At 35.3% G+C, this 72089-nt stretch overlaps 1 protein-coding gene across 1 annotated transcript; it reads left to right on the top strand.

Annotated features, from left to right (window-relative positions):
- The first annotated feature begins 38114 nt into the window (after positions 1-38114).
- On the top strand, positions 38115-71114 carry LOC149560985 (keratinocyte-associated-like protein). Its single transcript, XM_089824920.1, has 5 exons — positions 38115-38237; positions 63967-64130; positions 70110-70161; positions 70247-70313; positions 70548-71114. The coding sequence occupies exons 1-5, from the start codon at positions 38231-38233 to the stop codon at positions 70639-70641; spliced, it is 384 nt and encodes a 127-aa protein (XP_089681046.1). The 5' UTR covers positions 38115-38230; the 3' UTR covers positions 70642-71114.
- Positions 71115-72089: the final 975 nt, after the last annotated feature.

Raw genomic sequence — 72089 nt, 5'->3', positions numbered from 1 at the left:
TCAGCATGATCAATGTTATCAAATGCTTGAAAGGAATTAGTCAAAGAAGAACTAAAAGTTTTAGCTTGAGGTTTCATATTAGACATATTAGGTTTTGGTATACCAAATTATGTAAGAATAGTAGATGTACTTACTTGGTTATTTGATCCATCTTTAGGAAGAGTGGACAAAGATGTTCCTCTTTTAGTAAGGGTAATGGGTTCTTGCACATCCATTTATTCTTTTGCAACATCCTCTTGTTGTCTAGCTAGTTGTGTTTGAGAATGTGTTATAACCGCATACACTTAACCAAAACTATCTTTGAGATCCTGGTCTTTGAGTAGAAATACCCAATATTAGAGTTACTAGCTACATCATCATCCTCATATGGGACAACAATATCTGCCTCCTAATAATCATTTGGTAAAGATCTATATTGCTCATTCTCAAAGTATCTCGTAGCTTGATTTCTTAGTGGAGCTTTGAGTGAAAGCCTCTCCGGAGGAGGGGAGAAAACTTTGCTTGATTCTTAGCTATGTTGTTATGTTTAGCATTAGAAAATGGCCTTTGTGAAATATCCTTGTATGTAGTTTAAAATGAATTCTGAGATATTTTACTTTTCAAAGCAAGCACATCATTCACCAATTTTTGCATCATAGAATCCGTACTTCCAAAGGTGGAAACACCATTAGAATTTTCTTTAGAGTGATCCCTATGCATCTTACAAGCCATGATAAGATCATCTTCAATCTTCATTGCCAAATTTTGAGCAGTAGCTAAATCTCAAGGAGTAGCTCTTCTCAACAAGAATTTAACTTTTGAAAGTTGAGTGTTGACGAATAAACATGTTAACTTTTTAGCAATAGGTTGTGAGGAATAAGGGATCCCAATTTGTAGAATCTAGCAATGAATTTCCACGTGTCTTCTTGTGCTTCCTTCTTCATTTGGGAAAGTTGTGTGAGAAAAGCATGCTCATCCTCAATAGTCTTGAAACGTTCCTTGAACTTAATCTTTAGAGAATCCCAATTAGTGATTGCACCCATAGCTAAGTTGTAGACCAAATCCCTTGAAATTCCTCGTAAAGTCTTAGTAAAGAGCTTTGATATACTCATATGGGGTTTCTTACCATCTCTATAGAACTTGGGAGAGTTCTTACATGAACCTTGTGCTAAGGTATGAAGAGGTGGTGCAAAATTTACCATGATATTAGGAATATAAGTCTGGGTACTATGGGTAATGGGAATTAGGGTTTTAAGGAAAAACTAGGAATCTTCACTAGGTATAGTAGTTCTCTTCTTGGAAGGTGGATAGGTGGTAGTTTGAGAAAGAGAAGGGATTCTGGTGAGTAAATCAAAATGAGCTTATTGGGCTCAAAATGATTTAATAGTAGTTGATGAACCTTCTACCTTCTTTCTCCTCAAATATACATGCTCAAAACTTTCTAGTGTGATAACCTGTAATTTCCAAAAATTCCAAAACAAGGGCATAAAACTTCAAATTAAAGCAAGAGGATTTTGAATGTATTTGCTCCCCAACAGAGTCATCTAATGTTGTTGGCTAACCACAACTTATAAAATGAAAGCTTTAGGCAATGGCGTATTGAGACAAATCTCTCCCCTCGGCAATAGGGGAGGCTGCCTTCTTACCATAGGTGGCTATAACAAAGACCTAACTAGAATTAACAAATGGGTAGTTTACAAGATCAATTCCTCTTTTTTCATGATTTATCTCATACTAACAACAACTATTTGCAATTTAACAAAAGGAATCTATGGCTATGGGTTTACTAGTGGCTTAAGGGTTGAAGGGGTTTACTAGTGGCTTAAAGGTTGATGTAATAACAACCTTAAGACAGTAGTTATAACTTAACTTGTGTGATTGACAACAAGAACCCAAAGTCTCCTACATGCAATCATTTTGAAACAAAGGATGAACAACCAAAAAAGCTCTAAGTATTTTCTTAACTATTTAGATATGAAATAAGATATGAAGAACTATTTAGATATGAAATAATATACGAAGAAGTAAAGCTCAAAGTATATAAATCCTAGTACTTGCAGCCACTGTCAAACTATATCAATCTTGTTTATGAAAGCTCAAAGTCTTTCATGAACAACATTAAATACTCAAATGATTCACAAAGAAAGAAGTAACGAAGATGAATCCATTAATGCAACTTAAGAGACAAAGATTAATTTCAAGTATCACAACACAAATTTTGGGAAAAACTTGCTTGTTTATTTACTTCAAAGATTTGCAACAAGAAATACAAAGCCTTCTAGTCACAAGCCCAACCTTCTCCTATAAAGAAAAAGATGATTATTTACAATGAGCTCTCTCCTTTATATATGAAAAATAAAGAGATAAAGGTGGAGGAAAAGGTAGAACAAGCTCAACCACCTTGACTTATCTCTAACTAACTACTTTGACTTTATTCAAAGTTCCATGCCTAATGCGATTGCAACCACTATATGAGTTCATTATATAGGTACATGTTATCCTATACTTGTAACATAGATTCTCTTTACATGTAGCTTTCCTACTACTTTTCTACTCAAAGTATGTAAAAAATTGAAATGTTCAAAGCGTTTTAAAAAACTTTGCAAGTTTTTGTAGTGAGTTCCACACAACTTTGACATTGAGCTCGCTGGTGTACTCAGTAACCATTATGATCCTTCAATATGTGTTGGTTGCCTCTGAATCTTCCTTAACAAGAGTTTTCTTTTTCTTTTTAGCTCATCTATTGAACACTTCCACTTGCAAATGAATTCATTGTACTGGTATTGAAATTATCTACTTCAAGTTGTAACTGAATTGCTTCAGTGAACCCTATGAGAATATCCTCTTCTTTCTTGAGTTCTCCATCCTTAGTGATAACTCCACATGACAACTTCTTGTAGCATTTGTTGATCATGTATTCCTACTCACCAATCTTCACTACTGCTACCTCTATAACCTTCATGAGTTGTTGTAGGATTTGTTCCTTGCTAATCATTAGATTCTTGTAATTATGATACATCTCAATAGATGAGATGACTTCATAATGACATAAACCATCCAAATCAAGCTTCATTTAAGTGATCCTTTAATATCACCTAATTAAGCAACAACTTCCTTTCCTTTTCTCAACACCCTATAAATACCATGAATGAGTTGATAACCTTCTAATTCAATGTTGGTCACCCATTCATCTACAACTTGTGCCTTTCTTTTGATATTCTCAATATAAGTATTTGGAATAAATTCAGTACCCAAAAAAGACTTCTTTAGTTCTTCAATGACCCTTAGAAGACATACATTCTCCTCTTTGAATTTTCTCTTCTTATCCCATAGTTCATCATTCTTTTGAGCTAAGAAGTTGATGGCCTCATGCACATCCTTTTGATATCTTAGCCTAGTTTGTTTACCCAATTCAACTCTTTTAATTCTATAATCAACTAGTTAAATGTCTTTAGTAGATTTCTCCACACATGGTTCAATTACTTCAGCATACTTAATGTGATTTTCATCAACAATGACTCAAGAAAAGATCTTGGCTTTCTTGTTCTTTGATACCCTTGGTTTGATCACTTGCCTATCAGACTCCTCAAGTAGGATTTCCTCTTTCTTTTTCTTTTGTGTGATATTAGTCAACCATGGAGGAAGGTTGGAAGAAGATGCATTGGATAAAGCGATAGTCACCATAGTTAACTCTAGATTTCTCTGCATGACAGTTTTGACTATAACAAGAACCTTAGTTTGATTGGTCACATGAGTAGGACTACTATGTGTAACTTTAGTCATGAATTGATCAAGCTAAGATTAAGTCACATAAAGTAATGTCATAGAATGAACAATGGTTTAAGGAATTGACAGGGAGTATATATCAAAAAAAATCTCATAATCATAATGATCTCCTTCTATTTCTAATGCAGGTGCAGGTGAGGACACATGCAATATTGGAGTAATGGTCACAAGATCCTCAAGAGATGGATGCTCTATAGAAAATGAACCCATAGCTATGTCCAAGGGTGAGTCATGAGATTCATATGATATTGGTGCATAATCAACTAGGTATAGTACATGCTTTGATATCTGTAAAATTCTTCATAGTCATTTGAGTATATAGTACATGCACTGTATATCTACCTCAATTCATATTTCAATCCAGAGATCTTCTAGATGATGTATGTGTGGGAAAAATCTTCCTCGTCTTATCATGTAGCCCTCTCTAGTCAAAACAACTCCTGGCTGCAAATCTTTTCAGTGTGATCCTTTGGAGTTCAAATTCAATGATCTTCACTTTAGGCACAATATCTAATGAATACCCACCAATATTCAATGGGTTTCATGATGAGATTCTCACTCCTAGCTCATGTAAACTAGATTGATAAGCTTATACCTTCATAAGTTGTCTTGCTAATTCGATGAGTATAATTTTATTAGTAGGGCACCTTGGCAACATGTATGGCTCTCACCTTGGTAACATGTATGGCTCTCCCTTGAAGTATCCAATTCACAAGTATGTGGAGTTAGGAAACTGTAAGAACTTACAACCATGCTCGTTTACCTTGCTCCATGCTTCATTAGAGACTCGCTTGTTTAGGAGTTCTTTGTCAAATATGCACATGAAATGTCCAAAGAAGGCATCCTGAACCCTTTGGAAATGTATCCAACCTTGTTTCAAATGCAAAAACTCATAGTACTCCCACTCATGAGCTATAGACCTATCATTTTTTGTTGATAAACTAAAAAAATTGCCTAGCACAACAACAATATATACCTTGTAGCAGTTCATATTGAACATGTCGGTAGACAATACACTCATCAATTGCTCATAGATTGAATCACTCACTAATTAAGCCCAAAATACTATTTTTTTTAACCTTATTATGAGTGAGATGAACTTAGTATCCAGAGCTTGAAGGTATTTGAATCCTTGAGCCCTGTTAGGTGACTAAGAAATGTAATGAGGTCATTGATTTCTTCCTTGAAATCACATTGACGAATGCTCTTTATTTGCCATCTAACTAGATTTGGCCTCTTAGTGACCAACTAGTTATCATTGATAAACTTGGTACAATATGAAGTATCCTTGTTCCACTACTCCATAGCCTTTTGTCTTATAATGTTTGTAACAATTGGAGTATGAGGAACATGAAAAATATGATCAATTGTTTCAAGATCGAGGCTATTGATAGTATTGCCATCCTGATCTCTGATGGTTCAAGAAGATGCATAAAAGTTTTCAGCACATGCAAGAATGAATTCTAATTCATGTGTTGCCAATGAGAAAGTAAACAATAAATGAATATGATTCTGCATTATCCATGTCATATTCCTAGTAGCTTTATCATTTATCCTTGCTAGGAAATCTTCAATGTTCATGTGAGATATATCATTATCCTATACTTCATCATAATAGGAAGTTATTGTGACAGTGGAATGGAATTATGATACTAATCATATTGATACTTCATCTTCTTTTCATCTTTTCTCTTTACTGGAGTAGGTTCTCTTGACATTGCAAAATGGTATGCCTACACAACTATCACATGAAAATCCCATAATGCGAGAACATCTTTATGTGAGGGATCCATGATATAAAAAAAAAATTGATGAGTTTCAGATAGGATATGAATAGGGAAATGAATGGAATGACTAGGATACAAAATGAACAAATGGGTCAAGCTCAGAATGGCTAAAATATAAGTAAAATAACCACAAATGGGTTGTTTGAAGATGACTTGCATACACAAACAACAAGCTTGGAATTGAGTCTACAAGGGGAAAAATGAGTGACACATTGAATATCACATGCTTTAACAAGTGCAAAATGTGAAACTCTATCCAGTAGGAATGTGGGAAAAAATGTTAACATAAGCTAGCCATATGGAGGTACATGGAATGCAAAATGGTGGGGTTTTATCTTGCATTTGCATGTGAGGGAAAAAAAAAAAACTTACCTTTCTTTTAATAGTGGGATTTTACACCTGATTGCATATGCAATTAAGATGAGACATATGCAACTTGGAGAAGAAGATGAAAGATAGACGGTACAACTTTATGCACATAAAAAGAGATACAAACATGAAAATAGAAATGACAAGGATTTGCAAGAACAATCAACACAAACATATACAAATTCCTTAAGGAAAATAACCAAGGAAAATTACCTCAATTCCACCAAGAATGAGAGAGCAAATCTTTATCCAAAACTTGAAAAAATCTAAAATAAATCCAAGAGATTTAGGATTTTATATTTTTCCAAAGCCAAAGAGTTAAATAGATTTCAAAATCGAAACAACATGGTTCAAATTTGGACATGTGGAGATAGTTAGAGAAATGCAATGCCCAAAATGTGGAACAAACTTTGACCTAGCAACTCCATATGCAAAGACATGTAAAAACCGCGTCTAGGGCAAGAGATTAATTTGCTAAAATAATGAAAAATAAGTTTGGAAATGAAACACTTCCCCTAGAATGCTTCTTGAAGGTATTCAATCCAAAAAATGCCTTTCAATGCAATGTTTTTTGGTGAAGATCATGTCCAAAATAGGTTGTTATTCGCAAAACACATATGCACAAAGCATATGTAAAACCTTCAAAATTGCCACTTAGATGTAAGTGAAAAATTGCTGCCTTCAAACTCCTTTTAGGGAGGAAAAAACATATCACAAAATGGATGCATTATTAGCAAAAATTTATGCTTAGAATGAATAGGGCATTTGCTAATGTAAAACACATCTTTGGAAGGTTATTACATTATTAAAAACTTATGCATTCTTGCCAGAAATCACCACCAACTTTAGATACGAAAAAAATGCATTTCGAGAAGGCAAAATCATGTGCTAAAAAATGTGTATATCCACCAAAAATTGCCACCTACGAAGACCATTTCAAATGATGCTTTCAAAAATGCTTTATTGAGCAAATGCATACACCAAAATGCATGCAATAACAAGGAAATAGACCACCTATGCCCTTTTAGAAGAAAACTCATTATTTGGAGAAAAACACCTGTGTTTAAAAACATGTAATGCTATAAAAAATCACCATTTCTTACTATGATGTATTTTTTTACGAGGTTTTTGCATTTTTTGATATATGCAATCTCTTGAAAAAATGTCGCTATAAGGAATAAATGAGCCACTTAGTGAAAAATACATTTTAAGTCATCATTAACATATATTTCTAATATATGCTTTTGGCCTTAAATTTGCCACCTATGCCTTAAGTTACAAGGGACAATGTATTTTTAATCAAAACCATATATATTTGGGTCCAAAACCACCACTTTGGTTTAATGTGGGTGTAGAACTTATTAATTTCACATTTACATGTAAATACATATCAAAAGCCCACTTAAATGATGATTTAAAAATACATATGCATTTAATTATTAAAAATGAACTTTAAATACAATAACGCATGTAATCATATTTTAAAAGCACACTTTTAATGATGTTGGGACTTAAAATTTATTAGGAGTGGATTTTCATTAAGTATTTTACATGTGGATATATGCAATATATCAGACTTTATACACTTAAGTTGTCTCATGTGATTATATTTAATATTTAACTATAGTTTTTAATAAAGTAGCATAAAAAATAGTTTCAAAATACGCTATTTTCATAAAACATAAAAAGCTATGATCAAATCAACTCAGGATGAGTTGAGATTTTAAAATGGACCACCAAATCCACTTTAAATATTAAATATAACTTTTTATCGTGCAGTTGCCAATAAAAAGCCCACTTTTATGAGGTTTTTAATAAAAATATGTAGTTGACCTGAAAAACCCCACTGTTTTCCCTATAACTTGAGCTAGACAACTTTGATTTGGACCTAGTTAGCTCGAATCGAGTGGAATTCCAAGGGCTATTCACCTAAGGCAAAAAAAGACCAAAACAATTTACAACATAAAGAAAAACAAAGGACGCAAAAATTCACCAAAAATTGAGTGTTTGCAATACGAGAAGGAAAATTCTTACCAATAAACGATTAGGGATAATCTCGATGAACAACCTTTAGAAGAACACATATAAGACTACACGAAGAACAATTTGGGGATAATGAATTATTTTCATGACACCTTATTGATGTGTTCAAACAAAGAGCATCTGCCTACGAATCCATGAGAATATTTTGTAAGGTTGCCTCAATTTTGTGATGTCAAAATTGAGGACATCAAGTCTAAATGAATTTAATTCCAACTAAAAGAGACTAGTCAAACAAACATCATGTTACCTATAATAATTACCAATCAAGAGTGCATATCAAGTTTGATCTATTTGACAATAATTTGGAATCCAAAAGGACAATATAACATGCAAGTATTGAAAAACAATTATCCAAGTTGAGACAAAAAAAATATTTTTTATTGATTCAAAACAGAAGTACAATTGAGCCGTGTTCAGTTGTATATACACCTATTAAGAACTAAAAAATCATTTCTTCTAATGTTCAATGATATTCCATATTTACTTTTTCGCTATATCCTAAGTATGTCCTTTGAACCCCTTCTTATAGGAAGTGAAGGGGTGCAGCATAGCTCAAAACCCATTTAGATTTATAATCATTCTAGAAACTAATGCAATTGACCACAAAGTTATTTACAATTAAGACTAATTACAGCACACTAAAATATTTGAAAAGATCATTAAGTATCGTCCAACCTAATTTACATCTTCTTGTCCATTATTTCCTGCCTCTTTTGGTGTCGCTCTAGAAATGTTCATGTAGCTTTCCTTCCATTACATGATTTGTGCTTGATTCAATTGTAAACCAAAATCTGTATTTTGTAATAAATATTCACCTTTTCTCTATTTTACATGCCTTTCCAACCATGGATTTCAAAAATGTGATCAATGTCTTTTCCTTTCAAAGATTTTCATTAATTCAATGCTCACTCTAACCATTGCTTGCAATTCTACAAGATTTTGCCACTTTGCAAGTATCCCCAATCATACCTTGCAAAGTCACGACTTCACAATCTTCCTTTATAAGCTCCCATAAAATCACAAAAAAATGATATTTCATAGCCATGTATATTGGCCTCTCCCAAATGGTGAGAAGTATCTATTTTGTAGCACTCCTTATTCATTCTTTGCAAAATAGAAGAAATTTTATTGTTTCACAACTAGTGGATTTATTATTTGCATTGTTGCGAGGTTTTCATCATTTCACAACCTTCTATCTTAGTGCCTTGAGAAATAGAAAAGCTAGCCCACAATAACATGTTATGAATGTTGGCTTGATCTAATCTCTTCGATGTGTCATTTATTTGGACCAGGAACACAATTAGACCACTTTGAAGCTCTGAAATAGACAATTAGAGGAAAAGGCTAAAATAATTTTTTATATCTTACCAATCTACATTTTTGGAGGTCTCCAGATTTTTTTGGGGAAAATCCACACCTAAAAAGCTTTATCACTCAAGTCTTCCATTTCTTGACCTAGAACTCTTGGAGACCTTTCCAATGAAGTAAACAATTCACATATTTGAGTTGGGGTTATAGTTTCTCCAAGTCGACATAATATTTTATATAATATTTCTTAGTCCTAGTAGCTTTTTGAGTTCATTTTATGGATAAACATTGTGTGGAATATTCATTTTCATTTCCAAGGGATTTTAGCAACCCTTTGGAACCATCATACTCATATGAACTCCAAATTTTTAATAGAATGGATTACTTTCCCTTTCAAAATCAAGTTACAAGAATCTAGACATTGATCTCAGTCATACATCTAGAACTCTTAATTTCAAAAAATTAGGGCTCCATCACCCCTTCCTCCCTTTGATCATAGATCTAGGTTAGCTTTTGTGTGGTTAGATCTCTCTTTTATGCTCTTTATTTCATTTACATGGTTAAATCTCATTAGATTTTCCTTTTGTGATCTCCCCTTTTATGAGCTTAATTACACAAAGTCCAACCTATAAAATTCTTGTTAGGTGAAGTTGTATACTTTCCAACTTCTTTGATCATGATTTCTCTTTTCTTCCCAGGACTCATTACAATTACTAACAAATATTTTCATGACCTTAATCTTATAACTGAGCATAAATCTTCTCACTTGTATCATGATGAAGATGATGCTTTGAGAGTTCCTTATTTACAAGTTGGTAAGATTTCTCATGAATTTGATAAATTGGAAACTTGGCTTGCACAAGAAAATCAAAATCTTGATAGTGTTGTTACTATTAAAGATCTTAAAAAGCTTTTTAACAATGATGATAATAACATTTCTATCTTGTGTGGTATATCTCATCTTATTAATAGTCATGCCAAATCTTTGACAAAATATTCTCAAGGGTTAGGATATCCTCCTCTTTCCACAATCATTGAACCTTCTATCCCAATTTCCACCATTCTTTCAAGCATACCTACATAAGCTCCACCTCTTATAACTTCTTTTACACAACTGTCCATTCCTTTAAGTGATGGTCTTCCTGGCCTTTCAGTTCCTATGAGTATTCCTCATACTTCCATTCCTTTCTTCACTACCTCCATATAATGTGGCTCCTTTTACTTATTCAAACCCTTTATTGTTTCTTCTAATCCTCTACCAAAATCCTTACACATTCTTTATGATTCTTATAAATTTCCTAATCCATCTAGCATACCTACACCTACTAACACATCTTTCAATCCTACAATTAGTACCTTGGTTCAAACCATCATTGCATTTAATAAACAACTAGCACATTTAACTCAATCTAAGTACAACATTCTTACATGCAACATTGCTATTCCCATTTCCTTACATATCCTTCATGTTTTTATCCCACAATATATTGAGGTACCTTGTCTTGAGAGTTATAATGGTAAGGGAGATATCATTATTCATGTAGACTTCCCATACTATATGTGATGATTTTTCTCATGATTATAGGCTTATGTTTAAGTTTTTTCTACTTAATTTTAGGGATAGAGCCTTATAATGGTATTGTTTTCTACCTCCTTATTATATTAATTCCTTTAAAACTCTTGCTAATGCTTTCATTCAACAATTTTAGAATAATATTAGTCCACAATTTTTTAAAACTAATTTAATGCATTGTTAGAAAAGTATTAAAGAAGGAGTTGCTGATTTTATTGGTAGATTTAAATATTTGTATGCTCAGATTTCTTATCATGTGCCTGATCATGATATTCAATGCATCTTTATTTCTAATTTATAGAAATACATTAGAGATAAGATTCTCCTTATTGAGCATACCTCCTTTTCACATTTATGTGTAGTGCTTCAACATTACTAGTTACAAGTTAGTCAACAAGAGCTCTACCATGATGGCTCATGTTTCTAGTGATAAGAGTGATGTTGTAACAAAATTAAACAATTTCATCAAACCTAACACTTTCATCAAAATCAAGTCAACGAATACAATTGTCTATCGAGAAGCTACCACATCTAGAGTACAATTAAGTTTCTATTGTATACCATCCTAATCTTAAGTACACTCAATTATTTGAACCTTTTCTTATGGTGATGACTAAATTGATTCATGCTAGAATTATTAATCTTACTACTATTCATTTTATTGATACTAGTAAACCACTACCTAAATATTTTGATTCAAATGATTTTTTTCAATACCACTGTCAAATTGGTCATGATACTCAAAGGTGTTATGCTTTGAATAATGCTATTCAGAACCTTATTAACTCCAAGTCTATGTCTATTGATTCTCAAGTTAATAATATGAATAAACTTGTTGCACTACCTAATCAAAATCTGTAGATTTACACTAATCCTTTACTTCACACTTAGCGAATGTTATTGACCAACCTTCTTCTTTTGATCACCATACTAATTATGATGAGAAGATAAAATAAGTGAATCATGTGGTTAATCATATTGAGTTGGAACCTCAACCTCTAATTCCTTCCCCACTTGAACCTAAAATGACACCTCTTATTATCTTTAGTTAGTCTGATATGTTTAAGGCACCTAATAGTCCTCTTTACATCACTGGTAGAGTTGCTCATATTCCTTCTTGTAGTACTCTAGTTGATCCTTATTCTATTGTGAATGTTATCACTGAAGAACACCTTTTTAACAAAGACTTGCGTAGATATATTTGTGATACAACTCTTGTATGGATTCAAACTTGTAATGGCTTTCTTGATCGTCCTCAAGGTTTTATCATTTTCCCTATTTCTCTTTTAGGGAAAATTTTTTTTACTACCTGTGTTGTTATTCCTACTTTCGATCAATTTCGTGTTAAGCTTGGTATTCCATGGATTTATTCCATACAAGTTGTAGCTTATCCTATTCATAACTGCCTTGTACTTCCCCATGATCGAGACATTATTACTATTAATCATTCCCTCTATAAGCCATGACATCCTATAAATTATGTTGGGATTTATTTTTGTTGACCATCTCAACCTAAAAAATGACCCACTCATCTCGATCATCTCTATAAAAACTATCAAAAACATAAATTAGCCAAGATCACAAAACTTGGTTTTCCTAAGGTTATTCACCTATATCTATCTTGCCTATTCCTTTTGCTCCTCCTTCTAAACTTGTTTTACCTTCTACGTCTATTCCTTTGGCTACTATATATGAACCTATTATTGTTCCTTCTTCATAACCTACGATGTTGATCTTAATCCTTCTACTTTATCTTGTAAGACTATTTGTAATCAACACATCTGTCAACATCGCAAGAACTATCAAATTAAGGCTAAGGCTAAATCTTTTTCTCTTCCTTCTCAACCTACATATTCATCCCAACCTTTACCTTCCTTTGATCAAACCATGCACAAATATTTGGAGGAAGTTAAACAAGGTAACCTTATTCATAAAGATACATATGATAATCATGTTCATATTCTACATTCTATTAATCTTGATATGGAAGATACTTTAGATGATGAACATGTTAGTAGTGATGAAGAATTAATTGAAATGGATAATTATTTTCCTAACATGCTTTCTACGTATATTACAATCACTTCTAGTAATGAGCATAGTGACTCACAAATTCCTTGCTTAGAACTCCTTGTGATTTCTACTATGATGCTTGTCATTCCTCATGCGAGTCACCACCCTTCCCCTAGAAGTTCAAAATGAGATTGGGGGGGAATATTTGATGTGGACCTCGTCTACCATGGTATTCTTTTTTTTGTTGTGTTTTGATTTGATTACTTTAGACGGTCCTTGTTGCTTTATTGAGCACAAAAGGATAAAGTGATCACCTTGTTGTATACATTCTTCTATTTGTATCTCTTTTTCAGATATGGTACATAAGTTATTTCTAAAGGGTTCATTTGAGAGATGGTTTGCCATTGGTTATCTCCTTGTGTATATGTTGTTATGTTGGTTTATTTTGGGAGATGGTTTTATATTGGGCATATTCCTTAGATTAGGAATGGTTTATGAGTTTGATCTTCTTATGAGAGGTTTACATCCATGATTAGCTATATGATATAGTTTCAATGTTGTTGTGGCTTCTTGTTTGGGGTTATATGGAGGAGATCATACTTGCACCATTTACATCTAGAGGTGTGTGTTGAAGGACATGATATAGGTTATGATTTGCATGGTTTCTATTTGGTCTTGGTTATCTTCCAAGATGTTTGGCTTCACATACATTGAATTTGAGATATATTGGTTGGAGATTGTGATCACTGATTTGTGTTCATGTATGTCATGTGAGAGATGACATGGTTATTCCTTGATTTCTTTCATTTTTTGGTTGTGGATAACTTGGGAGAGTGATGTAGACTTGTTATGGGAGTTATTCTTGCAAGTTATTGGTTTATTTGTTATGGATGTCCTTGATATTGCATGGATTCACTTCTTTGAAATATTGCGAGTGGATTGGTTATAAATTTGAAATTATCTTTTGCAATAGAAGATTCTTGGCATATATGTGGTAGGTATTGCTCTTAAGGCTTGTGATTGCAACTTACAGATTAGATATGTTGATGACATGAGATTCACTTGGTATACCTTTGGAGGTATGGATAGTTGGATGGGTTGGCACTTATTTTGGGTGTTATTTCAGCTATAAATATTTGATAACTATGAATACATGTGATTGCCTTTGGATCAAGTGTTTGTGCTTGGAATTTCAATTGGTATAAGATTTTATGATCTTCTTATGTGACGGGTTGGGTGGCTTTCTCTTTGGATGGCTTCTATACATGTCCAATGACAATGGCATAATAGGAGGTGGGATCATTCATATTTGAGATGTTGGATGCTTTGATTTTTTATGGGTACTAGGATGGAGCACATGGTGTACTTTGATTCATGATGGTGGGTGTGTTAGGAGGGATTGTTCCCTTGTTCATTTACATGGCTATGGATTAACCCTATGCAATGTATACAACAAGTGGGAGATTGTTGGCATTATGTGTGTTTCACACATTGCATGATATTGTTATATTTTATTTTATTGTTTAATGTTGCACATACGAGCACCTAAATGGACGTGCAACATGTAAAGGTTTGTATGGGATATAATTGATGAGTTGTATTGTAACACTGTGATAATATTTGATGTAATTATTTAATATTGACATAAATAATTAAATGTCCAATATTAAATGTGGGGTCAATGAGTTAGGTAACACATGGTTGATGTAATACCACTTAGTGGTTTTGTGGGACTTGCCACTATATAAGTACTACAAGGGTAGTTGTTAAGGCGAGACAAAGGGGAAAAAGGAGAACATGAAAGTTGAGCAAGACAAGGCTTGATAGATTAGCCAAGGGAGCATTTGCAGAGGTTGGAAGTTGAATGAGATGTGTTGTGTCATGTCCCCATTTTGGAGGCAATTTGATTTAATTAATTTAATTAATTAGGTTGTCCAAAATAATGAATATTTTATGAGGATGACTACTTAATTATTTTAATTAAATAAATAAGTGGTATTAAGTTAATTGTTTATAAAGTTATCAAATAAATAAATATTAAAACGTAACTTTATATTTAATTAATTTAAAAAAGTGACTTGAATTATAAAATATTTTATAAAGTCACTTTATAAAAAAAATCAAGAGTTCCCCTTTTGAGTACATACATGGACTTTGTAAAAGGAAAAAAAGAAGTAATATTAAAACTCATGTATTATCTCACATTGTCAAGATGGAAGCATGGAGCAAGTGAGGAAGGGATTAAAAGAAAGAGGATAGCTCTCATTTATTCAGGCTTGGAAATATCAAAGAAATTGGGAAAATTTCTGGAGATTATGTCTCAATAGTTTGAAGGACGAAATCCCTTCAAGCTGGAAATCTTGACGCCATTGAAAGATATGGTTTTGAGATTCAATAGGGTAGCAGTCTGAAAAAGTGTAATGATCCCATCTTTTGGCCTTCACGTTCTCCAAAGTCTAAGTGGAGGATAAGAAAAAATTAAATTAATTTCTTATAAAGTCATTCAATTTAAAGGTGCCTTTGTATTTAATTAATTTAATTATTAATTACAAGGGAGTAGCTTCTAGGGTATGTATTAATTATTGGAAGGACGGAAGCCTCTCGTCATTTAATTAATTATTGCTAGGGAGGGATTTCTAGAGAATGCATTAATTATTGGAAGGAGGAAGCTTCTAGAACTTGCAATTAATTAATGTTTTAGTTCTTTCTAGAAGGGTGAAGGAATAGGATAAATAGGGGTGAGAGTCTCATTGTTTAGCATGGGATTATTGTATCAGATGATTATGACTTACATTTGATAAGAGCTTGGATGTGTGAATCACACTCTTTTTTGGCAAGAGAGGACGTTCATTCTCTGTTGTAACATTCTAGATGTCATTCCCTTAGGGTTTGGCCTTTGGAATACATCTCTTTGTAATTGATTACAACATTCTCAGCATCAATATAATTTCAGCCTTGGTTCAACTTTTGGACATTCCTGGGTGTCCATTACAGTGGTATCAGAGCTATAAGTCCTGCCATCCTATGGAGATCATATTGATAGCCGGATAAAGATGTATATTAGTCCAGATCAAGATGTGATGCTCAGACAGTTATTGGGTACATTAGAGAAGAGGCAACGTATGCAACAGGAGCAGAATAGGCGAATGGATATGATGTTGCAGCTTATGGCTAGACAGATGGGCATCAACATTGATGATTTGTATGTTGCTCCAGAGCAGAAGGTAGTCGATTTCTCAGGTGGGATCGAGACACGTATAGAGCCAGCCAGCTATGATGTTGGTGATGTGGGCATTTCAGCAGAGTCAGTAGAGACATGCGTGCAAAGTCAGGAGACCACATATGAAGCTTTGTCAGAGGATGGTGATGCAACAATAATGGGATTAGGAGAATGCAAGGATACTGTCCTATTAGCAGCCACTTCTGTGTCCGTTGAACCATCCAACAAGGAGTTTAGCAGTATGCATGCAGCTGTAGATGTGTGCTTTGATGATAGTACACCTATTATTGCTAATGAGGTGAGTAATATAGTGACAGAGTCATATTATACTATTGATCAACAAAGTGTAGATGTTCACTTTTGTGATAGTACTATGTTCAACATGGATGCCACATTGTCTTATGACAATTTGATGTTTGAGGTTGATATTGATCACTCTCCTGAGTGGAGTTGGGCTTTGTTTTCACCATCTACAAATATTCAGTTTTGTGTTGCAGCAGTTGGGAAGAAGAGATTTCATAGATCTTATATGGAGTTACCTTTTGGTGACATTCTAACTTCTTCACCATCATCACAAGTATTGGGTGCTAGGTTGCACGACATGTGGTTGGTCCTAATGATACTGATTTGTAGTTGGTTTAATGTCCATATGGATATTACACATTACTTCAGTTGGGATCCAGGTGGAGGTTGGAGTTCATTATGTTACTTAATTGCTTGAGGACAAGCAATTTCAAGGAGGGCGGATTTGTAATGATCCCATCTTTTGGCCTTCACATTCTCCAAAGTCTAAGTGGAGGATAAGAAAAAATTAAATTAATTTCTTATAAAGTCATTCAATTTAAAGGTGACTTTGTATTTAATTAATTTAATTATTAATTACAAGGGAGTAGCTTCTAGGGTATGTATTAATTATTGGAAGGACGGAAGCCTCTCGTCATTTAATTAATTATTGCTAGGGAGGGATTTCTAGAGAATGCATTAATTATTGGAAGGAGGAAGCTTCTAGCACTTGCAATTAATTAATGTTTTAGTTCTTTCTAGAAGGGTGAAGGAATAGGATAAATAGGGGTGAGAGTCTCATTGTTTAGCATGGGATTATTGTATCGGATGATTATGCCTTGCATTTGATAAGAGCTTGGATGTGTGAATCACACTCTTTTTTGGCAATAGAGGACGTTCATTCTCTGTTGTAACATTCTAGATGTCATTCCCTTAGGGTTTGGCCTTTGGAATACATCTCTTTGTAATTGATTACAACATTCTCAGCATCAATATAATTTCAGCCTTGGTTCAACTTTTGGACATTCCTGGGTGTCCATTACAGTGGTATCAAAGCTATAAGTCCTGCCATCCTATGGAGATCATATTGATAGCCGAATAAAGATGTATATTAGTCTAGATCAAGATGTGATGTTTAGACAGTTATTGGGTACATTAGAGAAGAGGCAACGTATGCAACAGGAGTAGAATAGGCGAATGGATATGATGTTGCAGCTTATGGCTAGATAGATGGGCATCAACATTGATGATTTGTATGTTGCTCTAGAGCAGAAGGTAGTCGATTTCTCAGGTGGGATCGAGACACGTATAGAGCCAGCTAGCTATGATGTTGGTGATGTGGGCATTTCGGCAGAGTCAGTAGAGACATGCGTGCAAAGTCAGGAGACCACATATGAAGCTTTGTCAGAGGATGGTGATGCAACAATAATGGGATTAGGAGAATGCGAGGATACTGTCCTATCAGCAGCCACTTCTATGTCCGTTGAACCATCCAACAAGGAGTTTAGCAGTATGCATGCAGTTGTAGATGTGTGCTTTGATGATAGTACACCTATTATTGCTAATGAGGTGAGTAATATAGTGACAGAGTCATATTATACTATTGATCAACAAAGTGTAGATGTTCACTTCTGCGATAGTACTATGTTCAACATGGATGCCACATTGTCTTATGACAATTTGATGTTTGAGGTTGATATTGATCACTCTCATGAGTGGAGTTGGGCTTTGTTTTCACCATCTACAAATATTCAGTTTTGTGTTGCAGCAGTTGGGAAGAAGAGATTTCATAGATCTTATACGGAGTTACCTTTTGGTGACATTCTAACTTCTTCACCATCATCACAAGTATTGGGTGCTAGGTTGCACGACATGTGGTTGGTCCTAATGATGCTGATTTGTAGTTGGTTTAATGTCCATATGGATATCACACATTACTTCAATTGGGATCCAGGTGGAGGTTGGAGTTCATTATGTTACTTAATTGCTTGAGGATAAACAATTTCAAGGAGGGCGGATTTGTAATGATCCCATCTTTTGGCCTTCACATTCTCCAAAGTCTAAGTGGAGGATAAGAAAAAATTAAATTAATTTCTTATAAAGCCATTCAATTTAAAGGTGACTTTGTATTTAATTAATTTAATTATTAATTACAAGGGAGTAGCTTCTAGGTATGTATTAATTATTGGAAGGATGGAAGCCTCTCGTCATTTAATTAATTATTGCTAGGGAGGGATTTCTAGAGAATGCATTAATTATTGGAAGGAGGAAGCTTCTAGCACTTGCAATTAATTAATGTTTTAGTTCTTTCTAGAAGGGTGAAGGAATAAGATAAATAGGGGTGAGAGTCTCATTGTTTAGCATGGGATTATTGTATCGGATGATTATGACTTGCATTTGATAAGAGCTTGGATGTGTGAATCACACTCTTTTTTGGCAATAGAGGACGTTCATTCTCTGTTGTAACATTCTAGATGTCATTCCCTTAGGGTTTGGCCTTTGGAATACATCTCTTTGTAATTGATTACAACATTCTCAACATCAATATAATTTCAGCCTTGGTTCAACTTTTGGACATTCCTAGGTGTCCATTATAGTGGTATCAGAGCTATAAGTCCTGCCATCCTGTGAAGATCATATTGATAGCCAGATAAAGATGTATATTAGTCCAGATCAAGATGTGATGTTCAGACAGTTATTGGGTACATTAGAGAAGAGGCAATGTATGCAATAAGAGCAAAATAGGCGAATGGATATGATGTTGCAGCTTATGGCTAGACAGGTGGGCATCAACATTGATGATTTGTATGTTGCTCAAGAGCAGAAGGTAGTTGATTTCTCAGGTGGGATCGAGACACGTATAGAGCCAGCCAGCTATGATGTTGGTGATGTGGGCATTTTGGCAGAGTCAGTAGAGACATGCGTGCAAAGTCAGGAGACCACATATGAAGCTTTGTCAGAGGATGGCGATGCAACAATAATGGGATTAGGAGAATGCGAGGATACTGTCCTATCAACAGCCACTTCTGTGTCCGTTGAACCATCCAACAAGGAGTTTAGTAGTATGCATGCAATTATAGATGTGTGCTTTGATGATAGTACACCTATTATTGCTAATGAGGTGAGTAATATAGTGACAAAGTCATATTATACTATCGATCAAAAAAGTGTAGATGTTCACTTCTGCGATAGTACTATGTTCAACATGGATACCACATTGTCTTATGACAATTTGATGTTTGAGGTTGATATTGATCACTCTCATGAGTGGAGTTGGGCTTTGTTTTCACCATCTACAAATATTCAGTTTTGTGTTGCAGCAGTTGGGAAGAAGAGATTTCATAGATCTTATACGGAGTTACCTTTTGGTGACATTCTAACTTCTTCAACATCATCATAAGTATTGGGTGCTAGGTTGCACGACATGTGGTTGGTCCTAATGATGCTGATTTGTAGTTGGTTTAATGTCCATATGGATATCACATATTACTTCAATTGGGATCCAAGTGGAGGTTGGAGTTCATTATGTTACTTAATTGCTTGAGGACAAGCAATTTCAAGGAGGGCGGATTTGTAATGATCCCATCTTTTGGCCTTCACGTTCTCCAAAGTCTAAGTGGAGGATAAGAAAAAATTAAATTAATTTCTTATAAAGTCATTCAATTTAAAGGTGACTTTGTATTTAATTAATTTAATTATTAATTACAAGGGAGTAGCTTCTAGGGTATGTATTAATTATTGGAAGGACGGAAGCCTCTCGTCATTTAATTAATTATTGCTAGGGAGGGATTTCTAGAGAATGCATTAATTAGTGGAAGGAGGAAGCTTCTAGCACTTGCAATTAATTAATGTTTTAGTTCTTTCTAGAAGGGTGAAGGAATAGGATAAATAGGGGTGAGAGTCTCATTGTTTAGCATGGGATTATTGTATCAGATGATTATGGTTTGCATTTGATAAGAGCTTGGATGTGTGAATCACACTCTTTTTTGGCAATAGAGGACGTTCATTCTCTGTTGTAACATTCTAGATGTCATTCCCTTAGGGTTTGGCCTTTGGAATACATCTCTTTGTAATTGATTACAACATTCTCAGCATCAATATAATTTTAGCCTTGGTTCAGCTTTTGGACATTCCTGGGTGTCCATTACAAAAAGCAGATACGAAAAAGCAGTCTGAAAAAGCGGAACCGAAAAAGCAGGCCGAAAAAGCAGTTCGAAAAAGCAGAATCGAAAAAGCAGTCCGAAAAAGCGGAACCGAAAAAGCAGTTTGAAAAAGCAAATCAGAAATGCAAAGCAGAAGAGGCAGCATTGAAGGAAATTATTACAGCCATCTACAACCAGGTTCTTTGTTCATATTGCTTTTTAGGGTGTTATAAGCTTTCAGCTGTAAGTGTGCATTATACCAGCATTATCATTTTGTAATCCATGTAAATGCCAAAGTCTTGGCCATATTTCATGAGCATTGTAATTTTCATTGCAATTAAGAAGATAATAGTTGCTGGTGTTATTTAAGCAATTTAATATCATTATTTATCAGCTAGTTAGTTTGCATACCAACTGTTTGTAAAAATGCCAGTTGGCTGTAGGTGTTCATTTCTCATGCTTAGATCATATATATGCACTGAATATTGTCAAAATTAGTAGCACACTCATGTTAGGTTATTGTGTAGTCCATTGTAGTCTTCTAGCACAAGATTTTCATTGATGCAAATTGAAGAAAAAGTCATTTGAAGCTAGCTGAAATACTATATCAGTCATACGTCCCTTGCATGTGAATTGTTTGATGAAATTCCTTGAGCTTTCATCAACATTTTTTTTGAGGGCAGATTTGAGGAGGGTTATTACAGTGGTATCAAAGCTTGCTTGCAAAGTGTTTGATGAAATGTCAAACAACTGAAGTATAAAGATTTTTGGTGTTTGAAGCAGTTATAACCTGTTGGGGTCATTACAGTGGTATCAAAGCTATAAGTCCTGCCATCCTATGGAGGTTTTATAGGGAATTTGGATAGCCAGATAGAGAGGAAAAAATGTTTGACAAAATAAATGCCAGTCCAGATCAGGGAAAGGAAAGATTCTTACAATTATTAGACACCTTAGCACAGGGACAACGATCAGCAGAGCAAAGAGCACAGGAATAAAGTCAGAGATTTGAGCTTATGATGCAGATGATGGCTTGTCAAATGGGGTTGAATGCTAATGTGGGTGGAGGAAATAATCAGAATGGTAATAACCAGAGTGGTAATAATCAAGATGGGACACATAATAGAGGTGAACAAGTTGGGATCAATTTCGGTCATGCACCCCAGCAAACTAGGACAGTGAGTTTGCTGCCCATGATTCCCATATTTCCTCCTAGAGCTCCAGAGCAGCCCTTACCAGAGCCCCAAATCACTGATATACAGGACCAGCTGAGGAGAGATTAGGAAGCCGAAGGTCCAGATTTTATTGCTGCAATCACGTTTAGGGAGTATATAGATGTGCGGATGAAGCATATGCCACGTGGACATGACATGAACCAGAGCTATGAGCTACAGAAGAAAGTAGGGAAACTTCAGTTACCATATTATGATGGCTCGGGGAAGTCTACAGCAAGAGCTTGGGTTCAAAAGCTTGACACATATTTTCAAATGAACCCTATGCCTGAGGAAGAAGCTATTAAGTATGCAACAATTCACCTGGATAGGTTAGCACACGAGTGGTGGCATCATGGTATGGTCACTATGGGTCATGCACACATTACCTCATATGTGGAGTTTAAGGAGAGACTGATTGAACGTTTTGATAGGCCTAAGGATCGTACCTTCCCTGTGACAGGCAGAAACTTGTATGAGGAGTTTAACATACATGCTGATTCAATACAGGGAGACATTAGCACATCTTCAGGTAATAGTTTATCTGCATCATCTTCGCAGGCAGAAGGGGTTACAGATGTTGTGCAGGTTGAGCCAGTTGCATCAGAAGGTGATATCACAGGCACACTGGATTGTGTGATTGACACAGATAGTGATTCCAGTATAGTTGGGCTGGATGAAGTTACAACAGTTGAGGATACTGTCATGTTTGAGGATAGTACAATTGATCAGAAAGTGAGCATTCAGGACTTTGCAGAAAGTAAGTATTAGGCACAGTTGGATGCTTCTTCACATGAGATAGAGGCTAGTAACTCTTTACTTGGTTTGGCAAGCCAGCTAAAGACAAGGGACAAGAATATTGTCACGGCTTTATCCCATCATGATAGGATACATGGATTGATTGAGAATCACATTTGGATGATTCAACTGCAAAAGAGACAGAAAGGAGTCACAACAGGTTCTTCTTGTGACGACTTATAGCAGATCGAGGAAGGCATGGAGGCAATGAAGTTGGCTCTCCAAGATTCTGGGAGACATGTGGACGAGCGTTGTCTTGAGGTGAGTTTAGTTTAGGAGTTAGTGCATATAGCAAGGGCTCAGTTTCCTTTTACAGTCGAGTCACATGTTGATGATGATATGAGTGCGTTTAGCATTCACACTCTGGATTCAAAGACTGTAGACAGGTTCGTGAAGTCAGTTGGTATTGTTCACATTACTTAGGTGAGAAGTTTACTTGAATTGCCAGTTGGTTTCCGTTCATGGATTAGATGTTGGGATTCTTATCTTAGTACTTGGGATCATTTTGATCGGAGATATTTATCATTCTTTGGTAGTAGTATCTGTTGCACCATCATGGACTTGATTAGTAGTTTGCCAAGTGTAGTTCTCATCCATGCCAACAACTTCTTTGATGATGGAATTACTTTTTACACACCTTTGTAGGGCATTGTTCATGTATCCAGTCGACCATTCTTGTTGGAATGGGTTGATGATCTCTCATATATGACAAAGTTTACAGAAGAGTCTCAGGATCTGATTATTACAGATGACACCCAGGGGGATGTTGTGGACAGTTTTGAGGACTTAGGCTCCTCAACAGTTTCCTTTGATACAGAGGTTTATGCTGATTCTTCAGTCACTCTATTTGATGATACAAGTTCAGCAGTTGGACTGCAAAATTTGGATGGCAGTATTACAGATGATAGCTATTATGAGGTTACTCCTTTGGACAGTGTACCAGGGGTAGAGTATAGGAGTTTGACCAGCCAGCACAATTATGTGTCTAGTCAGCTGAGAGTTAATGAGCGAGACATTGCTATCGTTTGCGAGCATTTTGATGCTACTCGTCAGTTGTTAGAAGTTTATGGATGGGGTTCTCCTACTAGTAATGAGCAGGGAGGCAGTTATCTTTCCTTGACGAAGATCCACTCTTTATGGGAGGCTATTTGGATTCTGAAACAGAATTATATGCAGTTGGTAGCTGACATAGATTATCTTATGGAGTGGGGGAGTACAACATACGAAGCATTATTGGCCAAGGAGATGAGGTGAGTGAGCTTACTCAACAGCTCGAGGTGACTTCTGAGATTCTTGAGAGTACACAGTTGGCTTTCGAGGAGTCACAGTTTCATTTGGCTAAGGTGACCATGGAGTTAGAGCGATTGCAGTCTTTACCAAGTTCTGTAGAGTCACAAGTTGTGGTGTCTGGTGATCCGAGGATGTCCATGGTTGAGATTGTCAGAGATAGTGGAGATGGGGATGCATCCATCCTTGATACTAACATTGGCATATCGGGTTCGTTCTCACTAGAGTCAGGTTCAGTTGAGTTGGGTGTTGCAGCAAATTGTTGTGGTATGCTTGACATGGTGGTGGCCTCTAGTACTAATGGCACAGAGACTAGAGATGTTGTATCAAAGATTATGTGTGATGTTGGTGAGCCGTCAGTTGGCATGGTTCCTGCTAGTGATACTACTCCCTTGGCGATGTCTTCGGAGGTAGTAGTCAGTTCCAGCTTGGTTAGTGATCAATTGCAGTTAGTTTCATTTGGGTTGCAGTTTGAGCCACTGACTAAGATTGGCGCATTCTATCGACATTACACTGTGAGGTATGCTCATCAATTTACCTTTGATGACCATGTTGATAAGATGATGATATGGAGATATACTTTGATTCCTAGTGCTTGTCATCAGTTATGGGATGGTTTGACACCACAGGATGAGAGTTGTGATGGGCATGACATGGCGATAGTTTCTGCGGTTGACAACTTGAGAATACATGACTTAGAGCAGGAGTTTGGGAGTGATGCTTCAGCGGTTGTTGTTATTTATTCTACTCCTTTGACTATGAAATCTCCTGACTTAGCTGGTGATCAGTCACAGTGGGTTGTATCACTTGTTCATGGTGAGCTGTTGACTGAGGTTGGTTCTTTTTATCAGCATTATACTGCAGGGTATGTACATCAGTTAGCATTTGATCCTTGTGTTGAGGAGTTAATGACAGGAAAATTTGGTTTGGGTTCCATTTCTTGCTATTTATCTTGTGATGTCTTTTCACCGTCAGCAGTGCATGGGAGTTATGGTTATGAGACAGTGGTTGGTGATCTGCAAAATTGTGTTGACTGCAGGAGTTGTACAGTGTGTGGATTCTCCATACTTGGTACAGTTTCATTCGGGAGCGTTCACCATTGTTGCAGAGTTGGATTATACATTTTGTATAGGCCAATGGGATGCGTTGATGGTATTTACTGTGTTGGCAGCTTGATTTGCCCACTTTACTTGGGTTCTGATGTTCTAAGAGTTTGTGTCTCGTGGGTTTCTGACTGTGGCAGTTGTGATTTTGGAGTTTGGTTGAGCTGTAATTGTCAGTTTGGTTATGGATTCCTCTTTGTTATATTGCAGAGGATATTGCAAGAGCCTATGTTAGTTAACAGTGGTATAGTTCATGACTACATTTGGGATCCAGGCAGATTGATTGGTTTATTGTTCAGCCATTGCTTGGGGACAAGCAATTTCAGGAAGGGCGGACTGTCATGTCCCCATTTTGGAGGCAATTTGATTTAATTAATTTAATTAATTAGGTTGTCCAAAATAATGAATATTTTATGAGGATGACTAATTAATTATTTTAATTAAATAAATAAGTGGTATTAAGTTAATTATTTATAAAGTTATCAAATAAATAAATATTTTTGGCAAAAAGAGGGGTAAAAATTTATTAAGACAGAAAGAAATACAACAAGGAGAGCTCAACAAGGAGCTCGATCCTGAGCAACAAGATCATCAAATTCTTGCACCATCTCAAAGGACAGTTGTCTCCTATCCCTAATATTCCAACCTGGATCATGACTAGATGCCCATTTGGCTAAACAATCAGCAGTTCTATTCCATTCACGAGGAATATACGTGAACCTAATGAACTAAAAAGAGGAAGAGAAGAAAAGAATCTGCTTAACAATAGTGGCCAGCTGCCAACTAACATCCTCAAGCTCTTGCGAAGAAAGCATGTTCACCACCACCTGGGAATCAGACTCACAGATAATCTTACTCCATCCCCGCAAGCAACACTGTTCCACAACATATAAAATAGCTTGAGCTTCCATGAGATTGTTAGTATAATCACCCTTATGAACTGAGAAGAAAAAATTTAACATCTCCAGAACTACAACGAGCCACTCCGCCAATACCAGCCGGACCAGGATTCCCATGGGAAGAACCATCAGTGTTAATTTTCAGAACTCCACAAGGAGGAGGAGTCCAGTGCCCATCCCGGTTAACCTGACCCTTCCTCTGATGGTGAAGCTGCCTAGACATAGAAGGAAACCTATGAGCTGTAGCCCCATCCTGCAGATGAAAATTGAGGCGATTACAGATAGCAAGATCAACCGGATCCATACCCCCATCAAGCTCACACTTCACAAGAATAGTTTCTTGAAGAGAATGTGATATTTTCCACCAAAGATGCAAAACACCAAGCCGAACATCTTGGAATATGCAACGATTCCTCTCCAACCAAATATGCCAAAGTATGAAAGATGGGCCAGCAATCCAAGCAGCATGGAGAAAAGAAGACTTGGAGGGAGTAGTACCCAAGCGGGCCCAAAACTCAGGCAAAGAGGAAGCATGCCGACAAGAGCAACCCCAAGCACTCCACCAAAGGTGCCATATCTGAGTAGAATAGGAGCAATGGAAGAACAGATGGGAGACAGACTCCTCTCCATTACCACACAAAACACAATAAGAGGGGCCCTGAAATCCATGTTTACAAAGATTATCCCAGGTAAGACAACGGTTGTGAGCCACTAGCCACATGAAAAAATTGCACTTGGACCAAGAAACTTTATTCCAAACTTGCTTCCACCAAGGGACCTCAGCATCCCCAAATAATTGTCTAGTTGTCTCCTGATACCCAACAGAGACATGATATTTACCAGACAAGGTACCGCCCCAAGCCAAAACATCTGGACCAAGCAAAGAAGAACACTCTCTAGAGGCCAGAATTTGAGAAAGCTCCTGATGATCCATGTCTGTACCGCCAGGAGGCCAATCAGAAGAATGCTTCCATCTGTAACCAACAACAGGTCCCAATTGATAAGGAGTCTTGTAATGAGCCACTTTATCCCATCCAGTAGCAAGAAAAGAGTCACAAAGAGGCTGAAGATGAGGGTATATGGATAAAATGGAAGGGAATCCATCCCAAGCATCAGACCAAAACAAAGCCTGAGAACCTCCTTTACATATCCAAAACAGACCCCTCTTTACCAACATCGCACCTGTCTTCAAAGTATGCCAAACCATTGAGCCACGGCCTTCAAGAGGAAGTACAAAAATAGAGCAAGGATCAGCACCATGAAAATATTTATGAGTGATAATACGAGCCCAAAGTTGATGTTCTCCAGAGCACCATCGCCAATAAAGTTTAGCAGCCAAAGCTTGACTACTCAATAGAGCAGATCGAAGACCAAGACCACCCTCCTTTTTAGGCCTACAAACAGTTGCCCAATTAACCAGACTCCATTTAGTACTACAAAAATTACCACTCCAAAGGAATTGTCGAGAAGGAGCATCAAACTCCTTGAGAAATTAAATAGGTGCAGAGTGAACCATGCTTCGATAAGTAGGAAGAGCTTGGATAACAGCTTGAAGAAGAGTAACCCGGGCAGCAATAGAAAGCCATCTATGAGTCCAATGATTTACCTTATCCTGAAGCTTGGTAATCAAATTTTGCCAGAAGAGACGTGGCTGCCTGGAAATAGCAATAGGGATGCCAAGATAAGTCAAAGGAAGTGATCCTATCTGAAACCGTAGGATACCAACAATCCTGTGCTGAATAGAATCAGGAGTGTTAAAAAAGTAAATGGAAGATTTGTGCTCATTAACTTTCTGGCCTGAAGCTGCCAAATAAACATCCAAAGCATGTCGAAAGGCTTCAGCTTCCTTGATCCTAGCAAGACCAACAAGAGCAGAATCATCAACAAATTGAAGATGGGAAAGAGAAGGTAAGCCATTACCCCACCACCAGCCTTGAATAGAATTCTGGGACACCTGATGCTTAATGAATCTGCCCAAGCCTTCAGCCATGATGATGAATAGATATGGGGAGAGAGGGTCACCCTGGCGGAGGCCTCTAGAAGCACCAAATAGTTGAGAAGGTTGACCATTAATAAGAACTGAAAAAGAGGCAGAAGTAACACAACTCATAATCCAACTCACCAGTCAGAGCTAAATCCAAAAGAAAGAAGAATACTCCTTAGGAAGCTCCATTTAACTCTATCATAGGCCTTAGCCATATCCAGCTTAACAAACATGGCTCTCTCCCTGGAAGTAGCCATAGAGTGAATAGCCTCAGTAGCAATAACCACCCCATCCAAAATTTGTCTGCCAGCAACAAAACCACCTTGTTCTTCTGAGATAATAATGGGAAGCCACATTTTCAATCTCTCAGCAATCAACTTAGTAATAACTTTGTAAACCACATTACATAAGGCAATTGTTCTAAAACACTCCAATTGATTAGCACCCTCTCTCTTAGGAATAAGAGTCAAGAATGTAGAGTTCAAAGCTCGAAGCAGCATAGGATTCTTTAACCACCTCTAACAAATCATGATTAATGATGTCCCAAAATTCCTGAAAGAATTCAACTGGAAAGCCATCAGGACCAGGAGCCTTCCCCTTAGGCATGCCAAAGACCACCTCCTCCAGGTCTTCCAAAGAAATAGGACGCATGAGATAATCATTCATTTCTTGAGTGATAAGGGAAGGAATACAAGACAAAATAAGATTTTCTTCATTATCAGCAGGAGGAGAGTCCTCAGAGAAGAGGGTAGAGAAGTACCAAATAGCCTCCTGGAACAAAGCTGGCAAGGAATTCAGTTGGATACCTTGAGAATTAACCAAAGAAGAGATAGTGCTCTGATTCTGGCGAGATTGCACTATTTTATGGAAAAAGGCAGTGTTACGATCACCTTCCTGGAGCCAATCAACTCTAGCCTTTTGCTTCAAAAAATTTCCTCTCAAAGTTCCCATTCTTCTAGAGCTCTAGAAGCAAGGGATTCAGCCTTGCCAAGAGCCTCTGAGAAACCTCGATCTCTAATCTCCCTTGTGATGACATCAAGATCTTCTTGAGCAAGCCTTTTCATAAAGTGAAGGTTCCCAAAGCATTCCCTATTCCATATCTTGAGCTGCCTTTTAACATATTGAAGCCTTTTAGAAAATGAGAACATTGCAGTACCATATGCAGGAGCACCATCTTTCTACCAATAGAAAACACAATCATGAAGAGAGGAGTCCCGAAGCCACATCAACTGGAACTTAAAAGGAGGATGCTTCAGAACATAAGCCCCTATAGCGGAAAATTTGACTGGCCAATGATCTGAACCCCTCCAATCAAGGATTTCTGAAGAGATAGTAAGGGTGCCACTAACCCAGAAGCAAGAAACAAGAAATCTATCCAGACGTTCTGAGATAGCAGCAACACCAGTCCTGCGATTATTCCAGGTATAGAGACCATTAGAAGGCTTAACATCAGAGAGATGCAAAAGAGATATATGTTGCCGAAGAAGAGCAGAAGAAAGCCCCAATCTAGCCAAACCACCATGCTTCTCCTCCAGACTTAAAACTGAATTGAAGTCCCCTGCTAACACCCAAGGATGTTAAGGATGACAATTTCTAACATATTGAATATGTTCCCAAAGTTCCTCCTTTCCCACAAGATCAACAGGTGCATACACATTAGTAACCATGATTACCTCTCCTGAGTCTAGAGCAGAAGCTACCATAGAGAGAGCTTAGCGAGAAGACATCCAGTCAAGAGGAGAAATTTTTTGAGGATCCCAAAATATAGCTAAACCACCCAGACTGCCTGTTGCCCCAACACACTGGCATTGGCCACGAGACCAAATACTAGAGGCATGTTGGACCATAAACTCCACAAAGAGCTTAGTCTCTTGGATACAAAAAACATCAGGGCTATGATCAACCACCAAGTTATGAATAGCCTTTTGTCTAGGGATGCTATTCAACCCCCTTACATTCCATGAGAGAATAATCGTCATTGGGTAGAATTGGGAAAATGAGAATCCAAAGGTTTCACTGAACCAAACTCAATCAATATATCGCCTGCGAGTTTAATCTTCTCTTGGTCTGTTATGTGCCCACTCCTTAGAGGAGTAGAAGAAGCTCGCTTAAAGGGTCGAGACATCAACCCCAAGGGGAGAGGAGAACCCTTGCCCTTACCTGATGGTAGCACATCCTTAACCAAGTCAGCTAAAACAACATCATTATCCTCCAACACTACAAGAGTCACCAGAGCCTCTGTCACAGGAGCTACAGGGCCCTCACAGTTCTGATATACTACAACTTGGGATGCCCCACAAGCATCATTAGGAACAGATCTCTCATCTGGGCAAACTGGATCCGAAGAGATAGGAGGAGGAATACCCTCCTCTAGAACCATACTATCCAGCACCTCAAAGCGGTTAAAACCTGAATCAGATAATCTTTCTTTCAAAGGCCTCTTTTGACCACGACCCTTAGCACGAGGGTGAACAGGGGTAAATCCATCCTTATCCTACATTTGAGCCTTACCCTTACCTGTAGCATCTTGCAGATTCATCCCCTTGGTAGTATTAGCCATTTGGGATTGTCCTTTCCCTGTAGTATCTGCCAAACCACCAGTATTGCCAGCTGTAGAACCATCCACTCCTTTGAAACTTGAGTTACGGGGGCACTGACGCAGTAAATGACCATACTCATGAAAAATTCGGCAATGGAAAGGGAGAGATTCATAATCTAACTGCTGCACCCAAGAAAAATCCCCCATACAAATTTCCAAAGAATCTGGTAATGGGTTATTCAAATTAATTTCAACACAAATTCTAGCATAAGAAATAACCTTTTTATCGAGGGATTGATGTACGATTGCAGCCGGCTTCCCCAACAAAGCAGCAATTTGTCGAAGGATGTCTTCACGCCAAAATTCCAAGGGAAGACGAGGCAAGCGAACCCAAACTAGCACTGTTGAAGGGAGATCCTCAGCAGAATTAAAACCTGAATGCCAAGGTTTGACAAATAACCCCACATGGTTGTAGAAATAAGGGCCTCCTTCAAAAACACGATCCCGATCAGACATGCAAGAGAATACAATAAATAAAAACTATTCCCTGCCAACATAATCTCCATATCACCTTCCACCTGCCATGAGCGGCGGATCCATGCCTCAAGAGCGGATAGGGAAATTCGGATTCCAAGAAATTTGCATATCAAAGCATGCTTGGTCCAATAATCAATGTCCTCCATTACAGCCGTTGGAGGAATAACAAAAACAGGGCGATCATGGCTACGCGAAAAACAACCATTAACTTTTTTCAACTTGGAGCTCTCCCCTGAATAAAACGATTCAGATCGCATTGCATGCATAGTTGGAGAAGAACCATCTGTTCTCACCAACAAAGAAGAAATCCCAGGCCCTGCCATGCAAACAATAAAACCCCAATCCAAAATTGACTGCAAATAAATAAATATTAAAAGGTAACTTTATATTTAATTAATTTAATAAAGTGACTTGAATTATAAAATATTTTATAAAGTCACTTTATAAAAAAATAAAATCAAGAGTTCCTCTTTTGAGCACATACATGGACTTTGTAAAAGGAAAAAAAGAAGTAATATTAAAACTCATGTATTATCCCACATTGGCAAGACGAAAGCGTGGAGCAAGTGAGGAAGGGATTAAAAGAAAGAGGATAGCTCTCATTTATTCAGGCTTGGAAATATCAAAGAAATTGGAAAATTTTCTGGAGATTATGTCTCAATAGTTTGAAGGACGAAATCCTTTCAAGCTGGAAATCTTGACGCCATTGAAAGATATGGTCTTGAGATTCAACAGGGTAGCAGTCTGAAAAAGCAGATACGAAAAAGCAGTCCGAAAAAGCGAAACCGAAAAAGTAGTCCGAAAAAGTGGAACAAAAAAAGCAGGTCGAAAAAGCAGTCCAAAAAAGCATTTCGAAAAAGCAAATCAGAAATGCAAAGCAGAAGAGGCAGCATTGAAGGAAATTATTATAGCCATCTACAACCAGGTTCTTTGTTCGTATTGCTTTTTAGGGTGTTATAAGCTTTCAGCTGTAAGTGTGCATTATACTAGCATTATCATTTTGTAATCCATGTAAATGCCAAAGTCTTGGCCATATTTCATGAGCATTGTAATTTTCATTGCAATTAAGAAGATAATAGTTGCTGGTGCCATTTAAGCAATTCAATATCATTATTTATTAGCTAGTTAGTTTGCATACCAACTATTTGTAAAAATGCCAGTTGGCTGTAGGTGTTCATTTCTCATGCTTAGATCATAGATATGCACTGAATATTGTCAAAATTAGTAGCACACTCATGTTAGGTTATTGTGTAGTCCATTGTAGTCTTCTAGCACAAGATTTTCATTGATGCAAATTGAAGAAAAAAGTCATTTGAAGCTAGCTAAAATACTATATCAGTCATACGTCCCTTGCATGTGAATTGTTTGATGAAATTCCTTGAGCTTTCATCAGCATTTTTTTTTAGGGTAGATTTGAGGAGGGTTATTACAGTGGTATCAGAGCTTGCTTGCAAAGTGTTTGACGAAATGTCAAACAACTGAAGTATAAAGATTTTTGGTGTTTGAAGCAGTTATAACCTATTGGGGTCATTACATGTTGATTCATGCTTCTTCACATGGATTTCTTGGTGGTGGTTATGACTTTAAAGACTTCCATGGTTGTATTGCAATGACATTTTTGCTGAATAATGCATGGTAATGGATGCTTTTGGAGGCTAGGTTTTTTTCCCTCAATGAGGGTTTCCAAGGTATATCTCGTGTCACATTTTTGTGGGTATGTTGTCTATTCTCTTGCATGTGACTTTAATTGCTTATTTATTTCAAATCTATTATGGGTTATGTGGAAATAGTTATATTTTGCTTGTAAGTTTCCTTACACTGATCATATTAGAACTATCCAACCTATCCATAATGGAATGTAAAGACTTAGAAAGAGGAGTAAACTTATGATTCATTAAAAAATAGAGGAAGAAGTAGTGGTACCTCGAGATGCAACAACTACTTGATCATCTATTATATTCGTGGTCGTAATGTCTTAAATTGGAAGCACCCCAATTTAATGAAGGTTTAGCACCTATTTAGTGAGAGATCATCAATAACCCTCTCTATGTCATTTCGTCTTCTCTTTCTCGTCCCTTCTTCTAGGTGGAATTGAGGTAAAACCTAATGGATCCTCTTTAAAAGCTCCTATTTTCATGGTGATAAGTCCGAGGTAGGATTTATTTCTTCTAGGTCATTTCTTTCCACCCACCTTTCCACTTGGAATCTACTCTTAACACCAAAATAGGGTTTCCTCATAATCTAAACATGATTTCTAGGTTTCAAGACCAATTTTGGGTTCCCTAGATTGTCCCCAGGGTTTATGCACCTGACAATCAGGGGAACATTACACCCTTGATGCTTTAGGGGTGCACTACACCCCTGACATGCCAATCAAGGGCACATTACACCCTTGATGAGGCCCTATTTTGGCTTATTTTCTCTAGTTCCCATGTTTTGGATTATTGAATGTTAACTTCTATGATAGTCAACCTGCATGAGTTAGTCAATTTTGATCTCTATCTAAACCCCTCCATTTTCTCCATTTCTTATTTACGCCTAGATAGGGAAAAGAGAAGTTCATATATAAAAATTCCATCCATTGTTGAATAATCATCTATAAATTGTATGTATGAGAGAAAATCAACTACTACATTGGCTTTGCCAGGCTTATCAATAATCTTGATATCAAATTCTTGCATAAGAAGCAATCATCTATTTAACACCCCCCCCCTGTTAGGTTTTTTTATTAAGTATTTAATGAATAAATGATATTTATGTACAAAAAAATCTCTCATAATCTCTCATATCCTATTATATAATGCCTAAATTTGTTGAGAGCATAAATAACAACGAGAATCTCCTTCTATGTGACAACATCGTCGAGTTTCAGTCATTACAAGTTTTTGCTAATGTAATATATGAAATTCCTATACTCCATCCTTTTGACTAAGTACAACTCTAATGGAAAAATCAAAAGCATTTTTATGGATATGGAATGACTAAGCCCAATAACGCCTTCTTAACATTGGTGCTTTTCTTAGAACCTCCTTTAGTTGCTGAAAAGACTTATTACAGTTCAATGAGTTATATAATGGTGTAGAATTATGATTGTAGTCCTTAATAAATCTCTTATAATATCGAGCATATCCTAAGAAGCTTCTAACATATTTCCCCTTTGTTGGTGTAGGCAAAGTACTTATGACTTCTATCTTGGTTGGGTATACTTGGATTCCAAGTGATGAAATATAATGTCCCAAAACAATTCCTTCCATCATCATGAAACTCTTCTCATTGTTCAAAGATAGATAATGTTCATGGAACCATTTAATTACCTTGAGTTCTTCAAAATTAGATCCATAAGTAATGAATTCATCCATGTAAATCTCCATACAATCAGTAGAAATATCTATAAATATGTTGATAACAACCCTTTGAAAAGTAGTTGGTCCATTACAAAAACCAAATGGTAACACTAAGTATGCAAATTTTCCCCAAGGATAGGTAAAAGTGGTTTTATCCAGACCCTCTGGTGCTATCTTAATCTGGTTAAACTCATTGAATCCATCTATAACGGAGAAATATTTCTTTCTAGCCAAGTTATGTAGGACTTGATCTACAAATGGAAAAGGAAAATAACCTTACTTTGTAGTAGTATTTAGCTCCCTATAGTCTGCACACACTCTCCATTTACTCCCCTCCTTAGGTACTTTCACTAAAGGTGTACCCATTGGCTATTAGAAATAAGATAGATAAAAATAGCATCAAGGAGTTTTGTAATTCAATTTTGACAATATCCCCAAGCACTAGATTTACTCTTCTTTCAGGTTGCCTAATAGGTCTACACTCAGGTGTATATCCCATAGATATAGATTCGAGGATATAATCCCTTCATATCCTTATAATCCCATGAAAAAGCTTCACTTTTTTCTTGCAACAAATTTATGAAACTTTCTAATTATGAGGTAGAAATATTTTTGTTTACATTCAACCCCCTTCCTAGTGGAACTCCTATCTTAGCAATTTTACCAGTCATTAACATTAATACAATAGAGGTTGAGTTTATTTCATTAAGTAACAATGTATGCAGAAGCTATAGGAAAGCTAGAGATAGACCTTGGAGGAAGTATAGTTTGTAGGGAACATTCAATATATGGACAAATGTGAGAATCAACTCCATATTCATTTGAGAGAATAACTATCAAAATACCATCTTCTTATCGAGAGATCATAAAAGGGCTTTAGTCTAGCATCATGACCTGACTTACAAAATTATTATCCCCTAAGTCTAGCCATATAACTTGATCATTGTCTAATTGAGGCTGAGATGGAGAATGTAGAGCTATCTCTTTAGCAGAGAACTCATATGATATAATCATTTTTCCTGACTAATGTGTTATGCAGACATTAATTGTGGCTAACCAAGGTCTACCTAGTATAATCGGGCACCCTCCCTTATTATCTTTTGGAGAGAAAATGACAAGTATATTAGATATTCCCTAGAATCTAAAGAACTCAAGGTAATTAAATGGTTCCATGAACATTATCTATCTCTGAACAATGATAAGAGTTTCATGATGATGGAAGGAGTTGTTTTGGGACATTATATTTCATCACTTGGAGTCCAAGTGTACCCAACCAAGATAAAAGTGATAAATACTTTGCCTACACCAACAAAGGGGAAATATGTTATTATAAGAGATCTATTAAGTACTATAATCACAATTCTACACCATTATATAACTCATTGAAGAAGTAATCAAAATTTGCATGGAGTTCAGACTGTAATGAGTCTTTTCAGTAGCTAAAGGAGGTTCTAAGAAAAGCACCAATGTTAAGAAGGCGTTATTGGGCTTAGTCATTCCATATCCATAAAAATGCATGAGTTAGTAAATTTTGAGTTAGTCATTCCATATCCATAAAAATATCTTCTTCTTGAGATATCATAAAAGGGCTTTAGTCTAGCATCATGACCCGACTTACAAAATTATCATCCCCTAATTCTAGCCATATAACTTGATCATTGTCTAACTGAGATTGAGATGGAGAATGTAGAGCTTTCTCTTTAGTAGAGAGCTCATATGATATAATCATTTTTCCTGACTAGCATGTTATGCAGACATCAGTTGTGGCTAACCAAGGTCTACCTAGTATAATTGGGTACCCTCCCTTATTATCTTTTGGAGAGAAAATGACAGGTATGTAGGATATTCCCAAGAATCTAAAGTCACATTTACATCCTCAACTACTCCATTAGGCTTTACCGTGGAACTATTTGTAACCTACAGGATAGTAGGTGTTTCCCTCATGTTATTAATATCTAATTGTAACATGATATCTATGGTCAAAAGATTAATCACTACTCCCAAGTCAACTAAGGAATTTTTCACTTGAACCCCATTGATTTGTATGGTAACTACGAGACTTCTTGGATCTAAGTATCTAAGTATTTGGTGATGACTAGCTTTTCTAACATTAGATTAGACAATTGTCCCAAGACATGAACAATCTAAGGATCTTACCTTTTCTTGTTAGGCCTTTTGGCATAGGCATCTCTAATAGATTTGGTATAAAGTGGTACTTCCTTGATGACGTATAGTAAAGAAATTTTAAGAGTCATTTTCATTAAGTGATTCAAAATCTCAAGAGTAGTTGCATTATCAGGTGTGGATACAACTTGAGTAAGCCTTTGAGGAGATGCGGCTATAGAATCCAGCACTCATGTGGGAGTAACTTCAATCTTGTCTTCCATATTTAAATCCTCATTAGTAGTTACTTTAGTTATAATAGGCTGAGATGGTGAAGGCAGGCTAGCTCCCAATCTTGAATGTATATCACAAATGAACTATCTATCATTGACCTTTTCTTTTCTTAATGAATAATGTATTATTATTATTTTTAATTGGTAAGAGGTGGAAACCAAGATTATAATAATAATTATCGACCGGATTAATTATTGTTATTTACTAATTTCGAATAGACTCACAATTTACGATTGTATTGTAAGCTCTTGCCCAATGAATAACGCATTATTATTAGTTCCTGTCTGGCAAGATACTAACGCATCAGTTAGATGTAAATAACTTTTTCATCCAACCAATGGTATGTAAATATTTTTTTGCTTATATACAAATTTATAATGTTCACACATTTATCTATGATTTTAAAATATGAAAAAAAACTAATTATCTTTATTGCGATTGGTTGGGAGGAAAAACAATAAGGAGTAAAATTAATTTTCATTACATATTAATATAGAATTTTCAACCACTTTGCAAATACATTGATTTATAAGAACTCTATCAATGCATTAATTACAACTTTATCTTTCCACATTTGTGACAAGTTGATTATCTTTTTAAAAAACAATCATTTTTATCTTCCATTTCACAAATGAATGTCTAATCAATATTAATTATCATTATCTATTTTTCTTACCAAGTTCAAATATAGATATTTTAATCAAATATAGAGTTAAATGTTATATCTTTGTTTTTGAATTTCTAATTTTTTAAAAACTTTTTTTTTTAGTAAAAGTACTTAAATTATTACTATTATTTTACTTTTATAAAAATAAATTAAACAATATCATTTTTTAATTATATTTTATAATAGTGTTTGTAATATGTATAATTGATAAGTGTTAGAATTTTAAAATTATATCATTTATTATTATTATTATTTATTTAAACAATTTATCATTTAGTTTAAATATATTTAAAGCTTAAATATAGATTTTAATATTAAATTAATTATTATATTTTATATCAAAAAAAATAATAACAAAAAAAAATTCAATTAGAAAAGATATATAAATTATTATTAAATTTTTATAAACTATGTACTAAAATTAAATAGTTATATTATATTTCTTATTTATTAGATTATATTTATTCATTAACATCAAATTTATATGTATTCCATCTATTTATTATTTACAAATATACATATTAAATTATATAGATATTATTTTATAAATAAAAATTACTTTAATTTATGAAAAAATATGAACCATATCACAAGTGCATTTCTAGGCAAAAATTAATACATTCAAAATGATAATTTAGAACTATTTAATTTTATTCTCACTCACCTACACCTCTACGACCATTTGCATTAGGCAGAAACGACACATTGTGTCTTTTGTTTTTACTAATAAAAACTATAAAATTACATAACAGACAATATATACGTATGTACACACATATACGCGCATATAGATTTTGGGGCCCGCATATAAAAACGTATATACGACACTTCACTTGAGGTTCATCTTTTGCTGACATTTCAGTTTAGGGCTTAACGCGGGCTTTCACTCCATTTTTGTTCAAAACCCTCCATCTTGTTGTATTCTGATCTGCAAAATCACAGACACCGCCTTTCAGTTTATCGCCATGGCAGGTTAGCAAAAATCGTAACCGTTTTGTAATTTATTCAAAGATTGGGTAGAGAAGTACTCAGATCTAAACTGAAAATCGTGTTTCTTTGCTCTTTTTTGAAAATTCTTTTTCATTTAAATCTTTTCCATCAAGTTGTTTCGATTTGAAATTCATGCTCTTTTCCACCTGTCTTCGTACACTGTTCATATGAAATCTAGAAATCCCCTGAAAAAATATGAGTGTTAGCTATTTTAATGTTTACGAAAATTCGTGGTAGTGTATTGCAAATGGAGAACTGATTCGGTCAACCGAATAATTCGAAATTGTATTCGAGGATACTCTGTCTTAGCCAGTGATTTAGTTCTTCAAATCGGGTCTAAATGGCTATAATGTGATGCTAATTAACAACATAGCTCAAGACTATGCCCTTTACATTGTAGTAAAGCAAAATATGAATCTTTAACATTCTCACAAAGTTGTATTCTAATGAATATGGGCTGTATTTAATAGCTTCTGAGGATTAATCTTTAAACCATTATTAGTATATACTCAGTACATATGCTATGCCACTTTGGTTTAATACGTGTAAGGTATATTTGAGGGCAACGCAAGTTTAAGTTAATTAAGGTGCAAAATTTATGCAGAAGACATGTCACGAGGTTTATTGCATGATGTAAATGGGGTGTATTGGAGGATGGCCTAATTTTAGGTCTTATGAATGTAGCCCCAGCTTACTCAGCAGACATATGACGAGGTTTGTAATCAAAATTGTAGCTACATTCAAGGACGATCTAAATTAAAATTTTGTGATTAAGTATAACAAAAAAAACATATTGTGGGGTTATGGTATAATAATTGAGGGTGAGTTTGCACTTGATTTTAGATCAGAAGAGTAGTGCTAAATTTGTATATTAAAAAGGGTACATTCAGGGCAACCTAAGTTTCCCTTAAGAATATGGCCGAGGCTTGACTGGTGCAAAAATGGTGCCCAGGCCTGTCCCAACTTTGTCATACATCACTCACGATTTACCAAAAAGAAAACACAATAATAGGATTTTGACTTGATCATGTTACTATTTTTTTGGACCATTTTCTACTTCATATTTTAAACTAGGTTTCATTTGTTTTGCGCAGAAGTTTTTTTATTTTCCTCAAGTTTGTGATTTCGTTGGATTTAGTCCTCTCTTAAAGCATTTCACAGGATCAATCCATAAATGCATTTCTACTCAAGAGTTTTTTCTTTCGCTGATCAAATTGAACTATGATTTTTTCTTTATTTCCAAGAAAAAACAAACCAATTCTTATAAAGAGTTAGAAGATTCTTTATTGCTGATCCAAGCTCTGTACATTCATCTTTTTTTCCTACATTCTTTCTGTGATTATAAAACTGGGTTCTTTTGATCTCATCAATTCTTGCTTTTATCGTCATCTTTTTGAATTGTGGTGTGTGCCAGGGTTTGGCTTCAATCAACTGTAGCTTCATCTCAAAACTTCTTCTGGTTTATGCCTTTGTATTCTCTGAGGTCTAGAATAAAGTCTCGTGGGCTTCCATGCTCAGGTCTAGCTCAATGAAAAATGATCATAAGCTATACATTAAAATCATTTGACTTACACTTGGATTGGCTCCCATATCTAGCCCAAATAAACCCAGGTCCATCTCCAGGTTGGCCCAGGTCACATCCTGGGTAGCTTGATGGAGTATGTCTTAGATGCATCTTGGAAGGTAACCAAGAAGATCTGCACACAGTAGCACCCAAATTCAACAACAAAAGAAACATTTTTTTATAAAAAAAATAGCCCTAAATTGCATTTTGAAATCCTGAAATGATTAAAAGTGACCCATAAAGCCTCATTTGACAAACATAAGAGAACCAAGAAGATCTGCACACAGTAGCACCCATATTCAACAAAAAAGAAACATCTTATTGTAAAAAAGAACCCTAAATTGCATATTGAAATCCTCAAATGATTAAAAGTCACCCAAAAGGCCTCATTTGACAAACACAAGACACAAAAAACATCTGCTATCATTCTAACACTGTTTTAATTGTCAGTGGTGAAGGATTGTTAAGATATGCAGTATTTTTACCATGTTGCCATGAGAAACAATCAATTTGTAGGCAGGAGACTTCTTAGTCAAAGGTGAGTTTTTCTCAACTTTTTCCAGAATTTCTAAACTTCCTAGCTTAAAATTAGAAATAAATATTTTGATTATTTAAAAAAATTCTTATTGATATTTTTTTTTTCTTTTTAATGTATTGTAGCTTTAAATTGTTCTTTTCTTGTTTTAGTCTTGCTTTCATTTTCTGTTTTTGTATACCCTAGGATAATGTATTGAATTTTAATTTTTTTCTAATGAATGTCTCCATCCCTCTGAGATGCAGAGACCTCAAATGGGTGGGGACTTCATCTTGGTGTCTCCCGCTGTACACCAGTCTCCCACCATGTTTTACGGTGTCTCCAACACGTCTGAAGTGAAAAAAAAAATGCATAAGAATTTTTTTACCATCACTTTCGCCGCTGAAAGCCCAAAAATTGCCAATTGAAGCTCTAATTGACTGAATCCATGAATTGGCACAGTTTAAAACATTCTGAGTAGATGATAGATTTCTGATTTTTGTTTGCACTTTAATGTTTTCTGTTTGTATATCAGCAATTCATTATCAAACCATATATTTTTCCAGTAGCGGTATCGGTTTCCAAAATCTACAAGTATCCCCGTCTTCAAGTGACCTTGCCAATAGGTCATTCAAAATTAATCGAACATCACTTCTTTGGCTATATGTTATGATGATTGATCAACTATTTTGGAGAATGGGTTTTTCTTCAGTGTTGTAGTTAGTGTTATTATAAGAGTTTGCACAGTTGAGTGAAAGCACACCTATGTGTGCCATGGCTGACTAGGGAATTGGAGTTTTCCAAGGTCGATGAATAGGGGTTCCCATGTGGGAAAGTTAATATCATTTATCAAAAATAAAGAATAAGCTGATATTGTGATTGAGAGAAAAATTAAGTTCTCATCCTTTATCTAGTAAAGGATCGTGTAAGTGTGCTGTCCCCAGATTGAGTACCCAAGTTTTGCCCTAGGTTTTTATACTTTATAATCAAAATTTATATTTAGATTTTTTAAGTTAGAAATTAGCATTTATTGGAAATATGGATCAAATCACTAGATTGCTTGAATCAATTTTAAGATGGCTTGACCATAGAAGTGATAAGGTAGGGTGACTTGATAACGTGCTCTAGAGATCCCTTACCATCTCTTTTGGCCTCCAATGATTGGACATCAATATGCATCTGTTTACCATGATAGAGGTCATTAGAAAAATTAACAATAGAGTGCCCAGGTAGTCCATCCTTCCTAAGCCCAAAGGCAGTCCCCTTTGTCCTCCTTTGGACCCATGGCACTCCCTACTCACATACCATGAGGTGGTGCACTTAGAAGATGACCTCATCACAATCTTTGTACCTGTGGTTCCTCATTTCCCCTACCATGGCTATTTACAGAAGTCAAAACCCACACAGAATTTCACACATAAATCCCTTATTAAAATATTCCCAAGTCGGCAATGAAATGCATAGTAAATCAAATTTATGCATATATATGTATATTTCATACATAAATCCCGTATTAGAATATTCCCAACTCGGCAATGAAATGCATAGTAAATCAAATTTATGCATATATATGTATATACGTCTGTATGTATATCTATATATAAACTTTGACATACTAATATCATATTCCTGAACTGCCGACATAATTCAATAGAGAGTCATCAGTGGATTCATTATGCCATGTATGTGTCATATGATACTCTTACCAAGGATTGCAGATCTGAATGTTATTATTATCTATTTTTTTTGTTGTTGTTGCCTTTTCTGCTCCTTTGATGATTGAATAAATGAACATGGGTTTGATATGGTGATGCTTAAATGATTGATGTTTGAATGATGAAATTCATAGTTTGCAAACTCGCTGAGTTGCTAAGTACACTCTGTTTTGTTTGCTGGGCAAGTACTTGCAAGTTTAACTCTCAGGGTTTTATGGATGGGTAAAATTATCGATACAGGTAAAATGCTGAATAAAATTTGTTTTACAAATGCTGTTTTTGCTATAAAACCATGCATTTTCTTTTTCAAGATGTCAATTTTTTATTTAATATATTTTGTAACTGAATTTTGCAAAAAAAATAAAAATTCTTTAAGATGTTTTAATTTTTAGTTCTTTCTAAGCAGCTGAGTTTTCTCTGAGTTTTATCTGAGTTGGGATTTTTGGGCTTGCCGAGTACTCTTGGAGGCTGTTTCTGCAAACTATGGATGAATTAATTGATTTGATAGACAGTTGATGACTGATTTTTTATTCTAGGATGTCAGTGGGTTGATGATGATGTGATTGATTGTTTACTTTGTTGAATTGATCTTTGCTAATTGATAGATTGTTTGTTCAACCTTTGCAGATTCATAGATTGCTTGGTTTTGTGATGCATTGATTTGTGATGATGTATTGTTCTCATTTTGCCTCAGTAAAATGAGAACAAGGAAGGAGAAATGAGTCTTTGCATCATATGTTTTGGCCCTAAAGAAATTTTTGAAGACAACTTCAGGGTGAGCACAAGAGAGGGTTAAATTCTGCCCAAATTAGGGTGTTGGAGCTCAACTGCGTGTCATTTCCACGTAGAATTAATGTGAGCCCCAACAAGCCTTGATTTCTGCTCAAAGGCTGGAGCCAAGCTCTAGTAAAGGCGATTTTCCGCCACATTTTGGTGCTCAATTCCAAGTCCAGCTAGTTTTCCACTCATATACTTGGGCTCAATTTCAAGACCTTTCAAAATGTGATCTACCACTGGAACAAGACGAAAACCTTAAATCAAGTTGGCCAAATTGGAATGGCGGTTAATTAACGAAGTCAAGTTGGCCAAGTGAAGGGATAAATGAATTGCAAACCAAATAAAATTAAGATGAAGGTTGGCCCCATATAAAAGACATGATTGTTGGGGTAAGAAGCATATGCAAGAAGAGAGAGCCTTGATTTCAAATCACAAGTGCAATTTGAATGACATTAATTTTAAAAGCAGAGCAGACCTGGGTGTACAAAAATCAGAAAGGAAATAAGGGTCAAAATAATTGAGTATTGATTCAAGTGGATCTTTTTGGAGATGGAAGAATCCAAGGAGAAAATCAAACATTTCCTAGTTCTAAATTGAAATGGTGAATTCTTGCAGACCTGAAGCCTCATTAAACTCAGAATTCATTTAAAAATCTCAAAGTCATATTTTATAACCAGGTTTGCAATCATAGGTCCACAAACAATGGTGGATTGCTGGGTGTTTTTATTTGAGGAGAAATTGAATGTTTCGGATCCAAGAAATAAGAAATCAGTCCTTAAGTTTGAAGTCAGAGTTTAGTTTTAATAATTGCATGGTAGAATTCAATTGAGGATAAGTTTTAAGAGATACAAAATTTCAAAATCTTGCTGTTAATATCTGAAACTATTCATCATAGGATCCTAAAGATTCAATCAGATAGGCAACAAAATATTATTTAAAGTAGAATTACAAGCAAGGAGGATTCCATTTCTTAGAATTTGAACTTACAGGGTAAGCATGAACATGGATAAAGGAATGACACTGTAACTTGAAGATTTCAAGCAAGGTGACAGCAAAAGAAGAGTTCAAATGCCAAGTTCAAGTTCAAGTTGTTAATTTTCAGATAAGATTTATAAATTTGATTTTCTATAATGTATTATTTTGAATATAATGTATGATTCTTGTAATAGAAGCTCCCCTTTGTAATAGCACTTTTAATAATATGTACGTTTCAAAGGAGGGTTCTTTCTCCCTTTGAGTATAAGTCAAAAGGTTGACAACCTTTACCCAAGCGATATGACCCGATGAACAACCCATCAGTTCAAACGAGTTTTAATAAAAATTCATATTGTTATGCACATTTAATGGCTAAGCAACACAACCCGATACTATTGACAAGATAGAAGTGGGGGCACGTGAAGTGACTTGGCATTGTTGTGTTTCATATTGAAAACATTATGCAACCCTTCAAACACCGACAGTGAATGGGCTGCTTTATCCACTAAGGACATCTTTGACAATGATGAAACCATATAATAGTGGCCTGATGATATAATTGCTATAGTCATGTCACATGAAGCGCGATACGATGGTGTGTGGTATTCAAGCTAATCAAATTAATCGAGGGATGGTGACGTGGTCTTAATTACCATAAATTATAATGTGCCCGATTCAATTATATAGTCAAGGAAATGTCCTTAGGATTACACTAGATGTTTAATTTGATTGACGCTATAAAAAATTAACACAAGTGAAGGAGATATTAACATTAATGTGGATACGACAAGGCTGTTCAAGGTCCAATGTTTTGTGATTCAAGTGCTAAGATCAACGTGGGACCATCAACAATTTGCAAGTCATTCATCAAGTTAGGAAAGAGGTTTGAAGTTGGAGATCAAGATTATGGAAGTCCAAATGCAACGGCAAAGTTAATAATTATAAGGCTTGAAGGACAAATCATGGCTAGGACAAGGCAACATGAAAGAAAAAGGCATAATTGATAAGATGATAAATGTTGTATATCCAAATCTGTTGAAAAATTCAAGCAAGCGTGCTGATCGAGTTGCAAGTAGACACATCTCATGCAATAAGGAAATCAAGATGCAAATCAAATTGAAGTTCATGGAGCAAAATCAAGGCCAATACATCAAGTCAAGGACTATTTCATTACAAGCAATTTCAAGAATGCTTCACTGAGAAGATTTCAAGACAAGGAGGATGGAAAAGTGGAGTTTAAACTAGATAATCATGCTAAGCTGGCACAACCTCATCTCCATTAATCAATTTTTTCCCGGCATACATGTGGAGTGCATTTATTGCTTTACCACAATGAGTTTTCTCATTGGTCGATCTTCAAATGGATTTGTCTTCAAAGGCAATGTAATTTTCTCATTGGCCCATGGATTGGTGCCTTATTGTAATTGGTTGACATTAATGTTTGGAGGGATAATACTTCAGGGTCGTGTTGGAACAATCTAGGCTGTTGATATTGTATTAATTTGAGCCCCATGTACTTGAACTCCCTATATGAGGTTTGCTCAAATCATTTTTAAAGAGGGCCTCAAAATTGAGGTCCTTTGTTCCCCCTTCTTAGAAACTTGTCCCGACATACCAGTTTCCCAACATATCCCAGCACAGGTGTTATACTGATAATTGCTAAAACAACATGCAGAGAAAAAAGAAAATCCATTTGAATGCAAACAGTAAACAAGTCAGCTACTCTTATTGATTACTCCTTATCAATAGAATGTGATTTAAACTTCAATCAATTTGGGTTTTATTTAGGCTTTCTGGAAGAATCACATCAGTTATTTTTATTAGAAAATGTAAAAGATCAATGTTAATGTTGTAGCTTCAGTCAGATTGAATTGATCTAGAGTTAAATCCCCAATGGTTATTGGTTAAACATTATTGCATTTGATTAATCATCAGTTATCATATATATTGTAAATAATGTCAAATGGAAATTAACTCGCCATAACCAATATTGATTAACATAGAGACATGTCTCTTCTGCTCCTATATATATGCATTTGGATCTGCACTTGGAACACATAGAAATAATCAGGAGTGTTATTACATTTGCGGAGATCCTATCCCTAAAATGAACATGGTATCAGAGCCAAACTGCAAATGTACATCATATGGCTATTAAGATGGAGAGCTGGAGAGTGAATATGGATATTATAAGCTCCATATCTAAATTCCATGCACCACTAGGAATGATCGCCATAGTCATCTATCATTAAACACCACAATATGTCTGTCTATCACTGAAACGGGAGTTAAAAACAATCGGAGATTGAATTATATCTATATGTTAGATCCATTAATATTAGGATCGATCAATACTGGAGATTAATCTGATATAGTCGAAGATCAATTTGCAGCCGTCTACAGACTAGAGAATATATGGACAAAAGAATATATATACAACAGTTGCATAAAACAAATCGATTCCGGCAATCTCACAACGAGAAGAATACTGCAGTTGCAGATATTTAACAAGAACCAAGGTTAGCATAATGTTAAAAGAGCGTTCTCCCATCGGCAATAAATTAATGTGATCTGCAATCTATATCAGCGATTGACTGGAAACTAATCAGTGATTGGTATCTGCCAACAATCAATACTTGCCATCACTTATAAACAGTGGCTTGCTAATTAAATGGTCTATTGAAATTTTATATGAGTGTACAAAATAAATATATCTTATTATATAAAATCTGAAAAATCACCAGTCTGATTTATAAAATATCAGAAGGGATTGAAGCTACAATAACAAGATACTGAAAGAAAAAAAAGGAGGTTCGGATGTAAAGAATATGCAGCAGTCTCTGAAATTTATCTGTGATAAATATGCAAATTGGAGTCTCTTCAAATAACTTAATTGCTAGAGTTTATGGAGTGGTGATGTCCAGTTATCATGAGTAGAGCAATGAAAATAAAATGGGATACAAGTATACAGTTCCGGCATAAGGTAAAACATATATATTGCCTGAAAACTCAACATGTGGTATCCTGAATATTTAGCCAATAGTCTGATTATTGTTGTTAAGAATCAATATGTCTTAATGCGGAGAGTTTGATAGAATATAATTAAGAGAAGAAAAGTGCGATTAAAGAAATATAAACAACAAACTGAGCTTTGCATAGAAGACAGAGGCAGCAATAGTACTCTTGCTATTATGAATAGAAGCTAAGGCAGCAATATTAATAAGTCAGAATGTCAAAGACAGGTCAGCAAGTATTGCCACATAACCTGTCTATGAGATAAGAAAACTTTAAATCAGCATCATTACATAGCAATTGTAGTAAATAAGTGTTAATTATCAAAATTAATTTCGAGGAGAATGAACTTATTTATATTGGTCTCAAATCCTATTATATATCTCAGAATTTGTATGAAACTTTCAAGTAAGGTACAGAAAGAATGTAACTGAAATAAATGATTTTTGCCACTGGAGTTTAGAAGGAATGAAGAAACAAATTGATTCAGACTATCGGTATACTTCAATACCAATATATATATACTGCACAGATTGTATAATTCTTATACTGTATACTTTGAATTAATAATGACTGTTGGTAAGATAGAAAATCTAGAGAGAACCTGCGAATACAATGCTGAAGACTGATGAGATAATTATTTGTTTGTGTGTTCTATTGACATAGGTATCACCTTAGTTTTATATGCCCACTGGGAGTCATGTCCCATCGGGGATGTGGCTCTCGATTAATATTCATTTTATGCAAACAAATAATTCAATCAACACAATTGAATCTTTAGACAATCGTTCAATTATGAGATTAGCCAATCGAGATTCCTATGATCTCTTATTGTTTATTTTTGATATATATATATATATTCAATAATGTTTTATCCTGATTGAACTAACACATTTACACTCCCTCTTAGTTTAGAAGGATAAACACATATGTAAATAGAACACCATTGGTAATATTTAGGAATGACACAAGGAAATCTTTAATTAAAAGACTTCCATTATGAGTATTGGCCCATCAGAATATCAACACATGATATTCACCAAATGCTCTTTTGGTATCATATTGAGTAACATGAGTGTTGGCCTATCAAAACATCAGTCAAATACTTCGAGTAATGGCCTATCAAAACATCAACTAAATGATATTCATCAAGTACTCAATGTGGTAATGGCCTATAAAAATATCAAGGCAAGATATTCACCAAATACCTATCATATATCTATACAAACAACTTATAGACAATGAATTTAATGATATCTAACACTTAGTTGTTGATTTACACGATAAAGCCTTTCATGAGCTATTTCAACATTTATTAAAATGTCTACCAAGTTCCTTATAAAAATGTTTCTCTTCTGTTTTAGCAAGTGGTTTGGTAAGAAGGTCTGCAATCCAATTCTCTATACTAATATATTTCAACTCGACTGCATTCTTCTCAACCATGTCTTGTATATATTGATATGGTATCTCAATGTGTTTTGATCTGTTATGAAACATTAGATTAGGGAGAGTTTGATGCAACTTTGGTTATCACAATGGATAGTTGTTGGTGCTAGTGGCTTTCCAAACAATCCAACTAGAAGCTTTCTCAACCATACAACTTCTCGAGCTCCCATAGATGCTGCTATTTGGCTTCAGTGGAACTTTGAGCTATTGATGACTGTTTTGTACTGAACCATGATATCATTGCCGATCCCAGGGTAAAACAACATCCTGATGTACTCTTCTGATCTAAAGAATTTCCTGCCTAATCAGAGTCTATATAACCGCTTAGACTTAGTTCAACATTTGTGTATCTTAAGCCATATTCAACTGTTCCACGAAGATATTTGAGAATGTGTTTTGCCGCTACTAAATGAGCTTGTTTGGGTTCACACATGAACTGACTTAGTGCATTTACTGCACAAATGCCATGCATTGTATTCACTAAATACATTAAGGACCCAATAATTTGTTGGTGGAGAGTAGGATCAGCATTTTCAGAATCTTTAGTTGCTTCTTTTAGTTTCTGTGGATTTGTTTTCATAAGAGTCTTCATAGATTTGCATTTCATCATTCCAAATCGTTTAAGTATATCCAGTGTATACTTCCCTTGATTTAGAATTATCTCATTAACATGTTGCCATACTTGTAGTCCCAAAAAATAGTGTAGTAATCCTAGATCCTTCATATCAAATTCCTATGCTAGATCTTGTTTACACTTGGCAATTAGATGATCTTCTCCTGTAATCAATGGGTCATCCACGTATAGTACTAGAATCAACATATCCCCTTGTTGTATTTTGACATATAGGTTAGGGTCTGCATCATTTTTAGAGAAACAAAGTTTAGTTAAGTGATGATCTATTTGCTAATGCCAAGCTCTTGTTTTAGCCCATGCAATGCCTTCTTTAATTTACATACATGTGATTGTTTATTATGTACCACAAATCCTTCAAGTTGCTCAAGATAAAATTCTATTACTCCATTCCAAAAGGTGGTCTTTACATCCATTTGATGAATTTTCTATCCTTTAGAGGCAGCAATAGCTATTATAGTTATAACAAAGGTATATCTGGCTACTGGAGCAAAAGTTTCTTCATAGCTGATCCCTTTCTTTTGAGAGAAACCCTTATAACAAATATAGCTTTGTGTTTGTCAATCCTTCCATCTAAGGCATGCTTGATTTAAAATAACCATTTGGAGGATACTACTGATTTGTTTTTGGGTCTAGGAATAATATACCAAACGTTGTTCTTAAGGATGGAGTTATATTCCTTGATCATGGCATCTTTTTAGGTTCATTGTTCCATGGCGTCTTTCACATTAGAGGGTTTTGAATTTGATAGTTCACTCATGAGTGCAATATAGCTAGAGAAAATGTTTGGTTGTTTTCCTTCTTTAAAAGACCCAATAGGAGCTATATAGTTTTCTTCGATTAGTTTTTTTGGCCCATAAAGGTCTCTTCTTATTTTGTTTAGATATGTACGTCATATCCATAGGTTTTGAAGAGTTATCTTCTATTTGATTCTCCCTCTGAATCTCAGGAATTGATTCTTCTCATATGTCTTCATTATTTGATTCATTTTCAACTTTGGATCCTTTATAGGTTGTATCTTCATCAAATATTACATCTTGACTCAATTCAATGTTTCTTTGTCAAGGGATGTATATACGATATGCTTTAGAGGCTTTACTGTATCCTACGAAAATTCCTCGTTTCCCTAAAGGTTCTAGCTAGTTCTTTTCTCTTCAAGAATGTGAATATAAACATGGAAGCCAAATATTTTGAGATGACTGAGATAAGGTTTCTTTGTAGAAAATGCTTCTTTAGGGGTTTCATGTTCAAGATGTGAGTGTGTATGTCTATTATAAATGAAAACAACAGTGTTAGAGGCTTCACCCCAAAGGTAAGTTTCATGCAACATGACTTTAGCGGCTTCGACTATGGTTCTATTCTTTCTTTATGCTAACCCATTTTGTTTGGGATTGTAAGGAATTGAAAACTCCTCTTGATCTCAACACTTTTGCAAGAATTTAGAAAGATATCTGAAGTATATTCCTTACCATTATCTATTCTTAGAATTTTAATATTCATTCTTGATATGTTTTTTGCAAGAGCTTTGAACTCTTTAAATTTTGACAAAATCTCTTCAGATTCTTTACACTTTAGGAAGTAAATCCTGTTTTTTTGAATAGGTCATCTACAAAGATAATTTAGTAAAAGAAACCTCATAAGGAAGGGACAAACATAGGCCTGCATAAGTCGGAGTGGACAAGCTCTAAGACTTCTTTGGTTTTGCTCTCATTGTTATGAAAAGTGGTTTTAATGTTCTTCCCGAAAGCACAACCTTTACAAGTTCCTTCATGGTTAGGTTGGAGTTTGAGTAACCATGTTACCATTTTCTTTAATCCTCAAAAAATGAAGATGCTTTAGTCTCTTGTGCCAGATTTCATTTTCTTTGATGGAATCATGAATTAGTGTTGTAGGTGAGCATGAGTTTAGTTTGTATAGACATCCATGTCTAAAACCAATTTTGTGAGCATTTTTATATTTGAGTTCTTAAGCCATGCTAAGACTTTTCCCTCCATAAATGTGACCTTGTATCCTTCAGCTTCAAGTGCTGAAATTGATAAAAATTTTCTCTTTATTCTCGGTATGTTTTTTAGTGAGTTCAAGTGAGATTCTTGATTTAAGATTGACAATACAAGTTCCACTGCCTTTTACTTGATAGCTGGTGTCGTCTCCATTGGTTGCATCATCAACACACTCTTCCTCAATTGAGCTAATTGTTCTTTGAACCCAATATTCTGTTGAGATGCTCCACTATCAATCACCCATGTATTTGGTCTGTTAGATACTTCACTAAAAAGAGCTGAATAGAAGGCATGATTTTCTGAATTTTCATTAGAGTTGCTGACTTTGACAAATGAAACTTGTTGCTTGAGCCTATCAGGACACGTAGATGCCAAATGACCATATTTATCGCATCTAAAGCATTGCATTATGGAGTAGTCTACATGTTTCCTTTTGCCTTTGATTTTTTGTTTTTTCTTTCTTTTATTTACTTGTGTTGCAAGAACTTGGATATCATCTTTTTTGGAAGAGATACCAATGCCTCAAAATGCTAACATACATTCTTCTTGTATGCAATGAGCTTTGAGTCTATCAAGTTTAAGAACCCTAGATCGAGAGCATACTCCTTGTCTAAACATATCCCATGATGCTGGGAGTCCTTTTAGAGCCATTATGGTTAATTCCTTGCCATCACATATATGATCTATGGTAGATGGTTGTTTTCTAAGCTTTGTTATTCTCATAAAATACGATGAAATGGTCTCTCCTTTATTCATCTTGATATTGGAGAATTCTCTTAATGTGATAATTCTGATGGTATTGTTGATCTCAAACATCTCTTCAAGAGCTTTGTACATTTCATGTGCCATGTCTAGCTCCTTAATGATTGGGAGTATAAAATCCTTAACACCATCCACAATTTAATTTCATGGCTTTGGTGTTATCATTTTCCAATATTTCCAATTCATCACTTCGTTTGGTTGGTTGTTTGGATTTTTCAATGAATTGTTTTAAATCGTTCTCCTTCAAGGTTAACTTCATTCACAATTTCCATCTCGAAAAATTTGAGTCATCTTTGAGCCCGTCTTATAGTCTTATATCGTTCACCATTTTGAAAAATATGAATTTCAAGAAAATTTGAGTGCACAATATAGTTAAGTTTGATCAAGATCGTCTCTTAGACTTGCTTCGATACCATGTTGAATATCAGACTTAATTTCATGGAGAATGAACTTATTTATATTGGTCTCAAATCCTTATATATATATCTCAAAAATTGTATGAATCTTTATCAAGCGAGGTACAAAAAGAATGTAAGTGAAATAAATGATTTTCGCCACTAGAGTTTAGAAGGAATGAAGAAACAAATTCATTAAAACTATTGGTATACTGCAATACCAATATATATACTGCACAATTTGTATAATACTTATATTGAATACTTTGAATTAATAATGATTGTTGGTAAGAAAGAAAGTCGAGAGAGAACCTACAAATACAATGTTGAAGAATGAGGAGATAATTATGTGTTTGTGTGTTTTATTGACGCAAGGTATCAATGAATTTATATGCCCAAGGGGAGTCATGTCCATGATGGGCAGTGACTCCACCGTGGAGTCACGCTCCAAATTAATATTGATTTTATGCAAACAAATAATTCAAGCAACACAATCAAATGTTTAGACAATTGGTCAATTATGAGATTAGCCAATCGAGATTTATATGATCTCTTATTGTTTACTGTGGAGTCACATCCCATTAGGGATGCGGCTCCAAATTAATATTGATTTCATGCAAACAAATAATTCAATCAACACAATCAAATGTTTAGGCAATCAGTCAATTATGAGATTAGCCAATCGAGATTTCTATGATCTCTTATTGTTTATTATTATAGTATAATATATTGATATAATATTTTAGATTTTATATACATACATACATACATACATACATACATACATATATATATATTACCATCTAATATTTTATACTCATAATAATAATAATATATAATGTATTGAAAAATTATAATAATATATTACACAAATATATATATTTTCAATAATGTTTTATCTTGAGTGAACTAACACGTTAACAAAAAGAACAACTATAGTAAGATATCAAACAAGTTGCTATTGACAATTCATGAAGCTAGTGATCTGATGAAAGAACATTATCGAGAGTACTTTCCAAGGATAAAATTGGTTTTGGGATAATTCCATTAGTGATCCTTCAAATATCATCATAAATCTGGAACCTATATTTTATGTTAGTGAATTTGTCCTCTATTGATTACAATAATACTAGAAGAGATGATTAACAATTGACAGTGATCCAACAAATAAACAATAATTAAGAATTAAGAGAACACAATGACTAGGTATGAAAACAACACTTTGTTGATTAATAGGTCAAGTTGCGAGACACTTGCAAATGAAATATGCCACAAAAAGAGTGCAATGAGAAAATGAAAATGTTTTTTTTTTTACATCAAAGATGCCTAAGTTGCCATTTATTAGTTAATATCTTGAGGAGTCAACCATATTAAGAAAGAGAGATATTTGACTTCTAGAATGATTGTGCAATTATAAAGTAATGATCTATGATATATTTGTCAGCTTAATAAAAAATATGTTTCTTTGGCCGAAAGATGCTAGCTTGTCTGGTTGAGAGCAAAGGCTTGAGGCTGTGGGTTACCCCCATGGTCCTGGGTTCGAAACTCTCTCCAGATTTAATCGGTGGGACCGTAGTGCGAGCTTGTTGCCTTACCCACAGAGGATTAGTCTTGCCCCAACTCGCCTCTTATAGGCTCCAACTTGGCCGTTTGTAAGACCAAGGTAAAGGCTGGTTTGGGCGTTGGGCTGGGCTGTAGGGATACCTCTATAGTTAAAAAAAAATGTTTCTTGACCTTCAATCAAAGTGTTTCTACCAGCTATAGATCATAAATAAAGTAAATAACGAAAGGGTAACAACAATTGGCTCTACCTTAAACATCACATACCTTACAAGACAAGTGGTACTGCATTGAAGTAATTACGTGGAGCCACGTATATATAGATCATCAAGAGGTGACCCATACACATGGCAGTAGTGCCCAAATGAGTAAAGGAATAAACATACAAAAAGGAGTCCATACATTCCCATTAAAGGTGGATGTCGAATTGTAATTGATCTACTTTGCATAGAAAAGTGTGTTGAATATTAAATGCTACCATGTAAGTGGAATAAAGGTAAGAGATTTAATCGGCCAGCCAAGGCATCAAACAACATGTGGACAAAGAGCATAATGGTATAGATAAAATAATACAAGTAGCATTGGTATGATTACGATTGCCTAGTTGGCATTGATAAGTCAGCGATATAAGTGGGTGCATGATTAGTAAGGAATATGATAAAGATAGGAAATTAAGCATCAGTAAGAGGATTTCCATTGTTGAAGATGTTGAGGACAAGTTGTTGGACCATTAACATTGTTGAATTGGGAAATTAAGCTCAAATGTATGAGAATCTTCCCAAGTCTGTGAGGTTGAGATGAGAGGATGAAGAATTTTAATAATCTATAGGTCTCTTTATTATGAAGGAACAAACTAGAGCTTGAATGAAGGCCAATACTAAAAGAAGAAAGTAGTCCAATCAAGCATGTGTTCCTGAATCTTGAGATAAGTATTATTACCTCTTGAATACTATTTTTTGCATATTGTAGTTTGTTTCTTAACGATATCTGTGCATGTAATATAAGAGTCATTTGCTTTATTATGTTCTTGTTCTTTTCCTTGATCCCTAAGAATGATTTTTTTTGAAAGAAACGAAAGAAGTTTTTTTATCTTTGATGTCATGCAAAATTGTTCGACTATAGAGGAGTGGGAACTTTACATTGGTGGGGGGGTGGATAACAAACAATGTTTTATTCCCACTTGAACCGAAAAAGACATAATCAGAGTTTCAAATTTGAATCATCCTTTAAGGGATATGAAGGATGCACAGATAAGAACTCATTAGCTTTAAGTATTACATTTATCTACTCATTGAATTCTCTCTCTTAATTGTATTTCCATATGTACTATAAGATTTACTTGCCTTGATTTTTCCCTCTATGTATGGGGATGCTCTTGTAGGAACAAAAGGGTGGTACTTTATACATGCTTCTAAATATTGTGTAGACTCAATCTTATGATAGTAGCTCCAAAGAAGATGTGATCTGGAATTCATTAGTCATTTGATGATCAAGTAGGATAAAGTGGGACTTTTGAAGCGAATATCCTTGATGGTTGAGATTATGAGTATCCTTTTATATAAAGAGGGAGAATGTCACTTTATCAGAGGCAACCTTGTATGAGGAGGTCAAAAGGTTGATATCAGATTTAGAGGGACTCTGACATTCCATCAAAAGCAACCTTAGATGGAAAAAGTCAACAGATTTAAGAGGGTGAAGTTCGAGGTGAAATTCCTTGTAATGCATTCTTTTCTATGAGAGAGAAGTTTGAGGTGAAAACCCTTTGTTCCACCCTCTGGGAGCTGTTATGGTGGATCCACCCTTTGACATCGTTCATGGTGGATATATGTGAGTTACTACATGAATCTATTGGAAAACATCATGAGAGGTGACGATCTTTCATCGATGTTTGTATTTGTGAGGTTGCTATTGTAAGGTGATGATCTTAACAATGGCTTGACCTGTTATCATGATAGAATACATTAAGTTGTCCCAAAATGTGCCAAAGATCATGATAACAAATGTGTCGTGATAGACTACATTAAGTTGTTGTCCCGGAATGTGCCAGAGATCATGATACTACATTTGTTGTTCATGATCTATTATCATGATAGATTTCATTAACTTCTTGTCCTAGAATATGGGGCTTTCTAGTGAATGGTCCATAAGGTACAACACTTGGTGAAGGTTTTGCAAATGGGGTTGCAAGCAGAGTGGGTTTAACCATGGAGGAAACTCAGTAGTTAAGTGCGCTCGAGCTGTAGTAGTATTGGGATGGGTGACCTCCTAGGAAGTCCCGATGCTTCACCTCTGTGAGCATTACCTAGATCCAATGAGTGCTAAGTGTTCCATTTATTTTGATGAGAGATGGATTCGTGTATGAATCACTACTCATGAAACATGGGTCAATGAGTTTGACTCAAAAACTACACAGTTAAATCTTGATAGCAATATCACAATTTGACTTGCTGTGGAAAATATCTCCGACTTATCAATTGATGAGCTTAAGGGGCTTTTTGATGAATGGTTCATAAGGCACAACAATTGGTTAAGGTTTTGCAAATGGGGTTGCAAGTAGAGTGGGTTTAACCATGGAGGAAACTCTATAGGTAAGTGTGTTCGAGCTGGAGTAGTACTGGGATGGGTGACCTCATGGGAAGTCCCTGTGCTTCACCTCTATGAGCATCACCTAAATCCAATGAGTGCTAAGTGTTACATTTATTCTCATGAAGATGGATTAGTGTGTGAATCTCTACTCATGAAACATGGGTCAATGAGTTTGACTCAAAAACTACACAGTTAAATCCTGATAGCAATATCACAATTTGACTTGCTGTGGAAACTATCTCCTACTTATCAATCGCGATACTTGTCATAATGGAGACTACTTTGTTATACCTGAGATCAAGGTTGTAATTTGATAGACTGCATTCAATATTGTCTTAGAGTGTTCCGGAAATCAAATAACTCATCTTTCTAGGATATGATATTCTTGTTGATGGGCATCTTGGTGTTGATACTAGTGCTCATATTACAAGTGTGAGATTGATAAGATGGTTCAGAATTAGATCACAATTTTGTGAGATGGTTGTGTTGTTAAGTCCTCCCTCAGTAAGAGCGAGTGTTGATGAAATAGCATCAGTTGGATTATATCCTTAAATATGTCATTCCAAGAATATCATATTGAGATGATATCTCTCTATATGCTTGAGAGCATAATGTGTTCTATAGCAATTCTTCCTAGCTAAGAGGGAGTGTTAATGTTGTAGCTTCAGTTAAATTGAATTGGTCTAGAGTTAATCCCCAATGGTTATTGGTTTAACATTATTGTATTTGATTAATCATCAATTAGACACACACACACACACACATATTCTGTAAATAATGTCTAATGGATTAACATAGAGACACGTCTCTTCTACTCCTATATAGATGCATTTGAATGTGCACTTGGAACACAAAAATAATTAGGAGTGTTATTACATTTGCAGAGATCCTATCCTCAAAATTAACAATCAACAATGATTGGTACTAAAGGGGCCACTTCATACTTACAAACCCGAGGTGCTAAGAGAGCCTTGTATCACCCAATCAAACAGGTGCTGTAGCCACACTAACAAGAGATTGTTGAATCTCAAACACAATCCCCTTTTGCAATTGTACAGTGCTGGATAAGGGGGTTTCATCTAGGAATGAGGGGATTTCCATCGCCCAATCTCTAGCGATAGATGAACAAGGTGCTTGATTTGTTCAAGGAAATGAAGTCATTGACAAGCGTGCTATTTTTAATCCCTGGCTTTGAAGTTCGATTTGATATGCATACAGTATAAGTAAAATGGGCTTAAAGAACATCTTGGTTTCTTATGGAAAAACAACAATGTTCCCTGAGTTTTTGGTATGGGTTTTCGGGACGACAGATCTTTTTGGCGATTTTGTGAAGGGGGGATGACAAATGGGGACGGCTATATATATATATATATATGTAAAGGGAAATTTTAAAATATACATTGAAATTTGCAAATATACATGTCATTAATATGAAACTAAGCACAAAGCATGTCATCTAAACATTATAGAACCATAACATACACCATTTGAATGCTATCTAGGGAATAATATCCAATTTCAATACTCAATTATCAAAATGCATATCAATATCAGTGAACAATATCATAATGTCATAATGATAAACATGACAAATATGAAAATCAAAATCAAAATATGCCTAAAGCTATAGGCCCAAAGGCTAGAGGGCTGCTATAAAGTAATAAGTATCAATGTATCATAATCATGTTCACGTTCAACATAAAAAACAAAACATAGAAAAATGAAGTAGACTACTGCTCCTATTCTGCCTCTACCGCCATGACATCAAAATCAGAGTCCTCAGTAACATCCTCCACAGGAAGCATAGTCTCATCTAATGGAACCCCAACCAATCTGGGTGTTGTGTCATCCTCATCTATCTGGGCCACATCCTCATGCTCAACATCCCATCGCAAAGCTGGTGTCTGCCTATACTCTGGAGTTTGACAATTTGCAAGTCGAAGAGCATGATGCACTGTCGCAAGCTTCTCTGCTCTTTTAGAGGTAAGTCTGTTTCTCTTGTTAGAGTAGATATATGAATATGTGGACCAATTCCTCTTTGCAACTGAGGAACTAGCTACCTGTGCAAGGAGGTGAGTGGCAAGTATTTTTAACTCAGGTGTATCTCTCCCATGACAGGTCCACCATGCAATAGGATCTCTCTATGCGAAAACAACTCTATCCAACCTTGCTTGTGGCTTACCCAAGTTTGGGCCATGAAGGTTGGTGAAGTCAAGGAATTGTGCACGAAGAGTAGAGGCATCTTGAGCTGAGTACATCTTATCAGTTGCTCTTGTGATGCCATACTTTACCTCCAGATCATCACACGGGAGGCCCCTTCCACCCAACTGTGCATATACCATTTGAGATTTAGAGCAAACGCCGCCATATGAAGCAGGGCATTCATCATGTTTCACCTCCGCATCACAATAGGCGTAATATGCTCCTCATAAAAACCCAATGTAGGATCCTTTGCTGCAACAATTCTCTTCAGCTTTCCCAACATGCTGTCAATAGTTTCATAGATCTCTCCTAAACTAGGAGCATCAGTATCAACATATCAAATTACATCTACAATGGGTGCTATGATAGAGCAAATATATCTGCAAACAAAAATAAAAATCGGAATTAGAAATTTAAGAATTTTAAAGATTGATAGTAGGAAAATCAGCAATTAAAAAACTAACATAAAATTTAAAAATCAGCAACTTACCTCATTGTGGACCACCAACTTTCATCAAGGATCCTTTGCTTCATTGCTTTTCCTTAAGAGGACTTAGAATTAGACCATCGTCTCCACTCTGGTTCACCACCATCAATTGAAGGGCCTCATACATTTCAATCAACCTCTCTATCAAGACAATCACCCTCTCTATCAAGATGAAATATGTGCAATATCTATAGCAACAATTATAAATTAAAATATTAATAAAGTTAAACATTAATGATTAAAAACATCACATGTAAGTTTGTAACACCTAAAAATATTTTTTTCAAATAACTTAAAGTTAAAACAAACTAAACTATAATTAAAATTGACATACCTTGTGTTAGTTGGTTTGAGGAACTCCTTAGAGAAGGACCTGTATAGAGCAAGTGAAGTGTGGTGGTTGCAAATAAACATTTGCACTTCTCTAGCTTCTAGCATTGCTTGTTTCACCCATTCAATCTTCCATATGTCCATCAATGCATTGTTCAAGGAATGAACATAACAAGGGGTCCAAAAGATGTGCCTATAAGCACCCTTTATCATCATATCAGCTGATTTGCACATAGGTGTAGAATCTGTGAAACTTGTACAACACTAAACGACCCAACCTCCTCTATGACATCTCTCAAAATGGTGAACTAGAATTTTGCATCCTTCTTCTTTCCTGAGCAATCTATGACTTCAAAAAAAAAGAGCTAGCAGGGGATGTCACAATGATATCAATGAGTGGTCGATGTCTAACACCTGTCCACCCATCCATCACAATAGAGCAACCGTCTTAAGCCAAGTGCATTTCATATCCTCAAATAACAAAGCAACTGTTGAGTACTCTTCATTTAGGATGGTGGTTCGTAGGTTATGCGCACCAGTGGGTACAATGAGAGATTCATGCTCAACACATCTTTCACACATTTGTTTAAAATAAGTGGAACGGGCTGCATGATATGGGATACCATTAGCAACAAAGAATCTACCAATGGATGTCTCACACTTTTCCTTTTCTTGTGCATTAAACATACTTTCTATCGAGCCCTTCTCACCACTACTCATCTTTCTCTTACCTATAGACTCAATAGGGCTGCCATTAGTACCAATGGCAGATGACATATGCCTAGACGATTTTGAGGGAATAGATGGTGATGTCATTGCCAAATTGTGCCCCTCCATTTCAGCCTCTAAGTGCAATCTTTGGCATTCTAATCTTTGTTTATCAGCCAAGTTAGGACAAGCTTTGACTCCATGACATGTAACACCTAAAAAGTGTTACTTCATCCTCGTATAGCTGCCCCTAAAATCATCAAGACAAACATGACAATCCCACACCCTAGTCCGTCCTGAATTCTTTCTATCTTTTGGCCTAGGTGTGACATATTAGAGAAGAGGTTTTTTCCTATTGAAAGGACCCTTTGCAAAATTTTTCATAATGGTGGAAGGGCATTTAAACAAATTAGATTTAGGATCGATTCTTTTCCTAGTCCACTACTAGCAACATTAGCTCTAAGCACATTTATTTTCCTCATCACCACTACTACTAGTACTCCCACTGCTGCTCATTGTGCTTTGTTTTGAGATTTAAATATGCAATAGAAATATGAGCTGAAACAATGAAAAATAAATAAAAAAATCAGACTTTGCAAGCTTCAAATCTGTTTAAAAAATGATAGATGGAAGCATAAAGAGTTCCATACTTTGCACAAAATGGAAGCTTAATCCCTTGGAAGCGAAAATATCACCTTCTCTTCTTGCAAAATGAAAACTCTAGCTAGCTGCAACAGAAAATGAAAACCAAACAAATAACAAAACAATTAAAATGTGGTGTCTTTAAACCTTTTAGTGCATTTGGAGGGGTGGGGACCATTTGGGCGACCTAGTTGGGAGCCTTAAATTATTTTTTAATGTTCACTTTTTAATGTTTTTGCATACAAACAATTGGGGACAGCCGACGATACTTGGTACGGTCGAGGGATGTCTAGGTGTCTCCCTTTTTTTCCCAGGCGTCCCCGAGTTTTAGGGATGTCTCGTGGTAATTTGCAATTTTTGGGGACGGTTGGGGGATGTCTTGTACTTGTTCCCCTGTCCCCAAGATGTCCCCATCTCGAAAACAAGGGTATTTTGGCCAGGGACGCGTCCCTAGGTAACATAGAAAAATAGGGACTTAGACATTATGGGCATCACTTTATGGAAATAGAGCTTAGTTACCATTTTGGGTTTGGTTTGAAATACGGGTTTGAAGAACAGGTTCGCGTACAACAAAAATTTGGAAAGGGTATATATATACATATTTATGAAGCCTAGAAGCATAGAGTATCGTAAAATCATATGATGTAAACTAAGTTAATCATTTAAACAACAAAAACACCATAGGCATAAACTTTAAACACGTAAGTTATAATCATAGCATCATGAATAAAGATCATACCATCATATATTTCAACTTTCAGGTTCAACATCAGAGATTCAAAACATTTAAACTTAAAAGTAAATCATTATCCATGAATCATAACAGCAAGTTCAAGTATCATTGTTTCAACTTTAAGTCAAGTAATCATAATGTATAAAAATTTAATAATCATCTTCTCCTTCTTCTCGTAGTCCTGCTACAGCAATAGAGCTAAGATCAAAGGGATTAGCACCGACAACAATAGTATGGGCATCAAAATTTTCAAAGTCTTCAATTGTAAGCCGAGAAGCAGAAATATCCAAGTCCTCCAACTTTGCATCTATATCCCACCTCTTTGTCTCCCCTTATTTGTATTCTTTAGTCTTGTGCAAGAGGAGACGCAAGTTGTAATGCACATACACCAAGTTTTCCGCTCTTTTTGATTGCAACCTATTGTGCTTCACTGAATGGATGAAAGAATATGTGCTCCAATATCTCTCTGAAGTAGATGAACTAGCAATCTAGGAAGACGTAATGTGTAAACAATTAAAATAGAATTTAAATTATGTAACTTGAATCTTAGAATTTCTAACAATGTTTTTAGACAAAGGAAACTAATAACAATTTTTTTAAATTAAACTTACTTGTGATATCACTTTGATTGCAAGGGGCTGCAACCTTTGAAATCTTTGGACATGGAGGTACTACCAACTATGAGCATCCTTCCTAAACCGATGACGAAGAGAATCATTACTTAAATTTTTTGCTTCCACAAATTGTATGAACTCATCGGTAATCAAATCTTGCACTTCATCACCAAGAAAGAGTCTTTCAAATGCTGCCTTCTATCCATCAGACACTTCTATGTCTCTGTAGGGTGATAGCCTTCCCGATAGATTAGTGTATTGGGTGCTATAGTATTTGGGCGTCAATGCATAAGCAAGCAAATGTAGAGGAGTGATCATTTTGTTCCATCTTTCTATAACAATTGGTCGGAATTGTTTGAAGGTGGTCTCTTGAGGATCTTGTTCCTTTTTATTTACAATTTGCTTGATCTTCTCAAGCATTGAGTCTATGCCATCATAGATCTCTCCAAGGCAAGGCCTATCCATGTCTGCATACCTAAGCATGATTATAATGGGTGCAGTGAGATTAATGAGATTAATGAGATATTCTTTTCCTATGATAAGAAATTGTGTACATATTGACATGTTGATATTATTATTGAGAATAAATTTTAAAACTCTAGCCTTTAATATTTAATATTTATGAAACATTGAAACAAAAGCAAAATAGAATAAGAACTTACCTCTTCCAGACATTGTAAGCTTGCAAAGATGTAGCAATGAAACACAAATACTTCGTTGTAGCTAACAATCTAGTCTTCCAACTCCACCTTGCACAAATTTCTTTTGCTCAATCACCTATTTGCTTCTAAAATCACCTATTTGCACACCACAAATGATGTTAGAAGCCAACATAACCTACTTAAATTCACTTTTTAGGGCAAATGGACCTCAAAACATATTAATTTTGTTATAAATAGTTACTTGAAAGTCGGCCAACAATAGAAATTCAATCCAAATTCAAGACGTGTTCGATCTGGGCAGCCCAAATTCGCCCGGGTTCGAATTTTGGGCTACGGGTCCGAACCAGCCTAGGGAAATTCGAACCCTGGTTGAACATGGGTCGAACTGGACCCGAATTTCGAACTGATTCGAACCCAATCAGGGTTCTTGGGCCAATATGGTGAACCCGGGTAACTAAGAAATAGAGTCCACATTGTCTGTTTTGTGTTGTGGTCTTCTACCACTGGTTTGGTGCGCTGCATTGATGTAATTATGGTGGTTTGATTGAAAGAACTTTTCCCTATTAAAAACATAGGTTTGAGCAGTAATATTTGCAAGTTGTTAAATAAACTTATCAAATATGAACAGGTATATTTATAAGCTTTCAAATAAAAGTACAAAACTTAAACGCAATAAGAAATAAAAGTTTGGAGTGCAGTTATTATCATTGTTTTTATGCATTCATCATGATTGAGATAAATGGGCATACATACAACTTTGTTGGTGGACAAATTCAGAAATGGCACCTGTGTGCATGGAATCTTTGCTGGCATGTCTCCATTTTTAACTGGCAGGATCTATTGTAAGGCATCAATTATCCAATTCTTCTCACATGATGCTTATATTAGAGCCGTAATATATTAATATGTGATAAGTCTTATCAACAGCTCACATAGTAGCTATATTATATGTAGTTACTAGTAAAGGTTCCTGCCTGCAAAATCTGGCCTTCAAATCAGTAGCAAATCACAAACTTGCCAGCATTTTACATGAACAATTTTACTTCAGGATTTGTTTTGTTCTTGCTTTGCATTTTCTTCTGGTTGAGCTTTTCATCTATGTTGTGTGGTTCTTAGTTAGTTTCTGTCAGACTTGTAACAGTTGTTTGGTATTACTGATATGTTTTCGCAAGGATAGCTCAATTATTCAGCACTTGAACTAGCTACTTTATTTCTTGAATGTTTATTCCAATGGGGCAATATATCATTTAAATTTGTAGTAGAAAGAAATGTCATGCTGGCATGTTTTTAGCTGAATAGTTTTCTTCTATAAATGTGATTGTACTCTTCGAGTCTCTGGTGTATACGATAAAAAATAATTTAGCTAATGAATTCACCTTGGTTTGACCTTTTGCAGCACAGAGTATATCGGGTCCTGGGAATTCGATGTTATATTCATTCCTTCTTTTTGTTGTTACACTTTCACTGCAACAAATGTACAAGGAAAAGTTGGCATCAACAGAACTGTATACAATTTTTGGTGGCTTTGTTAGCGCCCTTATTTTTCTTCTTGTCTTAACGGTGAGCATTTAAATGAGTTTAATGCCTTATCTTTATAATTTATAAATGATGTCTATAGGCCCTGGAAGTCCACTCTTGTTTATATTGTTTCTGTAGCTAATTCCATTGTGGCTCAATCAAATGTATGAAGAAAATCTGGCATCAACATTTTGTTTTACGTCTTTTGGTGTTCCTAATATTTATCGTCTTTTTGTGTCTCCTGTAATTTCATTCACATTTCCTATTGTTTGCCTCTAAACAATATTTTTATAGCTCAAACAGATATTTGTATTTATATTTATAAATATAACTTAATAAAAAAATATGAATATATGAAAATATCAGAATTAGGTACTGGCATAATTCTGAAAATAGACTTGATTTTTCTCCTATAATTCTCCTTCCTATTTGCAGATAATTTTCCTTCAATGTTTTTTAATATCTAGGAAAGTAATGGGTTTTGGTCCAATAACTTGATAGGAGAAGTAAGGGTTTTCATCCTCTTTGACTGTAATTGTAATTTAATAAAAAACATCCCTTCATATAATCCCTGTCTTTAGTAATGAATAATTGAATGTTTTAAAACTATGTTTAAGGGCTTGTATGATCATCATTTGCCATCTTTATTTCCTTTGATTGCTCTAATTATTGGCTACCCGCTACATGCTGGCAGCAGAAAATTACATTGGTTCATATTGATGATTTGTTTTGAAGTTAATTCTGGTGGGGGCATGACATAAGAGTTGCTGTTGTAGCAATGAGCCCATATACTCAAGTTGCCGTTGCAGATGCATGTTTTTTTGGATTTTGATTGTGTTTGGATATATATATATTTAATATGCATAGACATGCAAGAAATATACAAAAATAAATCATTGTATAGTATGATACTTCACCGGGGATAGTTTAATTTCAAACATCACAAACACAAATATAACATCACAAACACAAATATACAAATAGAAATAACTGATTAGTAAATTACTTTTGTTCAATATTCCAACGCAATTTGAATTACAAAATCAAAATTTAGTTCATGATTCAATGTTGATCAATCAAGAGTCAAGACTCAAGATTCACTAATCAGATTTAGAATTGTAAGGATTCTCAAGAAAATCCACATTCTCATCATCTCCAACAGCTGCAAGTTCAATTTTATTTGAAAAAACATCGGTTCCACTTGTGCTAGATGCACCATGTGCCACGATGCTATCATCATCTGCGATTGTAGTAAGATCTTGAAACACTTGATCCAAGTGTTATTCAGGGGCTATATCCCAAAGCTTGACTGACCCTTATATTTATCCTCCTTACGTGACAAAAGACGCAAGTTGGTACGGATGCAAACCAAGTCCTTAGCTTTCTTTGAGCCCAACCGGTTGCACTTCACTAAATGAATATAAGAGTATCTATTCTAATTATGTTCAACAATATAAAACTTCCAACATGGATAGTGTTCATAAAATTGAACATACAAATAAAAAGCAAATTAAAGAAAGTTAAACACTAAATAGTTTACAAGTGGTAAACAAAAAATTGAAAAAACCTTGTAAGAGGATCTTGATTACAAGAGGCTGTGGATGCTTGTATGGTTGACCATACATGTACCACCATGTAATAGCTCCCATGTCATTTTGGTCCTTTATTGCATATGGAGTAAGTTTTGATCTTAAAGCAAAGCCAAATTCTAGCCTCACCTTTTTTTATATTTCATCATCTTGGAAGAGTCTTGCAAATGCTCTGTAGCACCCATTAGCAGCTTCTTCCTTCGCATATGGTGCAACTCTATTTGTCATAGCAAGTATTTCTTGGCTATAATACCTTGGAGATAAGGCATATGCAACGGGGTAGTCATTTTCTCCCAACGACATTGAATGATAGCTTCCACCTTATTGCATAAGGCTTTACATTTTGTAGTGCCATTCTCATGTGTTTGTATGGAAAGTTTTATGTTCTCTACCATGGTGTCCATGCCATCGTACACATTCCCCCAAGCAAAGTGAACTTGTATTAGCAAAGCGAAGCTTAGTCATGATAGGCTTGGTGAAATCCAATACAAATTGTACACCAGTCCATTGTCATCCAAAACCAAAGCCTTGACCTTTTGGGCTCTATTTGAACTCGAAGCCTTCCATATACCCCACTGGCTAGAAATAACCATTTGACTCGATGCCCCTTGCACCTTGACAAGTCATCTCATAACAATAGTATGAGATGCAAATCAGGTCTCAACAACCTACCTAAGGTAATAATATGTCAATAAATATTTAGCAAAGTTATATGCAATTTGATAATTGAACATGAACATAATTGTTATTCAAATTAAATAACTAAATAAAATTTACTAACTACAATTTGCCATAAGCAACTCCAACCTGGAGAATGATTTGAATATGGATTGTGACGTGGTGGTTTGTCATCAAACATTTGTATCTCCTCTTCCTCTTGGTATATTTGTTGGACTTATCGCTAACATTCGCCTTCGGGATTCGTGACATGGCTTAATCGCCTCCTGTGTTCTTTAAGGGTCTGTTTGGTTTGTGGAAGATGATAGGAATTGGCTTTTTCAAAATCCGGATTTGATTTTTTTTGCGTTTATTTCAAAATTTGCAAAATGGAATTAGAATACCAGACTTCTATTTTTGTCTCAAAACCAGGTTTTTAGATTTCCTACTAGCAAGTAGTAATTGAAAATCGAAACTTGGTTATGCTTTTTGAGGAGTGTAAAAACAATAGATTGGACTATTTTTTGGAGTCTACCTGCAACTCCAAGCTTACACATAAAAATGTGTCTTCCCACTCATCTTTCGAGTGAAACAAACGGTTCAAGTAAAATTCCAAAAATAAGAATGAAGATTTGCAAAACCTTGATTTGGCTAAATCGAGAGTAGTAGAAATCTCCCACGAACCAAACAGACCCTAAGTCTAGTGGGTGTATCAAGGATTGATAGGTCAATCTTTTGGTGCAACGAAAACTCTAGCTTGTAACAAGTGATATCAAAGCTTGGTCATAGGTTCGAATCTCCTCGGTTAACTCTTGGAGGAGGGTATTGTTGGACTAACTACCAACATTCCCCTATGGGATTAGTGACATGGCTTAACTGCCTCCTATGTTCTATAAGTCTAGTGGTTGTATCAAGCATTGATAGGTCGATGTTTTTTGGTGCAAGGACAGCCCTAGCTTGTAACAATATTTGCTTCACCCAATCTATTTGGGTGCCAATTGGTTGCATGACCAAGTTGAGGTATTGTGTAGTGCATGGTGACAGAAAAATATGGCCGTACCAACTTTCAACCAAAGCACTTGCACACCTACAATTTTTGGCATTATCTGGAACTACATGTATCACATTCTTAGTACTTGCTATTTGTATGGCCTCAATAAGAATTCTAGAAATGAACTGTGACTCCTTAACTTCTCCTTCACAATCAACCGCCCTAGAAAATATTGCTCCTTTGGGGGACATTGCAATCACATTAATCAATGGCCGGTTTCTTCTATCTTTCCATCCATTAGACACAATAGATATACCGAAAGTTTTTTCAAGATGATTTAATGGGCTGAAGAGCTTTCTCTATAGAAGGCCTCTCTTTTTGCAATAGAGTAGTACACAACTTTTCATACCTAGGACTAGTGTAATCAGCCGGTGCTCTATTGATGGCTGCCACCATTTCCTTTGAATATGTTGATCTCACCAAGTTGAAAAGACAACCATTGGCATAGAGGCAATGTGCAATGTTTGATCACTAAGTTCTCTTGCATCCGTTTTAAATCCAGAATCCAATGGACCTCTTTGTAGGCAATAACTTCTACTTCTTCCTCTTCCTCTCTTGTTACATGTACTTGCAAGAATGGATGTTTGGAGGATACAACTGCATCAGTGGGCAATTTTATTTTATTTTATTTCGGATGGAGGTTGATAAAAATTAATTTTTGATCTTTTAACCAATTTATCAGCAGCTTCTTGTTTGCTTCTAAATACTGCTAATTGTGCATCAGTCAACCCCATTCCATCTTTTCTTCCTTTGCACATTCCCATTCCTTTACTAGTAGGGCCCATAAAATGAAGTTTGTTCCGAGAATATGAGCTATTGAATGGTTTACTATGACATACATATCCAAATGTATGACCCACCTCCTATAACCTGTGATAATCTTGTGGTATGTCTCCATACTGGAGATCCTACATCAATTCTGAAGTTATCACTTCCTTCGCCTTGACCTGCCATTGAACTTTGACTACCGGTAGTGGTCTTTCTTGCACATTCTTGCACAATACAATCTAATAAGAAAAATAAATAAACTTAAATTAGAAATAAAGTTTAAACTGTGAACATCAAGCATTCAAGTGCAAAAATATGATACAAAGATAGATAGCTAAACTTGTTCCTTCATTTCTTAAAAAAAATGGAAAAGAACTTGTACAATGCTTCCAAAACTTGAAAAATTAGTCAACATCTCAAATACATTCAGTGAAAGAACTGAAGAATGGGGTCAATGCTTACCTTAGATTCTTATAACTCCTTTGTGGAATCTATTTGATACCCTCCTAATGATCCTAAAAAATAACCACCTTGCTTTCAAAATTGCCAAAATGGAGACCAAATAAGAAGAGAACCCAGTTGCGAACAAAATGAGAACAATAAACAATGTTTGACCTCTTTTAGGGCCGTTTTAGGGTTTTGGAGCAAAAAAAGAACAATAAAATGAACACATTATGCACATATAAATTGTGTTTTAAAGTGAAGTGGGTGTCAAAACAGGTCTGGGGCTCATATAAGTTCGGATGCCTAAGGAAGCTCTGCGGGAGCACAGAGGAAGTACTTCCTTTGTGCTTTCGCAGGGCCTCTGAGGTGCTTCAGGTATCCGAACCCCTCCGCCTCCACCTGTGCCTTCAGCCAAAAACAGACTGCAGTGGTGATGTAGCATATACTGTATCCTTTGCTTCTTTGAATTTTAGCAAACATGAGAGACTTAAAAAAACATTTCTTAGAGACCTTGTTTGGATCTCTCTCAAGGTATTTGTTCCTTTCACAATTCGTTATATTGAAGATTTCAACGTTTGCTTAGTTTTTATCCCTTATAATCATAGGCACTTCTGGTTGGGGTCCCCACTCCGTTTGGCCTGAATATAGCATAAGGCTTCACTGTTGAATTGAACAATGATTCATTTTGGGTCTAGTATTTGGGACAGCAACTGGCAGGAAAAAAATGTTACTATTTTACAATTGCAAGGAACTTTGATGGAAGTTGCCAGAGCTAATATCAAAATGGCCCGTAAACCAGGTATTAAATGCAAAGGCACCACTCTCTCTCTCTCTCTCTCAATATATAGATAGATAGATAGATATAGTCAAAATGTTTCAAGTTGTGAATATTTTATTTTAACAACCTCCTGTATTGGATCTTCTAGTGTTCCAAAACAAGTAGAAATCAGACATTGGTTGAAATGTGCAGAATCTACAAATGATATAGTGGTTTAGTATTTTTCTTGATTTGTTTTGCATTGGTAGATTATATTGTGATATTTGATTCTAATGGAATTGTCTTTTTTGCTGTAGCACTCAAATTTCAAATAAATTGATGTGATAACTTACAAAAGAATGCCTGGTAGAAATATAATGGTTTGGACTCCTAATGTAGTTTTCAAGCCAGTTGAAAAATGGAGTGATTGTCATTGCAATTTTAATCACATCTGTTTTCCTTAAAAAGGATTGCAATTTTAAACTTTGCTTATTTACTCTTGAATATACTTCTAATGCCTAGGGTAGTGTTTAAGCCAGTTGAAAAACGGTATGATAGTTATTGCAAGTTGCAACTATATTGAGCATATTTGCTTTCCTTAGTAGGCTGCCAATGCAAGCAGAGTTATTATTGTTTCTTTGTGAATATACTATTACATTGTATTTCTCCAAACAACTACACATGAAGCAAAGACTAATATATATCTTATTTATTGCATCTATTAGGACAACTTACCATGTTTATGTTTTGTGTAGTTTATTGGCAATTTCCAGGAAACAATGGGTGCTAGAACTGGCTGGGGAGCTGGTAAGTTTTGAAGTCCCTCACTGATTTTATTTCGATATTTTGTATATGTGCACCTGTAATTATTTTGTTCTGTTTCTGCTTTTAGCACTGATGGCAGAAATCATTGCACTTGTGACTGCTGGTAGCGTGCACAGAGTGTGTATCACTACTTGGTAATTTAATTGAACCCTTTAGTAAGTGAAATTTTATGATGAATAGAGTGCAATAGTTTCTTTAATTAAGGTCTTGATAACATGTCTTATATTCCACCTTTAAAAAGTATAGTTTGAGAGAAAATCTTACACTAATTTGTTTTTGATTCCATTTGTTTTCTTAGTTGATTTCTCGCACTTTCTTAAATGACTTCTGATTGTTCTCAAGCTGTGGGTTGGTTGTGGTGCATGCAGCTTCCTCTTTTCTGTGGGGATTCTCTATGAAGTGAATAAGCTTTCTGGTATTTTGAATCGGAAGGTAGAAGTGAAGAGCAAAAAGTTTATATGAGATAAAAAGGTTCTGTCACTACAAGCAAAATAAATGTTTGTACAAAGGGAATATCTTTTAGCATAAGTCCAATGGTTCATGGTCATTTTAAGCCTTAATCTGTTTTTTCAGTTCTTCATGTTGTCAGAGGGAACTAAGAGGGATATGTTCATATAGTCAATGTGAGAATTATCTTTAAATGATTGAATTTTGGACATGTCACAATATTCATTTGTGTAGCTAATTTCATCATTGGATCAAAGATATGATTGAAGTGTATCACTTAACAAATAACAAAAACTATAGGTATTGTTTAGAACACTTTCTCTGATCTAGACACCAAAATCGGTATGAAGAAAATGAAACTCCATCTTTGTGTTCAATAATGTCAGAATTTTGCACGAAGTGTAATGGATGATGTTCTATTTGATAACCCAATATGGCATTTGAGAACTGATATTTAGTGAGAAAGCATTAATAAAGATTTATGGAAATACCGAGACTACACATATGGAACGGATCTTTGTGAAACTGAGCTGTGGAAAGTATTTATAAATGGTCCACTCATTGTAGAATTTTCAAAAACTTTTATAAACCATTTTGAATTATGTTGTTCAAATTAGATGATGAATTGGTTTTAAGATAGGTAAATGAGATTGGCGCTTACCTCTTGCACAGGTACCTTAAAAATATGTGCAATTCAAGACCTAAACATTGTAATTAGGTATTTGATTATAAACTACTCAAGAGTAGCTGAACTTGAAACTGCAAGCTCCTGCATTGTGTGTATTTGTTAGGAAATCTACAGTCATAAGATGCTTTTCTTAGTGGAATATACAAATATTTAAAAATCTTAAACTTATTTGACAACCCTCCAGTTCAAAATTTGTTGTTACACATCTCCCAACGGGGTAGAGTTAATTATATAGGAGTATCCCCCTATTAGCCAAGAATTTGGTTGTAGGACATCTTTCAAATATGGAAGTCAATAAGTCGGACCACATCGTATTAAACTGTCACCTGTTTTCTGCTCTCTATTATGTGGTCGTGAAAGTAAAATCATTTGCTTGGCAACATAAATAATGTTGTTTAAATCTTATTTGCAATCATGGAGTCGGACAGAAATAATTTGACTGCCTAACTTTTAATGCAATTCAACGTTATCATTCTCGAAAGACAAAATGGTTGGTTTTGCTAATGAGCTAGTTGCATTTATGACAATTGCTGCTTGTGTGGTAGAAAACAACCAATATGTGATAATTTTCGCGTGGTGGTAAATTTAGAAGTAAAGCGTGCAGAGCTGCTGCAAATTGGAAAGGTTAAATGTTAGCAAATGTTTTTTTTCCGAAAAAAACTGCAATATAGAAGATTTGAATTAGCTACCATTTAGATGCCTGCAACATGAATTTTGTTATTAAATCGTCTTTTGGTATTAGTTGGTATGTTGCCTTACATGAATAACAGACAGC

The sequence above is a fragment of the Cupressus sempervirens genome, chromosome 4, assembly GCF_028749045.1.
Source record: "Cupressus sempervirens isolate cs-2001-9-10 chromosome 4, ASM2874904v1, whole genome shotgun sequence".
Classification (NCBI taxonomy): domain Eukaryota; kingdom Viridiplantae; phylum Streptophyta; class Pinopsida; order Cupressales; family Cupressaceae; genus Cupressus; species Cupressus sempervirens.
The sequence above is the reverse complement of the archived record's forward strand: the minus strand, read 5'-3'. Positions and strand labels throughout refer to the sequence as shown.

Excerpts from the sequence above, each read along its gene's own strand:
- LOC149560985 (XM_089824920.1), top strand. Across the intron at positions 64,131-70,109 it reads TTTTTCTTCTTGTCTTAACG|TTTATTGGCAATTTCCAGGA; the intron begins GTGAGCATTTAA and ends TGTTTTGTGTAG. Across the intron at positions 70,162-70,246 it reads TAGAACTGGCTGGGGAGCTG|CACTGATGGCAGAAATCATT; the intron begins GTAAGTTTTGAA and ends TTCTGCTTTTAG.